Genomic DNA, 72,089 nt, shown 5'->3' with positions numbered 1-72,089 from the left:
CGTTTTATACTCTGGCCAGGAAGTGCAAAACAAAAAAAATCTAAAGGCAAAAGAAAAACCCCAAAATGAAAATGAAAAATCTGAAAAAACGCAATATCAAATCTAAATACTAAATAGCAAATCATAAAACACAACAACTATTCGGGAAACATAATAACTAGTCAGAAACCACATCAACAAGTCAGAAAACAAAACGACAAATCATTCAATACGGAAAAATTAGGTATTTTGTTGGAATGGGATAGCTACTGCTGCTTGGACGAAACTCCAGTCAATCAAGGTATCCAGGACGCTCACTGTTACTATGAGAAAGGACATGTATATGTGATACAGCTCATATTCATTGATAAAGGTTTATAAGGTATATAAATATGCGCTGTATCACATAAGCATGCACTTTCTCGTGGTTATATCGAACGTTCTGGATATCTTGATTGACAGGAGCTTCATTGATCTTGATCCAATCAGCAGTTGCTATCCCATTCCAACAAAGTACATACCTTTTACGGTTTGACTGATTTGTCGGTTTTCTGACTTGTCGTTGTGGTTTCTGACTTTGTATTTTGTTTTCCTAGTTGCTCTTGTGTTTTAAGATTTGCTATTCTGATTTTAGATTTGATATCGCGTTTTTGGGGTTTGGATTTTTATTTTGCTTCTGGATTTGTTTTTAGTTTTGCAACTTGTTGTTTTGTTTTGCACTTCTCGGCCACGGTAGTTTTAGGTCTAAACCTATTACAAAGAATGTAGGGTGAATTTAGGCTGTTGGACACAAAGTATTCCAGTTACCCTTAATTACTTTTCAGACGTACAGCAAATATGGGTCCATTCCAAATTGTGCACTTAGGGGCGATTCACATTTTGCGTCTTTTGTGACTAGATGTGTTTTGGGGCTTATACAGTATTCTACACACACTTTTTTGTATTAAATAGCATAGTATTAGGAGTGTCTTTACATTTCAAATTAGTGGTGCAGAGATAATGTATTTGTGTTGGCCAACGCAAGCCTATTCATTTTTCACAATAAGCTTTGTGATTAACGAAGGTTTATACTAACGTTTTGTCTATCAAGGTATTATTTACAAATAACACATTATTTGTTATTTTGAAGCCAAATCAGAAGCGGGTTATAACTGGTGTGTTTTATGTCATAAAACGTGTAAATATTTAGAGGTTTTGTTAACCACAGACCTGCAGAAACGATTACGCTTTAGTCTGATGGCTGCAGGGAAAAAGTAAAATGCATGATTTTCATTGAATTGCTTTTTGTTATTTGACTTCATTTGTCCTCATCTGGAAAACCTCTTTCTTCAGTTGGTAGGAAGTATTTGGGTATTAAGTATATATTTGAGACGATGCTACCCTATAAATAATTGTATATGCTTCATCGTTTTTGTCAGTACAGAAACCTTAAAATTCTGCAAGGCTTGCGAAAATGTCAAAATGAATCAAAATGAGGCTCTTACCACTCCAGTCTTATCGCATTGTTCCGGCAGCTCAGATTTATTTATAGGTGAAGAAAATTCATGGTTTTAGTTCCATGTCTTAATGAAACTGAAAATGTTATTTTAATGTCTTACAAGCAATACCTTTTGGCAATTTAGAAATTTATGGTTGTCACATGAACTTTGAAAAGTTTCACATAAGAAACCCCTGTATTAATTCTATTGTATGTGTTAATGATAGTCATAAAGTTAAGAATTAATCCTTTTATCTTGCAACACCAATGGCATATTTCACGATGAAACTTTCAACTCCAGCCTGTGCTGATGTTTGACAGGAACTTAATATGAAAGTGAAACGGTCAAAGGGACTAATTGTACATTCGCCTGGTCCCCCACTGCTGGAATCAAAGAGCCTCGGTACCTCTTCCCCCACACATACTCACTATTCTACTAAATTGCCCTAAGCCGTTTGTGAGAGCAGAGTATTAGGACCTCGCCAACACTTTGAAATGGCTAGGTAAAAGGTAAAATGACATCGGAATGTCTGATATGTGACCCTCTGTCTGACCTATTGAATCAATGGCTCTGTCTTGCTTTCTGTACTTGGGAAATTATGGTGTGGGAGGAGGTGCTAAATTAAAAACAAGTCATAATGTTTTGGGCTTATAGTAGAATTCAGCATCTCTTTAACAACGCTTAAAGCAAGTTATGTCAAACTGAACTTTATGTCGATGAAGATCTATGAATTGCTTACCGCTCTGAGAGTCAGAATATTCCCTTTCCACCCCCAATTCCCTGCGAGTGGGTAATTAAGCACAGTTCAAACGACTCATGACTGATGGCCGAGACCCGGGACCCGGCAGCAAATCTGAACATTAATGTTTCAATTTTTTCCTATTAATTTAATCACATTTCATATGCTGATTTGAATTGGCCACGCTCTTCCACTCTGAGTTGACTTTAATCCCAATCTAATTACTAATTATACGGTTGGAGGTTGATTGAACCAATCCTTCCAGTGCAGGGCCAATTTGCTCTCTCTCTCTCTCTCTCTCTCTCTCTCTCGCTCTCTCTCTTTCTGATGTGGAGCACCTTTTATGTTTCATCTCTCACAGGTTTTCAGCACAAGAGGATTCAAACAAAGTCTTTCTACTTTTTATAACAAACATATGTAATTCTATTTTGAGGCATACCAAACCCAACGTATATAAGCACTGCTATCGGTCACAGGAGCACTGTGGCTAATCCTCAGTCCTGATTCCGCTAGACTTATCTGCAGCGTTTGGCACTTTCAATCACCAGATACTGCTAGCAACCCTGTCGTCTCTAGGAATCTCAGGCTCTCCTCTACGATGGTTCAAATCCTACCTCTCAGGCAGATCCTTCAGGGTGTCATGGAGGTGCTCGCTGTCCACTCCTCACAACATGATCAGTGGGGTCCCTCAGGGATCGGTGCTTGGACCACTGCTTTTTTCCCATCTACACGACATCCTTGGGACCCATCATACAGGCACACGGTTTCTCGGATCACTGTTATGCTGATGAAACCCAGATTAACATCTCGTTTCACCCAGAGGATACCACTGTGGTAGCTCGCACAACAGCCTGCCTAGAAGACATCTCAGCCTGGAAGAAAGAGCATCACCTCCAGCTGAACTTGGCCAAGACAGAACTACTCGTGTTTCTGTCTCACCCCATGGCGCAACACGATCTCACCATCCAACTTGGTAATACCACAATCATTCCTTCCAAAACAGTCAGGAACCTCAGAGTCAAATTTGATGAACAGCTGTCCTTCAAGGATCACATTGCAAAGACAACGCGATAATGCTGATATGCCTTATTCAACATTAGAAAGGTTAGACCCTATCTCACTGAGCATGCGGCAAAACTCCTTGTCCAGGCCCTGGTAATCTCAACGTTGGACTACTGCAATCCTCTCCTTGCTGGTCTTCCTTTCAAAGGCTATCAAATCACTCAAGCTGGTTCAAAACGCAGCAACATGCCTCGTCTTTATACAGCCCAAATGGGCTCATGTGACACCCCTTTTCATCTCTCTAAGATAAAATAGTCTGCTAAATGACTAAATGTAAATGTAAGTAAGAAAGTAAGAAGTACAACATCTTATCTTTAATGCCCCTCTGATATCAAAATAATTTCAGTATGAACATGATCAAGGTCATCATTTACTCACCCTCATATCATTTCAAACCTGTATGATTTTCTTTCTTTAGAACCCAAAAGAAGACATTTTGAAGAACAATGTTGGTACCCATTGACTTGCATTGTTTTTTTGTCTGTATAATATAAGTGAATAGGTACATTGTTTGATTACCAACATTCTTCAAATTATCTTCATTGGTGTTTTGTAGAAGAAAGAAAGTCACACAGGTTTTAAATGACAATAGGGTATGTAAATAATTACAGAATTAAATGTTTTTGGGATGAACTATCCCTTTGAGGCTATCTATAAACTACTGTGCTCCAAAACATTGACGACATTTAATTTACCTGTAGAAAAGTTTACAAAACTACAGATAATTATTTTTATTACATCATTCTGCGCTTCAACTTCTCCTTAAATTCCAGGTCAACGCATCAAAACAAAGTTGCCATTTAAAGGCCCTTTAGTGGTCTTTAACCCTAAACAGATTTTTCATGTAAAAGGTTTAAATAAAGTTGAAGATTGTTGATAAAAGATACAAACCTAAAGACACATAACACTTATTTACGTTTACAGGGATTACACTCTTATGCTTGCATGCATGAGAGATCACGTGATGAAATGACGGGAAAAGATGTTTCGCGTTTAACTGCATCTGTATTCTTCGTGTTTTATTTCATCTGATCGCAGTAACAGACCGTCAGTATCAATCTTACTAGGGAAAATAACTTTTACCGCAATTTTCATGGGCTATAAAGACCTGATGACAAAAGCAAATAGAGTTATCCAGACATTTCCAGTCTAAGTACATCACTTCTGTGTATTTAGGCCAAGTGCAGCTCGAGAACTGATTTGTTCATCAGTGTACAGCTATGCAAAATCTCCAGTAGCTTTTTTTCTATGGTCTGCTGTAAAACTGAAGAGAGACCATTTCATTACATCCCCACGGGTTGCTCTTGGAACTCACCGTTGACTAAAGTGCACATGGGAAGTCCATTTACTTCTGACATCACTCACCACTGGAATAAGTGATGTTAGTGTCTCTGCTCCTGTCCATCTGGGTCACATATGAGGAAAAAAAGGGCATTTGAAAATATCAGCACAATGATGCTGGACCTGTATGGTCTCTGGAATAATAAATGCGGTGAGAGACAGAAGGAGGCCATGTTGGCCATCGTTGAAAGACTTGGAGATTCTCATTTTCTGCACATGTAACCTCCTCCTTTTGATGTCTGGACAAGTGTGGACGTGTGCTTGATTGTCAAAGCATGCACACGGTAGTGATCGCAAGATACACATTTGTCGGCTGATGCAAAGTCCAGCTGTTGACCTGGCTAGCATGAAGCGCAGTAGGATACTGCACATGCAGAAGATGCTTTCATGGAAAAAATGATTTTTGAGGTGTGGCTAAAACCAAAATTGAAGAACTGGGAATGATTGGGTTTGGAGGATCTGATGCTCGTCCAAATGCTCTGTAACCTCTCAAACCGTTTAGCGCCCCGTCTTACAAGTTAATGTTATGTTTCTATGATTGAAATAAATGACCTAGAGAATTTCACTCCTCTTCCCTATTCCAAAATGCAAAAAAAGAAGCTCTTTGGATAGCGAGATGCAGCACAGAGCACTACATTTCACAGAGAAAGCATCTGTAAGACATTTTAAGTATACAATTTTGATATACTGGATGCGCCGTCTTGAATGCTAACCACAGCAGCGCCCGGCAAATATAGCTGATGGCTGATGGCTCATTGTTCGTACATTTGCCATTAAGCGTTCCCCCACAGACCGGGTTTATATAGCATTTAAATGGCTTTACCGTAATCTCTGCATCTGAGGCGAGCAAAGTATGGCTCCCACCCTAGCACAGCATTAAACCAAGATCCTACTAATGGAGGACTGCATGAAGACAATTAAAGTGCCATCTAATTAAACTGTCTAATATGTATATTACAGCCATTACAGAGGCTGATTTGAAGACAGAATGTGTGCATTAAGTCACATTAAACTGTAATTGGAGTGGTTTCATTAGACAATGACTGGAGAGTAAAGTAAACAAATAAATCATGTTTTTCTTTTCTGTGTTCATGCCGTCTCTTGCGGAACGGCGGCTAATAGAAAAATAAAAAGTAAACGCTGGACCGTGATGGAGTTGGCATTTTGGCATTTGCAGTGCATATTTTCATGGTGCTTTACCTTTGATATATCCACTGTGTTCGCAACTTGCACAAGCTCATGAATAGTCTGAGATCAAATATTATATAAACAATAAATTAGTTATCACTTATTGTTCTAGATGACTGTATATTAAGTATAATATATACTGTATGATGCTGTGTGTGAAAACATAACTAAAGGTATGATTGACAGTTTTTGTAATGAATGATGAATAATGTAATGAACATTCTGTGAAAATATAACCTTGATATCTTCAATATTGACTGAGTAAAGCCATTTCAAAGATTGAAGTCATAGTAAAATTAATGATTTAAATCAAACCTTGACGCTCATTTATCATGATTAGATTAAAGGGGCGGTGCAACGGCGTGTCATGTATTCTGACTTCTTTACAGTGTTAAACGTGCTGTCTTCTCATGCTTAACATGGTTAACTTGTCAAAAAACGTAATGGACGTATTACGTAGTATTTCTGTGCTCGATTCACTCCCCCAGTGTTCGTACAGGTTTTGGAACATGAAGAATGAGCATGAACATAAAAAAATCGTTACGTAACAACTTTTCTTAGTCTCTTATTGGACAATTCTCCCGAAAAAGCATGCACCAGGCCCATGCATCAACCATGGAGAGCGGGAGAAGGAGCATCTGCTCAAGTAACTTTTACTTGTGTGCAGGAGAGAGAGAGAGCACAATGTTTGCGAAGTTCAGCTGTGTTGTTTCCTCGCTGTATTTGAGTGATGAACGCTGGATTTGGAGATCGTTTGAAACTGATAGATGGAGCGGTCCCAGCGTTAATAGATTCTGGACATGAACCTCACGTGGTAAGTGAAACTGAGTCTGTGTTTTCTTGGCAATGTGTGCGGACGTGCTACCCCCGCCTCTACCCCCAGACGGGTCACATGTTTTCTGAAATAATCGTACAGCTGTATCTGTCTTCTATAAATGTGATCAAACTTATAACTCTGCGGATATTTGAATGGTGCGATACTATTCCTTAAGTACTCAAGATTAACATGCGATATACAGAAACTGTCTGAGTTATGGCCGCTTCAAGAGCTCAGTCTGGATTTCACAGACAGGGTCAAATATATGTAATATTTTAATTTCTTACATTCAATGAAAATGTTTAATAAAATGCTACCTTTGGTTTCTTTCAAGACTTTCACTCCCTACTGCAAAACACTGCATGTTGGTGATGTGACAATAAAAAAGTAATTTGAAATAAAGCCTAAAGATTGACTCAACCAGATGGAGAGCGAGCAGTCAAAAAATTAACGTTTCACACAAGCAAAGATAATCAGACCAAATATACAGACAGTGTGTGAATGTGTATTAGAACGATTGATGCATAACACTTTTGTGTATGTCTATGGAAAGACTTCAGCATATTATATATCTATCACAAAAATCACAGATGCTTGGTTGTCAAGTGAGCTTCAACAAATGGTCTGTGTGAATGAGAAACTGAACTCCCAGCGTGACTTTGGTCTCCTGCCGTCAGTCTCAAGAGAATAATGAGAACTCCACACAATGGGTCTGATTTCAGTCCTCTAATCAAACATATCTAAATGCCCCCTGATTAAATGGCACTCTCAATTAATCACGATGGTGATCTTTGCTGAAGGGGACTTTACTGTACATGTGCTTGATGTAGATGAAAACTAACACACATATTGACGGAAGAGCTTTGATTGAGCTGCTGACTCTTAGATTACAAATGTTTCAAAAAACAATAAGTTCCGACTATTGCTTCTAACCCAGCTGACATTACCATCCAGTATATTGTGCAATTATGTGTGCAGACTCCACTTATACTCCACTGAATATTAGATTTTTTATAAAGTACATTTTTTCAGATACATATTGACGTGGGAAGAGAATTCAATGCAACGGCTTTACCAGTATTAATGTTAAAACTTTTTAAAGTTTATGAAAAAAGTACTCTTGGTAAATTTAAGACTCAAGACACTGCTGTCCTTCTGAACATAAACATTTCAAATGGATTGATCAGGTAAATGAACAGATTCAGTGGAACAGAATAAAAAGCATTTTGGATTAATTTTCGGTGTAAAATGTAGGTAACACTTTACCATAAAGTGCTATCAGTTAACATTAGTCAATGCATTAGCTTACATTAGCTAACAATGAACAATAAAGCATTTATTAATCCTTGTTAATGTTAGTTCATGTCAATACAGTTATTCATGTTAGTTCATGGTGCATTAACTAATGTTATCATTCACAGCATTTGATTTTAATAATATTTTAGGAAATGTTGAAATTAACAAGAAATATTATTAATAAATGCTGAAGACTGATTTGGGTTATTATTAGTTCCTGTTAGCTAATGCATTAACTAATTGTTAACAAATAGCACCTTATTGTAAAGTGTTACCAAAATGTTAATAAGTGCTGTTGTCTACTACATAGGTTATACAATATTCAATTTATATAAATGAGTGTTTTTGTTGTATTTCGTAAAAATGTACAGTTCGAGTGTTTTGTTGTACTGGTTAATTGTGTTACTCTTAAAATGTAAACATTTATCTCTGTTTAAATTAATAAATGAAACATTTGTTACTAATGTAACCACTTGAAAAGCTTGACTGTGTTTGTCTTCAATATGCCTAGCTTGCCAACTTATTTCAAGCACTGCTTCATTCAGTGATTTGTTCATTCACAGCATTAGTGTTAAATCCTCTCTGAGCAAAAAAAAAGTTATTGCTCAAAGGTTGCTCTTTCGTAGCTCAGGAGATTTGATATCCTCCAATGTGTTTCATTTAAGTATCAATTTAGCTTACACTCTATAAAATGCTGGGTTTTTTTCAGCCCGTGGTTGGGTCAGAAAGCTTCATTCAGAAATAATCTGGTGCAAACATGTGAAAATCTTCTCTTGAGAGATGATGGGATATAATTCACAGCATTAGTGTTAAATCTTCTGCAGTTAAGCACCAAAACCATTTTGGCAGAGAGGAAAACAATTCACACTCTCTACATGGAACAGTGAAATAACTGTATATGATTGGTGTGCCATCCAGACCATCTGTGGGAATTTACACGTGTAGGTATTGTGAACTATGGAGCCTCTCCAAATGGCTATCAACCGTCATTGGGTGCTCAGTGGATCGAATTCGCCAAAGTCGTTTTGACGTTTCAAATTGCGCTGAGATGAAACAATATCACAGTTTCGGATTTCAATTTGAGGCCCCGGGGGGATATTGTTTCAAGCCATTACTCCTTATCATGGCTGAAACGGCTCTCCCCATTGTGTTGCGGAGCTCTGAGACTTTCCGGTCCTCATCTTCACACCCAATGTACTGCGCTTTAAGCATCCGCTAACTACAGCACTCCCGCCCCCCGCCGCCGCCGACTCCTGACACTTGAGTAATCCTCCCCACTGACTGTGTTGAATACTCTCTACAGTAACCTCGGTATACTGATGAGCCTAGTGCACCAATTTATCTATCCCGAGTCAGACAGTGTGGAACTTCTGGAATTAAAGAACTGGTGGAATCATGCAGCTTTAATCTGCTCTCGCTGCGTTGGCGTGCACGGGGAGTCGCACGCCTTGCCATGGGAGGCGAATGATCTCGCCCGTGTCCCCCGCTAACATGACGTTCTTTCCCTGGGACGGGCAATGATCTATCTGTACTTATTATTCCCCCGCCCTCCGGCTGAACAAGATGAATCATACCTGTCAATCGCGTCTCACACGGGGGCGACCATGTTTGTTTATATCGATCAGCGGCATATGTGACACAGCTGTTGACGGGGCCCGGAGCCCCCCGCTTTCACTCCTGCTCGCCTTGGCAACCGTACAGTTGGCAGGGAGAACGGCAAACGCACACACGGCAAATCAATATAAACAAACGCAAGAGCAGATCAAGAGTAATGCCTTTCGCCTGCGTAGCCTGTCGGGAGAGTAAAACAAAGAACAAATTCATTTTGATAATATGGGGGCCCTCTCTACCCTAACCGCAGCACGGTCACCATGGGGTTGAATTTTCCTGCGATTTAGAGATTTACGACGTCTGAAACCTGAGCACACATCCCCAGCGTAGAAGCCTGGCGCTTGAGGGGCGAGGACAAACCGCAGCATCTGCCCGTGATTGCTAACCATTTATGGGTGTTAATTTGTGCTACCACTATTTATAAAGTTCAAGGATAATTACCATAAAGGTCAAATCACAACAGAAATTAGCCAGTCAACAGGCTTCTCCAGTCTCACAATGCATCTGGAATCTTCCACCCATAAAGAGAGTCGAGGGTCTCAGGTGATTAGGGTAATGTTTCAACATTACTAATGCAGATGTTGGCTGTGCCCTACGCATCTGGGCCCTGGTTCATTTGCGATATACTTCACTACCTACCTCTCTATAGAATGAGAGGTTGCTCAGGAGAAGTCCTCCGTTGTGTTTCATTTAAATACTGACTTACATTTAGAGCTTGCACGTAAACAATCCTGGGTTATTTTTATCCCATTGTGGGTCATAGTGGGATGTGTAGCTTTCCTGTGGCTCAGTGGTTAGAGCATGGTGCTAGCAACGCCAGGATCATGGTTTTAATCCCAGGGGATTGCACATAGTCAGAAACAACTGTTTAGAACAATGCAATATAGATTGCTTTGGATAATAGCATCTGCCAAATGCGTAGATGTAAATTCCAAAAAGTGTCAAACCCACCTGCTGGATTATACATGAACCTATGCTGGGTTGTTTCAATTTATGGTTGGGTCAAATATATATTTAATTTGTAAATAACCCAGCATTTTTAGGGATGTTTATCCTAAAATTGCTTATAAATAAATAATAAATGTATATGGTAAAACCGTAATATTTAAACGGACAGTTCACCCCCAAATGGAAAATCTTTCATCATGTATGTCACGAATTGGTAAGGAAGAACCCAAGTGCAGGCACCAAAACGGGGATGAAGGGGTTAACAAGGACTTTAATAAAAAATAAAACAGGAACAAAACAAAAACCCACGAGGGGGGTAACAAAACAGTACACAAACTGATGACTAAACACTTGACAAGAACTTCAACTACAAAAAACACCTAGACTAACAGAACACTGACACTGACACTGACACTGACACTGACACTGACACTGACACTGACACTGACACTGACACTGACACTGACACTGACTAGACTAGACTAGACTAGACTAGACTAGACTAGACTAGACTAGACTAGACTAGACTAGACTAGACTAGACTAGACTAGACTAGACTAACAGTGAATCCAAGACATGGCATTAAGCATAACGCATGAAACAAGTACAACGAATGAGCACAGGACAATGAACACGAGGATGTTTTAAAGAGAGACAGACATAGGATAATTAAACAAGGGTCAGGTGCGGGTACTGAAACACTCAGGGAAGGTTAACGAGGAAACGAGATGGCGGTAACAAAGACATGGACCAGAGAGAGAGCATAGAAAGCCGATCGAACCAACATCTCTCTCTCACATAAAACATAAGACTTCGTCATCTGCCTCAAGACCAAGAATAGACATGACATGAAGGCAGATTCATGACAATTTACTCACCTCCTGTGTTCCAAACCTGTATAAATGACTTTGTTCTATTGAACACAAAATGAGATATTTTTAAGAAAGCCAACAGTACTGTGGTATAGTCAATGATGGCCCATCTGAAAATTTCTAACATTCTTCCTCATATCTTTCTTTGTGTTGAGCAGAACAAAGTATTTTATACAGGTTTGGAAAGAAGACAGATTTTTCATTTTCACTAACTATGTTAAATTTTGTCAACGTCTTTGCATAAATTGTAGTAATTTAAAGCCAATTTGAATTAACAAGTTGAAATGACTTGTAAAGCAACTTTGTTTGCACTTTTTACATAAAAAATGCTTCACGCTGTAAAAACAAGATGAAGCTGTTAACATCATGAAGCTGTAAAATAGATGATCATTAAATCATTTAGATTTGGGTCAATTTGATGTGACATGTTTGGGTTTGAAATCTTTAATAATATTACAGATTATTGCACTCTTTGAGCGCAGTTTGTGACATTATTGACATCTTAAACTTCAGTCAGACATTTATGAGATTTCTGTGTATTTTTCTCAAGATACATTTCTAAGAGGCAGGAGTAAAAGTTTCCATGTTGTTTCCATGCTGTCTAGGAGAAATAATTGAGACATTACTGAGATCACGTTTGCATTTTTTTTATATCACAGAAATCTCATTGCATCTGTAATTTTTATTTCTTATGGGCATGTACAGCTATGTGCTGTGTTAAATCACAGCCTGAAATGCCTTTGCTTTGGAGCCGGACTTGCCAGTATAAACAGTAAGACTGATCTGTTCAATGTGTTGATGAGGGGGGCCTGCAGCTGCACCTGTGTAAACACAACGCTCTCTCCCAGAGGAGCTGAACTCCACAGCTGCATGGACACACGCCCATCACTGCCATCCGAGACTGTGGAAAAGTTTCTCTTCTGACCATAAATACAGATATACTGAACTAACTGTCACCCAATTGAGGTTAAAGTGTCAAACTGTATTAATAAGAAATGTCTTTAGAAGTCAGCAAGTCTCAGCTAGCAGAATTACGATAATTCGGGGCACCTGGTGTGAGGCCAACGCAAGGCACTTTCACAGTGGCTTGTGAGATACTAGTGATTAAGTGTTTGCTAAAGCGTATTGGACACAGAAACACATGTTCCCTTAACAGAGCTAATTCAATAACTCACTTTCCCAGGTCACAGAATGTTCTCTGAACTTATCCTTTCAAAAATACTCTCACACAGTCTCACATTTCATCCATCAGGAGATCTTGATCTTTCTCAGAGACGTCAAGGTTAAGTCATTGACTAATTCCCAAATCTCAAGATGCAGACGATATGCCAACCCCATGGGCCTTCTGCGCAACAGGAATGAGTATTATATTATGTAAGCTTTATTTTTACAGAGACCTTTTAATTGTTAACACAGATACACTGATATGATTTCGCTACAAAAACTAACTAAATGTTTTGGATGAAGTTTAACAGAAAACCGTGAGTACCGCTCCACAGTAGCGAGGCTTAGTGCAGAGAACAGCACAAACTTCAAGGTAAGATATGCAGTTATCAGTGCATGAGGCATTTATGAGTCTGTGCATCTCATGAGCCCAAATTCATTTAGTGGCTATCAGTGCTCGCACACTGTTGCCAAGAAGCAGCGTCTGTGTTACAGCGATAAAGCAAAGAAATCCACCATAGACTTCAGGCAGGGAATAAGATAAAATATGCGTGTGTGTGTGTGTGGATGTGTGTGTGAGTGTGTGAGGCAAGTATTTTATGGTAGTTCTTTAAATGTCATATGATTTTTTGGTTTTGTTTATTTTGTTTCAGAGATTACCTTGGAAAGACAGTTCATGAGTTTCAGTGGATTTTCTTTTTGGCTAGTGTATTTTCTTGGTTTCAACACAAATCCCCCTATTCACTTGTCTTGCTTAAACTACATTTATTTTTTATAAAATACATACATGCATATACATTATTATATTAATTATATAGAATTATTACTGTTAATACTTAAATTACCGTTAGCCTTTTTAGCCAAGTTTGGTGAAAAATAAATTTAATAAAATGTATTTAAAAAAAGATGTATGCTTAGTATATTGCAAATGTATTTACCTGTATTTATTTACTTAATAAAATAGAACCTGCAATTGTACATTTGGTAAATTAGTATATTTAAAGTCAAATGTTGTGCCTAATGCACTTTGATTGTGCAGATCATTACATATCTTGTATTGATATTATTAAAAAATCATACAATCCTTATCAAAAGTGACATTAATACACATTTAAGGCTTAATATTAGGAAATGTCCATTGTGTACAATTACTATAAATTAAGCCTGATTATAATTTTATATTAGCGTTTTGTCAATAAATAAATACTTTGTATAAAATAAATGTATTTTAAACGTATTACTTTTTTACTAGGTAGCGCTGTTGAATTTAGAAATGTTATGTTTGACAAAACTTTACTGTCCCAAGGTATGTATAATATTATATAAATATACAGTTGGGGTGTCCAAGACATTAAACCCAAACACCGGGGACGTCTCCTTTGCCTGCACTCTTTTAAAAAAATATTGCAATTGAGAACCATTGCCAAGAGAAAGAGAGAGAGGGAAGAGAAGAGAAATGATGAGTGCCCTAGCGAAACTGTGTGTCTGTCATTAGCAAAGCATTCTCCCAGTGGGTTTTTATCGATTTACCATGACTAATGGATGGTGGGGGGAAAATCACTTTAAATTAAAATTAGGATTGGTAATACATGCAAATTCAAATACTCCTCTGCACCCAGTGTAGATAAAATGTGTTAAAATGTGCACGTTTCCTTGTACTTGTTCAAGCAATAGCCTAGTGTTTCCCTTACATAGCCTAAAATCAGCCAAAAGGACGAGTGCCCCTCCAGCTGTGATTTTGCTAGCATTTTCCTGTCTGTTGTGCGTATAAAAAATGTATACTATACTGAATCTTCGCTAAGTAATATTTTATCAAACATAAGGTCCTGCTATTTGTAATGTTTCTGGGTCCAGAGTGGTGCATCTAAAACAAGAGTGGGGATGAAATACTGCAGAATCATGTGTTGATTTCATTTGTCACTCAAGTGTGGATTCTCTGACAAGAGCTGCTTTTCATTGAATAATTAAAGTCTTATGGGATCTTTTTTTTAAACACCGTCAACTTGCCAAGGAAAACTGGACGGTTTATAAAGAACAAACTTCCGAAGATACACAGAAATCCTCTTCATTTTAATCCAAATAATGTATTGTGATAAAGCTTAACCTCTCTGAATGAATCACAAAAGATTTGGCATGCAAATGAGAAAATTAATTATGCAAAACACACGGTAAGCAAGCGTTCCGCAGTCTCTCCCTCAACAAAGGTTTATTAAAATAATTGTAAAAAGACTTTTGTATGGAGACCTTGTGCTATATGTAAAGCTACATGTTAAGGAATAAAACACAAATAGTTAATATTCTGATTGGTGAGAAACATTTGTAACACATAGTGTGTTACTTTCAGTTAATAGCAATGTTCTTTTACGGTTTATAATGAAAGCATAATACCTTCTAACTTAAAGTCCCCATTACATAAAAATTACATTCTTTCTATTATTTTATTTATCTTTCTTACTATTTGAAAAAAAGGGCCAGAAACTTGTTGTCCTATCTTAATGTTTCAGTAAAAATGACATCAACACATCACATAACGCTGGAGGTTTCAAGGCACTGAAGTGGGATGTTAATGATTATACTTTACATTTAAACATTTTAATGAGCAATTGCATTCTGATATTTTAAGCACTTATAAAAAGCAATGAGTATAAAATTCATGCTGTTTGGTAAAGTCACAGCTGAATTCATTTTAAGTCTTGCCTAATAACGTATTTTACCTGTGACTGTATTCACAATATAGAACAGGTTCTCCAATTATTACTAAATAACTGAACTGAACCTTTTGTTGTTAGAATCATTTTCTGCTACATGTTTAATTTCATATACTGTAGCTACTTGTCAGAGATGGACAGTAGAAACAGACCTTGATGCATTGCACCAGGGACAGTTCCAGAGTACACACAGGTCATTAAAGTTTCATCCGCAAATGTCACTTGTGTCACTTTAGGAAAGTAGTGTTAAATTGCTCTGTATCAGTGTTCTCCGCTGAGTAAATAATGTGTTATACAGGCTCATTATAAGCAGATTAGATCTATTAGTTACCGCTGTGCTGCTCTGAAATCAGCTGCCCATAGGAGAGCAGAAAATCATTTTAAACTTCAATAAGTTACAAGCAGTGGCAACCCGCTCCATAATCCACACTGCCCCAGGCAGCAATAAGACTGGATGTAATTATGCAGACAAAATTCAACACAAACAAAAGAAATGGAAATTAGCCTTAAATAAAACAAAAAGAAGGAAAGAGGAGAGAAGAAAACAAGTTGGTCTCTTGCTGTCTCCCGTTTTCAGTTTCACGCACTCTTTTTCTTTCATTGCAAAATTTCACGTAGTGAATTTCAAAGCATTGTGTAAAGATCTCGGTGCACAAACACCTTGGATTGTTAAGGTAAATTAGCCTTCTCCCCGAGATGCATTTAATGTGTTACATGCAGAAAACACACGTACTACACATTTTTAATGTCAATTATTGTAATGTCAACTCTGTAAGCTTAATGTGAATGTTAACACAGACATAAATGAAAATACTATGACAGCGTGTATGCATTTGGGCAGTGTTCACCGCTGACACTGAATGTATGTTTTGATTCATCTTGATTATTAATATTTGACACGTCACATTTTTAAGATCTTGTAAAGAAGCAGTCTTATATAGTTTCTCAAGAAATCAAATCTTTGGCAGAATAAATGAGTATGAAGTGATACACAAAGTGACCTAATAGTTCATAAGTTGAACAGAGTCACATTTAAACAGATTCCCCTCCGTGCACGTAAATACTTTTAAAACAGTGAATGTACAATTGTACACGTGGGTATGTGTTCTATGGTGTTACAACACAAATTGTTGAAAAAACATTATAATAGTGTACTACTAAATATTATGAATATGAATATGATATTATATTACTTTTTTCTAAAGTTTTGCTGTGTCACACCATAGGACACGTGTGTGGTTTATTCGTCAACACCAAATGATGTGTCTTTTCTTATTTTAGTTCAATTCTTTTGCTATTTAAATATGCGTGTATGTTCTTCTTATACTCTTTCATTATTATTTAACTATTCATTATTATTTAATATTAATTAATATATTTCTACAGCACTGTATTTGAATGTCGGTTTAAAGCTTTAATTTGTGAGCCCGCCCTCTCAGTGACGTCGACAGTGATGTATCAACTACTGATTGGCTGCTCACATATCCCTTTGAAATCCGTCAGCCTGAACCAGGAACTACGGAAAGGATTCTTCCCCTCTTTCAAGTGGTAAGTCTGTTTACGCTCTCGAGTATACCACTCTCGTTTTTTACCTAAGATCGTTTCCACGTATTTATTTTTCTCATACATCCCATGAAAACTAGGGAGCATTATCTCTAAAGTTCTGTCGCGTGTTTACAGTCTCTAAAGAAAGTAAACATTCGTTTTTTATGTAGCGCCCGCCTCCTGCGGGGTCAGCAATTGGTCGATTGTCGAATCTCGCCGCTCTCTGATTGGATAACGTTGGAGGCTGAATGTGTGCGTTGGCTGGCAGATTGGGCGCAGTTTGGTGCAGTTACGTGGCATTCAGATACACAGAAGCGATCACATTTCTTACTTTGTTGCTAGATTTGAGTCTTTGCCCTAATACTCTGTTATCTGTTGTTAAAGAGTGTGTAACATGCTTAAAGCTTGGCCTTTGTGCTAGTGAAGCCTAAATGTGAATCAATACACTTTTACTTATAAGATTCTCCATATTCCCATTATTGATAGAATGGTTGTAATTTAGCCTCGTGCACTTTTTCTCTTGAGCACTCCGTGCTGTCTTTATTTAATTCATTTTGGGGGAAAAAGTGCCCGGGGTGCTTATTTTAATCTTAAATCGCTTTCAGACCGAAACCTTTGTAGTTCAGCTTCTGAAAAAGGATTCTGGTCTCAATTTGAGTCTTCAAAGCACCGGTACACATGGCCCCCAGCTACCTCCCTCTATTTGTGGATTGACCCCAGTTCAGTCAACCTTCTTTGCTGTATGTAATTGGGCGACTGTTATCCTTGAAGAGTTTACAAGTGTGAGAATGTGTGAGCTTTATGTTTTATTAATTTGACAAAATATTCAGCAAACATAGCATTTATACACTAAAACAAACGGGAACCACTTTTTGTGCTATATGGCACCATATCTTGGTGCTTCAGTGGTTTCTTCAGAGCACCCTTTCCGTATAAAGAACCTGTTAAGCCTATGTATGGTTCTATTTAGCACCCAAAGAACCGCAGAAGAACCACTGAAGCACCAAAATAGGGTTTTATATAGCACTAAAAGTGGTCCCCCTATGATTACGAGCAAATAACCACTTTTATATGATATTCTTAATATATATACTATATAGCACCATTTCTTTTTTAGTCTTGTCTCTGTGGCTGAATTATTATAAATATCTGTTTTGTGAGGCTGGGTGTTTTGAATGCTCATGTGTTACATTGACATTCATTAAGTGGCCAGACACCATTGCCAACTTACGGTGGATTTTGAGGTACACATTAGATCGCTGTGTGTGTTCCATGGAATTTGAACCTGTGACCCTTGTGATGCTCCACCAATATTGATCCACAAGAGATTCGAATGGCACACTCTGTGAACATATTACTTCCTGCTCCATGACTCGCACACAGACAACAAATCCTAAGGGTAAAGGAGCAAAAAGAAAACCGAAGTTTTTAAATCATGGACAGGGTTACCACTTAGCAGCCCGTGTCAGCTTCCTCCAGCGGTCACACTCATTACAAAGGAAGTGTTTGGTCATTGTAGGTCATGCCCCCGGGCTTGAGCTAAACTGTTGTGTAAACACAGTAATGGTTTTCTTCCTCCGGTATCTTTGGGAAAGTAATTAATTCCTTTTCTCGTGCTTTGTTGTTGGAGCCATTGTAATTACATAAACCCAAAGTTAAGATTAAAGACATCAGAAGTGGGATGCCGAGGCGACCCTTGAACTCATTTTACATAAGAACACAGCCATAATGAAGGTGTTTCCTCGCCCGGTCATGCCTCGAGGGAGGATGAAAACAGCCTCGTAATTCTGTTTGTCAATGCCAATCATTCTGGGATCTTGGCACAGGGCTGCACACCTTTCCTCCGGAGAGCTGCTGCTTATGAACCAAAACGAATCAGATCGGAGGTCTCCTGCTTGATTTCTGTGGGAAAGAGAATAGGTCAGAGGAGTTTAAGCATCATCAGAAACACAGAAGTGCCATTTGGCTCATGCATCCTTTTCCTTGCTGTCAACAGAAGAAACACTATTGATTGCATTGCAAAGTAGTGTTGTGAAGAGCGTGAACTGATGAGACTCGCTGAACACCAGAGATTGAAAAGAAACTTACGGTGTTATATGTATGGATAATGGTTTCATGAACTGAACATTACCAGTCTTAAAATAATTTCCCCATTCAAACCAACCATTGTTGCTCATCATGAGAGACGCTTTTTTCTGTCCTCCAGTGTTTTTCATCTCAGTTGCTATGGAAATCAATCTGAGGTCTGTATCAGCAAAGTCAGAGCGGTATTCTTCCTAACTCGGTCCGGTCAACCACATCTCTCACAACCTTCAAAAAAACGACTTAAAACAAACGTCTTCTGTAAATACTTGACAGACAACAGAAAAAATGTGTACACTTATCCTCTTCTCTCAACAGGTAGTGATCTGGCTTTTGTTGAAACTAGTAACTTTGTATTAGCCCCTAATGCACTATTGCTCTTATGACTTATCGCTTATTGCTCCCCGAACTCTTTGGTAGTCGCTTTGGATAAAAGCGTCTGCCAAATGACTAAATGTTAATGTAATGTAAAATGAGATGGAGTGTATTTGCTTCTTTAATGTAAATGGACAGTGTGAAAGTTTTATGATCTTAAAAACCTTTTGGTCTGAAGGCATGTGTCTGATATCTGCTTAGTTTTAGGAATAATAAAAAAGAAAATCACAAAAGTATGGGGTAGATTACGGGCATCCAAAGACTTTTAATTTATGTTTGCATGAATTCATGGAAGTCTTGAACTACCTTTAGTAATGTGTCGCATATCAATTTAGATTTAAAAAAAATCGATGTCTTTTTTCAATGTAGGTGCAATGACTTTGCACATTGCTGGTGTCCTTCTAAAACCTTGTATCTCCATATTTCGTTATTTAATTTTTTTGCCATCATTATTATTAGTCACCCGTTGTGTTTGTGACTGGGCTTTACAAATATCTAACCAATGAGAAGTATTAAAGTGTCAACTTTGACAACACAGCATGTAATCATTTAAAAAGTACAGTGTTTTTTTCATTTTCTGAAAAACTGCGAATTACGAGTTTCCAGATGGACAGCGACGACATGTGAAGTTTTACCAGTTGGTTTGGGTCATGGTAGTAATTTAGAATATTTTGTAATACTACTATAATAGTGTACAGCAGATTTAAAAAAGATGAATGAATTTGAGGATGTGTTTTGTTTACTTTTAGACAACCTTTAGAAAACCACTGCGACCCATGTGTCAAAGTGACATTGTTGGTATATTAAGAGCAGTGTCTTTCTAGGTCACCGGTTAATATTCAATTTTAACGCAAATAAAGGGTAAATTTGCTTTTGTTTAGTGTTTGTACACGTTACTGAAGAACTGCCTCTTTTCACCTCATACGTGTTGTGTTTCATTCTGTGTTTTCCTCAGCTGCACAAGGATGGGAAAAAAGGATGCGAGTTCTGTCAATTTGCCGGTGGATCAGTACCGTAAACAGATCGGTAAGACTCTACAGGATTTCCCATAGGCTTTCATTATAAATTTGGATGCTAGTAACCTTAATCAAATATTCATCCAGTGGTTTATTGAAGAGAGTTTGAAATGTAGCTTTTTCCTCATTCACTAAAAGCGTTCTGATTAAATAGCTTGTGACTTTTACGCGTGAACAGACTTAAAACATTTACAAACCCGAATACAAGTGAAGGGTCTTGTTTGGTTGGATACAAATATTCTGAGTTAAAAGTCTTTGACAAGGTGTGCACCCTGGTGACATGGTTCATGTTCTCTCTCTTTCTTATTTATTAATCAGGTGTAAGAGGAAATAAAGTTCAAGGGCTAAAGCCTCCTGAATTCAACACCTCAGTTATTACTTTTGGCTTCCTCAAACGTACTTTTTAATGATTGCACTTTACAGCCTATCAATCATGTGTACTACCTGTTAGCAGTCCAGCTGTGCTTGCGAGAGAAACAAGGGGTTTGTTTCATAACTAAGACTATGGGCTGTGAGGAACAACAGTGCTGTACACACCTGCATGGATGTATAAGTGACATTTATTTGATTTGATTCAATTTATTGTCATTACACACATACAAGTACAGTGCAACGAAATGTATCTTATTGCAAATTCAGTTAGTATACAGAATCAGGGTTTTTCATGCTGAGCGTTAAGTATATGTATGGGGGCACAATAGGCTCCCATTAAAGCTGCAATCCGTATCTGATAGTTTGAGGTATACATATTGTTTATCGGTGATCACTACATTGGACTGGACCTGCCATTATCCATCGAGTTGATAGTAACATGTATGTCCCACACGCAATACAGTATATCTGAAAATGTATTCGTAGTTGTATCAATGTACTGGTAAAAACTGCCTTTTTATTTCAAATTTTTTTTAAAGTTCTGCATTGCCGCTTCAGGAAAAAATTATTTAGTTTTTACAAACTATAAGACAATGAAAACTTGTGCCGGTATTCGATAATACAGTTTATTACAGTGATAATTGGTTTTCACAAAATTGTTATTGCACAAAACTGTAGGCTATCGGTCACAATATTGTAACCAATATTGTTAAAGTCCCCTTGAACTGGAATCGTTTTTACTTCCGTATTTTCACACAATTCCGACTGAAATTGTGGGCGTGGCTTTCGTCTTTCATTGAGATTTGATGGATGTATAAAAACAGCCGTTACATTTTTAAATGGAACTGGCAGCAGACTGACAGTTGAAGGGGCGGAGTTAACGGATGCTCCGCCCAAGCCGTCTAACATACGTCATTTAAGATGGATCGTCATTAAATGAAGGAAGTGCATTTTCATATTTTAACTAAAGACAATGACTTTTAAAGATCATTATTTTTTACAAGAGAATGATCCACATTGATAAACTGTTTATAATAAACACTGCAATATTTCATGAAAAACTTACCATTGTCATTTTTAATTTCACTATTTCACATTTTAAATATGCCCTAAACAATTGTAGATGACATATTAGCATTATTGTCTACCTTTCTCTGAAATCACGAAGCTTGCTTTCTTTCAATAATATAGAGCATGTGTAAACAAAACCTCATATGAGAGAAATGTATCTAACTTTTTAAGAATGCTGAAATCTTCTTTAATGAAATGCATTACTGAAAAGCCACATGGTGCCAGTTGAATAGGAAAGTGTTGCTATTGACTACAGCAAATACTTATATATTCAAAGCAACATAACACCTTAATAGTCCCGTATATATTGTAATTAATAGTCATAGAAATTGTCGTTATGGAAAAAAATAGATTGCATCAAATGCTTTAAGGTGATAATTTTGCATATTCTTATTAGTTACAAAAATCTACAACATTTTAAATATTATTATGTTAGATCAAATGACCACTAGCTTAACCTTTTCTGTTTGGAGGCCATTACCAGATTATAAAATGTTAAGGTGTGCTATGGTGCTTTTTTGCTGTTACTCAGTGTTCTGGAGAGCCAGAAAGCAAGAGCCCTTTTGTCCCAAGGGCTTATCTTACATTTTGTGGCTTCATCAGTTTCATTGTCTTTATTGGATTCTTTCACCCCCTTGCCAAGGGCATAGTGACTTGGTTTTGTCATGGCACTAAAATGACTTTTGTCTTTCCACCGGCATAAATTCATCCCTGATTCTATTTGCTACAGGGCAGATATCGTCTCTCCGCAGAAAGAACCTGTCTCATACATGCCTCGCATGATTTTATGTGAGTTCATATGACACTCTTTAGTAGCATTATTAAGCTCGCGTTGCTCCGTCACCCTGCTTTATTGTCCCTGTGCTGCATGACTGTGGCAACATAACAAGCCGAACTCCCGCAGGAGCCTGCAGATCTCAGACATATTCCATTTAGTTTCCATTCTTTCGCGTCTCATAAATTCAAAGACATAACAGCAGACAATTGATTCCTTTCCACACAACATTTCCTCCACTTTTTTTTGAAAAGAAGTCCAGTCTATTTCCAAGAATCGCTGTTTAACATTGCGCATGAAAATAGCATAACGGAGCACAAAGGGAGAATACACATCGTAATTTCACATCATAATGGGGAGGTAATTTTTATCTTGAAATGTCTTGCAGGGTTTTTTTCATAGAGGAAAGCTTTTGTGATGTCAAATACCGTGTAGGGCGGCAGTAGACACAGTTTAAATACTGTTATTAAGCTCTAAAATGGACTGCAGAGAGCTGTCAAGAAGCAGAAGGGTTCCTCAGGTCTGTGTGGTCATCCCCCCTCAAGTCAAGATCATCACACCATCCTCTCTTCTTTTGTCCGGCAATTATTCGCATGAGCAAACACTCACACACATCCCTGCCTATTAACTCTTTCTGTTTGTCACGGTCATTTTGTCCACTCGGTGGATTTGTGTATGGTTTTGATATCTCTGGTTCAAGGTCTCTGGTGTGATGTTTGTTCTGAATGGCTGTCACGTGTGGAGAGCAAGTCTGGCATCATCGTCTGGTGTTATTACAGATCCTTTTAAAAACAGTGGACTGACACAGGCCGTTCGAAACATATGGGGATCCGTTGACCCCCCGCTGGGAGGGCTCTTACCTTTGCATCACACATCACTCTGTTTTTAGCTGTTGTTCAACACTTACCACTGACTGTGTGCCCCTCCTCATGTGAACAAACAAAAGCTGTGGTAAAGTGCTTGTCTGTTTAATAAGTTGTTTTTGACTAGATTCACACAAAGGCCTGTTCACCTTCAGTCGGTCTCTCGACGTTGTGAGAGACTGACTGGGGTTTGATCTTGAGAACTGTGGTGAGGAAGGCGGGACGAGAGCCGTGACGCGGGGCCGGTGGCGTGAGTGATAAGTGCAAGCAGCTGTGTGCGCACCGGTACCGCATCTTATCACGGAGGAGATTGGGAGCTTAAAAGGACGATCGGCAGGACTGTTGACGAGAGAGGACCGGGCCCGGACATATGTTTAGTTTGTGTATGTTTTATGGCCGGTAGTCAACCGTGAGGTGGCTGTCGGTCAGTTACTTCCGTGTTTATTGTTTATTTAATTAAAGTTTTATTGTTCAAATGTTCCCCGGTTCCCGCCTCCTTCCTTCCCTTCTATGGAACTTTATTACAAGAACCTATCAACTCCGAGATAATAAAAAAACACGCCATTGGGCTTGGCGAATGGCACGCGCATGCCAGTCTCCGCCCCGTTCATACGGGCATAAAAGGAAGATGGCTGCGGTCATTCAATTATCCTTTGTTCTTCGGAACCTGTCTAACACATGATGTTCGACTTCTATCGTCTTCGAGAGACCTTTTCCTGCTGGATCTACGACGCAGTGCATCCGATTTCGGCAGAGGAGCTGCAGACCTAAAAGAGCGAATTTTGTGCGAGGTGACAGAACTGTCAGCCACCGAACTGGCCTCCCCGGCTACGGTGAAGCAGATCATCCCTCTTGTTTTGCTGGCGCAGTGTTTGGGCGCTTGGCAGCGCACCGGCCCGTCACGCTGGATTGGGAGGACGGTCCGTCTCGGTTATGCGATCCAGTTCGCCATACGCCCACCCGAGTTTTGGGGCACTATATACACCTCGGTGCGAGGAGAGAGTGCCCCGTGCTTCGGGAAGAGGTCGCCGCCCTTCTGGCGAAGGGTGCGATCGAACCGTCCCTACGACCGAGATGTCCACCGGGTTTTACAGCCCGTACTTCATCGTGCCCAAAAAAGGGGGGGGCCTGCGCCCCATTTTGGATCTGCGCCTCCTGAACAGGCACCTGCACAAGCTGCAGTTCAGGATGTTGACGCAGAGGCGCATCCTGGGTTCAGTTCGTTACCAGGATTGGTTCGTGGCAATCGACCTGAAGGACACGTACTTTCACGTCTCTATTCTCCCTCGACACCGGCCGTTCCTATGGTTCACGTTCGAGGGAAGGGCGTATCAGTACAGGGTCCTGCTCTTCGGTCTGGCCCTGTCTCCACGCGTTTTTACCAAACTCGTGGAGGCTGCCCTAGCTCCCGTCAGGGTACTGATCTCGACTCCACCCATTGCCTGCTCTGGTACTCCCTGACCGAGGGTCCCCTCGGCATGGATGCCTTAGTGCACAGCTGGCCGCAGGACAAACAGAAGTACGCCTTCCCCCCAGTGAGCCTCCTTGCACAGGTCCTGTGCAAGGTCAGGGAAGAGGGGCATCAGGTTCTGGTAGTGGCACCCTATTGGCCCACCCAGACCTGGCTCTCGGATATGGTAGATCTGGCGTCAGCTCCCCCTTGGCCAATTCCCCTGACGAAGGACCTTCTGTCGCAGGGGAAGGGCACGGTTTGGCACCCCAACCCAGGCCTCTGGAACCTCCATGCCTGGCCCCTGGATAGGACGAGGGCTTGCCGTTAGCGGTCCGGGGGACTGTCTTACAGGCTAGAGCCCCACCACTAGGCGGTTATACGCTTACAAGTGGTGCCATTTTGTCCTGGTGTTCTCCCCGGGAGGAGAACCCGCAGAGTTGCCTGATCGGGTCAGTGCTACCTACAGGTAAATATCTCTGTCAGCGCGATCTGGTCACCAGGTTCCTCAGGGGCGCGAGAGGGGTGTATTCACCTTGACCGCGCTCCGTACCCTCCTGGGACCTTAATATGGTCCTACAGGGCCTTGGTACGGCCCCGTTGAGCCCATAAGAGTTGCAAATCTTTCTCGTCTAACGATGAAGACTGCACTCTTGATGGCGCTCGCCTCTATCAAGAGGGTGGGGAACCTACAGGCATTCTCCGTGTCCCAAGGATGCCTAGAATTCGGGCCTGGCGTTTCTCACGTTATCTTGAGACCCCGTCCCGGCTACGTGCCCAATGTTCCCACCACTCCCTTCCGGGACCAGGTGGTGGACCTGCAGGCGCTCCCCTCTGGGGAGGAAGACCCAACCTCCGAACTTGTTGTGTCCGGTACGAGCATTAAGTATCTACCTGGACCACACAAGGAGCCTTAGGGGCTCCGAGCAGCTCTTGTTTGTTATGGTGGACAGCACCTGGGGAGGGCTGTCTCCAAACAGAGGTTGGCGCACTGGATTGTCGAGGCCATCTCGGTGGCATACCAATCCCAAGATCGCCCATGCCCACTGGCAGTGAGAGCCCACTCCACTCCAGTGAGGGCCTCTGGCACGTGGCGCCTCTCTGGCAGACATTTGTAGTGCTGTGGGTTGGGCTACGCCCAGTACCTATGCGAGGTTTTACAACCTCCGAGTGGAACCGGTTGCAGTCCGTGTTCTGAATGCTGCAAGCGTTTAGGACAGGCTCCTGGTTTGGGCGTACGCCTGCGAAAGCGCCTTCTCCCCTCCTCAGGGGAGTCTAGCGCGCTATTTTAGCCTCCCTACTTTCCCCCCGCTCAGGGCGAAGTATAGGCATTACATCCATCACTAAGCATTGGCATTCTGGTAACAGACTCGGCGGAGCAGTCTGATAGAACCAAGTCCAGTACTGGTAGAGTCATCCCTACTCAGGTGGACCCCTATACTAGGACTTATGCCCCATACGTAGTGACTCCCTCTGGGTCGTCCCGTATGTTGAGTTCCTCACTCCCGATTTCCCTGTTGGTGAATCTGTGACCTCCCCGCCGGTGGCTATCCCACCTGGATTTGTCCCCCTACTCGGGCTGACACCTTTTTCGCATGTCGTTTTCCCCATCGGTGAGACCATGTTAGTGTCTCCACATGTAACCTCCCCTCTGGTAGGATGTGGCCTCCGCAACACACTCTCCAGGAGGAGAGCAGTGTTTTCCCAGTTTTTTTGTACGCCACTGTCCATGACGACCGTTAGTTCAGGCTTCTTCGTATGACCACTACTCTGTTACTGGAAGATTACGTCTCGCGGTAGCACTCTTGTGACTCGCTAGTCTGGTCAGGGTCGCGCCGCTGAAGGTCATGTTACGACGTAGTGCTGTGGCGTGTAGATATATCCCCAGTCAGTTTCTCACAACGTCGAGAGACCGACTGAAGGGGAACGTTGTGTCTTCATGCCACAGTGCTTCGCCGAGCCCCTGTAGGAGCTCTCAGGTTCCTCAGTACAAAGGGTAAGTGAATGACCGCAGCCATCTTCCTTTTATACCCGTATGTACAGGGCGGAGACTGCCGTGCGCGTGCCATTCGCCAAGCCCATTGGCGTGTTTTTTAATTATCTCGGAGTTGATAGGTTCTCAAGATCAAACCCCAGTCAGTCTCTCACAACATCTCGTTCCCTCCATCAGGGAACGGAGGTTACAGTCGTAACCGGGACGTTCACCAAAATCTCATGGAACTAAATGGCATGAAATGGTTAGGATGCTGTGTCACAGTCGCTGTCCTTTCTGATGTATAAAAGTTTGAGTTTACTAGCATATGTCTGTGTACTGTGCATATTAATTTTATTTTATAAACGCTTTAACTTTTTATATACATACCTTTATTTAAAAATATATAAAATATTAATATTAATAAATGATTATATTTAATTTCAATTCTTGGTAAATATAAATAAATGCATCAAAATATTTCTAAATATGTAGACGTGTATGTGTATGTTTTGTATGTGTAATACAAAATTAATATCCACAGTACACAGACATATTATGTAACACAAACTTTTATTCTGGATGTGATTGATCGCGACTTATCCAAATACTGTGTTGTCAAAGTTGATGCACTTTTTAATATGTTTATAAAAATGGACTGCACAAAACGGGTGTGCGGACGATCGCGGGCCCATCTGAAGACGAAAATAGCGTCATGCGCAAGCGCAGACATACTGAACATTTTTCGGCCTTAATGAAGAAATGTAAATCAATTCCTTTATTTTGTGTTTCTGTTTGTTTGCTGTTGTCACTCTAAAAAAATCTGCAGGCTATTCACTATATAAAGTATTCAGTTTATTTATTTTCGCAGTTGGTTTATCAGACCTTTTTTACAGCTTTTTATAGTTTTTGTATTAATTGGCTTTTTCGTGCCATATTTATTCACATTGATTTGATGCCAAAATGTTGTCTTTCACTGATGAAGACACCTGAATTAATTGTTTGGCACCGGCACACTTAACAAATTGGCATAACCTACGAATTGAAATATGATAGATGCATAATCTCAGACTGTGTGAAATCGGCGTTGTTTCATTTCAAAATTATTTCTGCCAAAACATTGGACATGTGAAAAGGCCCTTGCTTTTTTAATTTTTGTTTTTTAGTTTTGGTCTACTTTTATTATTGAAGATCCAAATAATCGCAAGAAGCTTTTTGCCCTCTCGAAAAACCTAGTTTTTTCTGGCAATGAAACGCAATTTGTGAAATAGCTACATGACGTCAGAAAGGATCCAGGCTGAAGTAGATGTTAGAAGAATCTGTTTTGCGCATGAGGAGTTTATGGCTTTTCAGGTGAAATCAGCTGTGCCCGCTTTGAAAGGCGCCCCTTACCCCATGGGTTGAATCCTGTCACTTTCCTGTCAACATCTGACAGCGTGCGTGGAGGGGTCATACCGCTCAAGTCCACAGAAGACAGCGACACATTGTATTGGAGAGTCTCGGCTCCACTTTTGGCAAATAAGTCGGGGGGTTGCACACTGCGACGATTCAGTTGAATGGTGATTAATGATCGAAGGTGCGTTCAAAGCACCGCTCTGTATCGCCTGCCAATTTGAACCCAGCCGGGGTGAGACAGCGAAGCCAAGAAGGCCGGTGAGTCGTCGTGCCCTCATGCAGAGAGAAACGCCTCATCGAGCTCGATGGCGCGTGATGCGGCGTGCTGGCAGGGCCGCAAAGTCTCACTATATAAACAATTTATTTCCAACTCTGACATGACTACAATTAACTATTCATTTGGAACAGATGGCTGAGTCTGTTTGTTGTGAGTATTTACACCACAACAGGAAGTTTCAAGAAAAATAAGACACGCACCTAATCTGTCCCAGTTGGCTTGGAACAAAATGGGTTTTGCTTTTCACACCGCGTAAAATCTCTGCAGGTGCAGGCGTAAAAATAAATGTAGTTTTCTGTTCACCCATCAGTTTTTAAAAGAGTTCCCACGGTCAAGGACAACTTACAAGACTGGAAATGACTCAAATGTTATGTCACGCAACTTCTATAGTTAATAAATATTTCACAGTTAGAAAAATGAATAGCAAAAAGTAATATATTCAAGCAAAGTACAAACTACAGCATCAGAGATTATGTGTTTTACACATAAATATACAAATAATGCAAAAAAAAATGAAAAGCTTGCAGGATATAAAGTAAACATTCATAGCAAATGTATATTATAAATATTTGCTGATCCTCTTGCAGACACTGTAAAACACTGTACATTTTACTGAATTTTCACATATTTCTGAAAACTTTATAAATTCTCAATTCTGCAAATTCTCAAGAAAAACCTTTAATTTTACATCACAAAAACTGTTATTTAACAGGATTTTTCAGGATTTTTTTATCCCTGTGTGTTATCTAAAAGGATCTACTGACAGAAATGCAATACAGTATATATAACTAAGTCTGTATGGTGTATAAAGACCGTACATAATGAAGCGTTATGTTTTTATTATCTTAGTACGAGCTATTTCTATACACATCGGGTCCGCTTACATGGAATTAACCATGTTTTTCTACAGTAACCCTAAACCGACAAACTGCTCTACCGAGTGTCTTTTGTAAATAAATACGTTATCTCCTTCGGCAAAGAAGCAAAAATGCGAGTGAACTGTTTTCTCCACGTTTCTCCTTTAAGTGAATATGTGCATTAAAGCTTAATAAATCACAGTGTTACCTGTGTAGCAGTCAAACATTAACTGATATTCTGTACAGGAACAGAATCGCTGGACATTTTCTTCTGATAATGGTCTCTTGCAGACCCAATTCACTCCCACAGAAGGTGCACCATAAGGCCAGAGAGACCTGTGTGTCCCCAGGGAAGGGTCAGTGTCTAGCTCAGGCATTTGAGAGTCTCCAGCCCTGCATGTAAAGATGGATAAGGACACTCTATCTTTCCCCCACTCCATGTAAATAAGTCTTAATGAGGCAAGAGTTGCACTTGAAACGGTCCCTGTGTGTCAACAGCCCTCACAGAGACCTTGAGTCTGACCCGGATCTGCTGTAGCCACTGAGCGCATCCCCCGCTATTGCCCACCAAGCTGTTGCCTTTTTACTTTCTCACGTTTCTTCCTTTGTCTATTTGGTTGTGATTAGTTACACCTTGCACAAATCCAGGTGGCTGCTTTACCTGGTGGGCTTTGTGCAGTGAGAATAGAGCGCTGATAACTGCCGCTCAGGTGCACTGGGGCGGTCACAGTTTTGTATTTGTGTTAACAGTGGCTAATGGCTGTGTTTGGGAAACACTTATGTTTTGCTTGCTGCGTGCTTTGTTTTCTGCAGTGTACAGTATACTGTCTAGTATACATAAAAGTATATTGTTTTATAATGAATATGGCATTAAGGCTTTAAGGGACTGCTAACAAATTACAGCATCTGGGAGGTAAAAATGTACAGACCTTCATATCGGTCCAAACCTATATGACTGACTTTCTTGTGCAGAACACAAAAGAAGATATTTTATAGAATGTTGGTAAGCAAACAACATCAGCCTCCATTGATTTCCATCGTATGGACATTTCTATTGTATGAAACCACAGCAACATTTCTAAAAATATATTATTTTGTGTTACACAGAAAAAACATGAGGTTGAACAAATAAAGACACAATCTTTTTGGTTAAACGGTCCATTTTCTCAATTTCTAAATGAAATGTCATGTCGTGTGCATTGCATTGTGGGATACAGTTCCTGTGCAGTGTGCTCTGTTATATACTTTATTTATATTTCTGCAAATATCTTCGTATTTGCACACAATTTACATAGTGTTTATGGTTGTATGGTAGGTAGTACACAATGTTATATGATTGGGAGGACTGTAAATATTAAAGCCTCTGTGATTTTGCACATTTAAAATATACTCAGACTGACAGCATTGCATAGATTAATTTCTAATTTGTGTCGTTTAAAGTACTACAGAATATTAACAGCCTCACATTAAGTCCTGTTAACAAAGGTTAAAACAGGCAAATACATTTAGGCCAACTAAGAATGTTTAAACAAAATCCATTAGTTTAATGATCCCTAATAAAACATTGACGAAGACAATCGCAAATGCATTTCATTATATTAAAACATTAGTCAGGTATAAAATAAAATCTAAATGCAAATGTAACTCAAAGTGTCACATGGCAGAAATGACCCTCGTGCCTCTTTCTCTCTCAGGAAAACAGGATTACAAGAAAACCAAGCCAGCGCTGCGAGCCACTCGGCTGAAGGCGGAGGCGAAGAGAAGTGCCCCGGGAATCAAGGTTAGATGGCTGTCTTTCATTCTCATTATTTCCCCCAATCCCAACTGATCCCTCTCTCCCCCATCTGCCAAACCACACACGCACATTATTCATCACACCTCTCCAACCTGAGAGCAACTCAAGCAGTCTCCATATTGATGAGGCAGAGAAGTGCTGGTTGACTCTCAGAGGAACGGCTCTCCATCTCTGCTGCTTTCTCTCTGTTTTTCATAGCTGTCACTCCAGAATAAAAATAAAGAATTTGATCAACTGATAAACATTTATTTTCTTTGTGTGATTTCCATTTATTATAGTGTTGTTCGCATGTGCTTATGCTTAGTGTATGTAAGTGCTAAATATTAAACCTGGGCACGTAACTTGTCCCACAAAATTTGTGATGGTTTGTGCGTGTTGTGCTATTACTTCTTAAATGGTCTGACTTGAGTTCAATGAGGGATTTGAGCCATTTATAGGGACCAGAATATCATAGAGACTTTTTACTTGGGTCAACAATGTGCAGATTTTAGCGACTACTAGTGTTGAGGTTGCGAATTGCATCCAACGGCTCACTCCACCTTTTTAATCACTACGTTTGCTGTCACAGAACCAAGATACCGTCACAATTTCAGTTTTGGCTTCCAACGATTGTGAAAACAAAATAATCGAAGTAGGGCGATTATTGTGCCGCATCACGTTTCGCAGGGATTTCTTCTTGACACCTCTTTACATTAAACCAGTCCACTTTAATGTGATGTTAATTCTAATCTTTTTGCGCTACAGGGATTCAGTCACAAAGATGTAGATGGCCTGCGTTTACTTCATGCTTCGCAAACAAAAGAAACGAGACCCTTCTTATTACAAATTTTTCAAAGATGAGATGAGTCTGTTCACTGAGTGATGCCATTACTGCCTTCTCATCTATTTACGAAAAACATTATTCGTTCTTGTATGAGTCAGTATCAGTTTCAAGGCAACCTGGACATTCTGAATGAGGATATCAGTGAGAGCGAAACAATATCAAGGAATTGCACCAGTGCCAGAGACTTGTTGGCAGTATGCTTTATCGTTTATCAGATGTATCCCAACAATATCATTCCTCGGTTTCATTAACCATCATTCATTAGCCTTAAGTTCCCTTTATATAAATTGTGGTAAAATTGCTAAAGATTCAGGACGTGGCAGTGAGCGCACATGTTGTCTTTTGGAGATTTTTTTATGATGTTTTATCACTTCTCTCAAAGTCTAAAACTCCATATTGGGTGCTGAACTCAATACACCAGCAGCAGTGCTAAGACGTGAGGTCACGGACCTGACAACTACCATCCAAAACAAATGAATAATTCATGTACTGCGATATTTTCACTGTGAAATAGACGGTGCAGAAACACTGGCACAGGCGCGCAGAGCTGAATACAAGTTTCTTAAAACTTTATACTTGTTTGTGTTGGGTTTAGTTTGGTATGAAGGAAGCCAATGTGAAAGATGAAGATTAGCTGGTCTTAACAGCTAAATTGTTATTGTTAGAAAGCCAAGCCATCATTACAATTTTAAGTCTCATTAATCTTTTGTCCAATTACGGAGGCTTACGTTTGAGGAAATGTTTTTATTTTATTCTTCAAATGACTGCATGTCTTGGGACATTCAGTGCCAGTTGTCTTTTCACAGGTATGTTTGAGCTCATGAGCTCACATATTTGTTTATTGCTGTAAGCTATGTCCGTTCTTTCTGTCAACAATTGAGTTCATTGCGTACAGATGAAGATTCAGTCATCGACTCGGCTCAAGTTGTTCTGGTTTGTATTGTGAGTCATGGTCTCAGTGCTGCACACTTGAGTTTCTCTGCGGTTTGTCTCTCCGGCTTCCTTTTGGGTCCGAGGAATCTGCTCAGAACACTTGTTTTTTCACAGTTCATTTTCTCTCGGCTGGTATGCTTTGGCAGGTATGACCCTTCACTCAACCCACTTAAACAAACAACCCTCTCTTTTTACATTGTTATGAGCCGCACTGTGGTCCACTCTGCGGGATCTGTATGTGCACATGCTCCAGAGAGCAGGTCGAAGCTGAGATTTGGGCTGTCCCAGGGCCCGTGCGGCAGACCTTGGCAGGTTGGCAGCCTGCGCAGTCTGCAGACTTCCACGTGGCAGCCAGTTGGTTTGCAGGGAGGCTGCGGCCGGCTGGCCACCTGCTGTGGGTTCCGCTCGGCTCCCTGGTGCACGGCTGAGCGGATGGCATAACCTGGCACGAAGCAGAGATACTGGAGGCCTCAGCTGCGTGCACGGCTGCCCTGGAAAAACGGTGCCAACTTGCTACCCCTTGAGCTGAATATTGAAAGCCACCGCTGCCAACTTGAACCGTTTCACTCTCCAGTGCATTCCATTGCATAATTATAAATGATGCACGTTGAGTTTTAGCTACAGTTTCAAATGAGTACCATGGTATTACTGTGTTTTTTAGACACGCTGGTTTGAGGAAATAACTTAAAATGTGAGATTCTGTGAGATTATGCATCCAAAAGTAAGGAAAAGATCATATAAAGATCGCCTCACATGGATTCTCACTCTAAATTTAAAATGATCTGTGAATATGAATCTGATATTAAATTACTATCAAGTCAGTCAATCTAAACTATATTAAATAGTTTCTTCCAGAAAAAGCATTATTCTCTATTGATTTCCAATATATAAACAGCTTGCTATATATAAACTAAAGTACTATGGTATTGCCATCTGATACCATCGCTATACTAAAGTACAGTCTGAAACAGGGCATTTTAACTGTATTTGACTTAAATTAGAATTAATTATTACTTTTATAGATGTTTTGTGACAATTCCAGTCCTGTGTCTGTTGAATTTCAACAGAATCAAACCTCAGGAGTGAAGTAAATTCATCCAACGGCAATATGAAACACTAAAAACTCGACAAGACACATGAAAACTGTGATAAAATCAAGGTTTTACCTTTTCCTAAATAGATATTACTGTTGTATTGCTTGTAAGTGAATATGAATATATCTTTGCAGTATTTCAGGTCTGAAAAAATACAGAGCATCTTTTCTGTTATTTTGACCTTTTTCTGCAAATAAATGCAAATAGAAACAATATTTTTATTTGCAATTTGGGAGAAATATTTTTAGTTTAAAAAAAAATCTGCTGCTGTATTTTTGCCAAACTAAATATATCTCGCATCAAGTGTCTCCAAATCAAAGTCATCTCTTTATGTTAACTGTGTTTACAGTAGAAGTCCCATTCACACCTTTGTGTTTTACAACTGTTGACAGACTGTATACGAGTGAAACTCTCATTTCAATGCCTCGCACTCACCCTTCCTCTCCCACAAAGATACCACCACGGAAGGGTGAGGTGCTCCAGGACACCTGGATCTCACCGAGATAACTACACGGCCACTTAACACGAAAGGAAAATCCCTCTTCAGCTGTTTGTGTTGGACGGTGACGTTGGCGCACCTGACCGTGTCTGCGAGGGGCCAATGTTCTGAACTAAAATACCAATGAATTCTGTGAAACCAAAAGACCGTGAGAATTCATACAGGGATGCTTGTGATGTGTGTGTAAGAGACAGTGGCCGGTTGCCAGATGAATGGGAACTCTTTCCCGGCATGTCGCAGCTGCTGCTGAGAGCCGCATGAAGCTATTGGGAATATTCCAACATTTTCCCCCAGAATGTGGGAGAATGAAGCGTAGGCCGTTGAATTATTAGCTTCCTCAAGACAACAAGGTCCATTATCTTCTCTCACACGCTCTCATCTGACAAATTCATTTGCCCACAGCCTCAGGACGTTTTTTATGGCTGTTTTTCACATAGGAAACACAATTGTTTTCGTGCCTTTAAGAAGACGTTCTGGCAAATGAATGTGTTTTGTTTGAAGTATAAGTTTTGTCTTTTTAGGGGTTAGTCAGGTGATGCAATAATGTTGAGAAAAGGTAGATTTTATGCAAATGAGCAGTAGAGTGATGCAGCGACAACCAGTAGGAGAGAAGATAAACTAGCGGATTGCTTCAAATAGATATATAACTATTACATTTACTATATAGTATTTATACTATAAAATATAATATAAGAGTTTATATAAAATATCCTTTGCCCTGAAAACGTTAAAGGGACAGTTCACCCAAAAGAGCACTGTCCTCATTTATTTTTTAAAAATATATTTGATTCAAAACCTGTATATGACACGTTCAAAAGAAGATTTTTATTTGGTTACCAATGTTCTTTAAAACATTGCCCTTTGTGTTGTGCAGAAGTAACATAGAAGTCATACAGTTTTGGAAAACGATGAAAGAATACAATTTTGGTGTGAATCATCCCTATAATTCCTGACAGCCACGATTTTTCATCAAATTAGAAGAAGATATTTATATTTTACTGGCAAAACATTCCATCTGGTTTCAGTTTTTCAAAAGGGCAACAAGCAGGACAGCAAACAGGATGTTCGGCTCGTACCTGAAAATTCGCAAGCGCTTGCCAAAATACATGAAACATTACAAACGTCCCTGGGATGTAATGACACATGGCGTTCGCACAAAGCGGTTGAATAAAGAAAGCGAGCCTGTGTTAATATATGAAACCAAAGTGCATGAAATGTAAAAGTTTCCCAATTAAGAGCGACTTAAGCTGTATGGTGTCTGGCTGGAACAAGATAAATGCAGCGGGCAGCGACGCTAATGTGGACATACACACTGATGATTGCCGCCATGGCTTGTACACAGATAGTCGTGGACGTTGTAGCAGCTTTTAATAGCCCTTTACAATTTATCTGGTAGAATTATTATTAGTCTCCTGTTTGGGTGTCTTATCTCAGTCTGGGTGGATTTGCGTGCTGTGTTAGTCGTGTATGTGTGAACACAAGGGTCGGGGGGTGTATTATAGAGTATTATTTTCTCTTTCAATGTATTTCTGCGTGGTTATCCGTCTTCTCGCTTTGAAGAAAACACTTTAAGACTACCAGACGAGAATACATGATGCTTTGGATTAGCGATCAAACAACAACTGCGTCAATAAAGACCTTGAGCAAAATAATTTATATTCATCACGTTTGTTCGCCGTATTAAGGAATTAAAGTTTTGTTTAAAAGATGTAAGCTCTGCTTTATCCCAGATCCTGCCTGAATCATTCCCTTTTACATGAGTTGCTTAGCAAATATGAAAAAATATTGCAGGGCTTTCAGGATTAGACTCTGATTGGTCAGTCAAGGCATCCAGAGAACTGATATTCCTCAATAACCATCACGCATTCAGGGATTAAGTGTTATCAAACCACTCATCCGAGCTGCTTTACCGGTTCTGTGTAAATGTATCACATAATATCTATATTTTTTAACTCAAATCAATGCTTTGTGTCCCATTGGTTATGTAATAAGTGGATTGTGTACAGTACAGTCAGGTTGTTGTTGCAATAAAATTGAGAGATAATCTTTTCAAAGCTGTAAAATTTTAAATCTATAAACAGTTTCAGCAAAATAAACAAACGTTACGTTTTAATTAAATTTAGTACAATTAATAAACATTCAAATATTTAATATAATTAATATTCATATAAAGTAAATAAAAATAAACTGTTATATTATAACCAAACACAGACCTACCAGGATCGTGCGTCCAAGGAAATCGTCTATACGGTATAGCACTTTGATCCTAATTGTAATTCATGTTTTAAAAAAGACAACTTCTAAATGCAAAAAGTCTTGAAAGTGTGTAAGTTTTGATTAGAAAGTTTGATAACGCATTATCTAGACGAGGAACAATTGCTTTGTTAAATACAAGAGTGCTGTTAATGAAACCGAGGTTGATGAGGATTTGTAATTTAGCGCAAAAGGTAATAAATGGCTGTTTTAAGTCTAATTCATGCTTGAACGCCAATCCTTCAGCCATCATCAATTCAGCTCGACCATTAAGCTCCAAACAACTCTTAATTAGAACAAAGACATTTCTGGGAGATTATCTTTCTCTGAGTCTGCCAAACTCTGCAAGCGGAAATATAGAGACCCCAAAATATACAGATACAAAATGCTGAATATTCCTGGTGAGCGTTACACATCCATGTTGGAATGCGAATTAGTCTTGTTTAAAGTAAGAAGGAGAATTTAATGGTTCGAACGTGTATATATGGTAATCTTAGACAGAATTTGATGTCGGTCGTTCATTTTAGTTCTTACCTAAAGGGTCCATTGTGTAGTTTTTTGGAGGATCTACTGACAGAAATGCAACATGATGTACATAAGTTTGTCTTCAGATGTGTATAAAGACCTTACGTAATGAAGCTTTATGTTTCGATACCTTTGAATGAGCTACTGAAGTTCTTTCTACAGTAGCCCTAAATGGCTCTACAGAGCATGTTTCGTCGATATGTTATCTCCTTTGGCAAAGTGGCGGAGACGAAGCAACATCTTAGCTCTGTGTTAGCCACCGTAGTGCTTTTAAGGGGTGGGCGAGGGGAGGATATGCAATTCGCAACCTCACTGCTAGATGTCTCTAAAAGTTCCACATTGCTCCTTTAATTCCTCTTATTCAGAAATGTCATCAAATCTAACCAGTCTTTTTTCTTTCATTTCAGGACATCTTATTGATCATTGTGGCTGTTCTGATCTTCCTGCTAGGTATCTATGCATTCTTCTACCTCAACCTGAGCACCGAGCTAAACCTTGACTCAGACATGGACTGAAGGATTTTTTCCTCAGAGGATTCAGGAAGGATTCTGGCTGTATTCATGGCGTTATGCCTTTCATATATCCTCTTGCCCCTCTCTGTACCTGCGGAAGACAAGAAGATGAATCTTTAAGTCCATCGCACTTTTGAAAATAAGATATTGCATTGTTTTATGCAATTATCCTTGAAAACTTTCTAGATTCTTAATAAAGCTCAGCATGCCCTGCAGCTCTGAAGAACTATTTATTTTTACACTTTGAATCTCTTTAAACATTTTCTTTTCACACTGTAGGACAGATGGATTCATGTTGATCAAACCGGTTGTTCAATATTTATAACAGTGTTTTCCCCGTGCTGTATGAAATATTTCAGCGTTTTCACCCCTCTAAAATTAGACTGACATTGAGGTACGTAACACCTAAATGTGAACATCTCGGGAAAACTCTGTGTGTGTTATTACCCAATCTGTCATCGCAAAGCTCTTTAGCACATCAATGATCACAAACTTTGGTTATTGAAAGACAAAACATCAATGATCACAAACTTTGGTTATTGAAAGACAAAACAGCGAGTATGAATGACAGAACATTACCACAAAGACATTGACTTTTTTTTCTCATTTCTGACTGGGACAGAAAGTAACAGAACGTATTATCAATCCCTGTGAGATAATATTACTGTTAGCTAGTGAGTGTCTTTTAAAGTATTACGAGAAGAAAGCATAGCCCTTGCCTCGTTCTTTGACAGCGTCTCTCTCCACACTGCTGTGCTTCTGCCGAAGAAAACTGAGAGCGGGAAAATAAAGATGATGACATCCAAAAGGTCATTTACATTAGTATAGCGCGTTGGATCTCGAACAAACACGCAGTGACGATTTATTTCATTCCAGATTGTGAGAGTTGTTTTTATCTGTCTCTGCATGAGGTATTTGTTTCTAACTCAGGACGACTGCTTCGCTGCACATCCCTTATTTTCCTGGGACATCTCACTGTTATCATTAATTCGGGATAGATAGCCTATTGAACAAAGCATTTTTGTAGTCTGTCTTTGATTTCAACTCAAATGCTTTCCAAGTCCTTTCATAGCGAGACTGATTCAACCAAAACAAAGAGTCTCATGTTCCTCGTTGACTGTTATGCTTGTTTCTCTTCTGTTCTTTCTTTCATACTTGAGATAAAATAATAAACGTTGTCAAAATGTGTTACCGCTGATAAAAGGATTATTGTGTTAATTTTCAAATGAATTGTAAAACCGTGTTGAACTTGTAAATTATATCTGTTTTTGTTCCTTGTGGTGTTTAACATGGTAATGTCGAGCGCACCATGCAAAATTTAAGCTTGATAGTTTCTAGTGTGCACTTAAAGGGATAGTTTGCAAATCCTGTCATCATTTGCTCAAAAGAAGACATTTTGAACGGAGACATCGCTGTTCGTTTACCAACTTTCTTCAAAACATATTCTTTCGTCTTTTACAGAGGAAAGAAAGTCATACAGGTTTGACATCACAAGAGGGTGAGCAAATGATGACACAATTTTCATGACTTTTCTTGTTTTGTGCTGTGTACTTCATACAACTAAATGCAGATTTGCCACATAAATTTAGATTTCCCAAAATGATCGAAGTGGTTGATTCTTGACAACATAGAGGAAAAACTTAGTCATGTTTTTATTGCAGAGACTAGGGAAAATAGACTAAATGTATGGTCGACACTGTTGTAGCCACACCCTCTTCTTCGCCACAATTTGATTGGCTATTATACAATGCTGCTCTAGTGTTATGGATGTGATATTTTTAGTCAAAACATTTTTGTTATATACATTCTCAGAGAATGTATTCATTACAATTATGTTGAACCATCTGTTTATTATTTACTAAACCCCTGAAGACAGAGTCCAGACATCAGAAACATATCAGTCTATGCATGTGTTATCTTTTTATAAGATAAAAAAGATGAATGCGTTATGGATGTCACAAAAAGGATGCACATTTCTGGGAGACAAAGGCCTTAAAATGAATTAAAATGTGCAAACCAGAACAAATGAAGAAAGAATGGCTCTTCATAGAACATAAAATAGTTATGTACTTACATTTTTATGTGCTCATTAATGATGAATATGGACCGTTGTTATGGATGTGACAATTCACTTACCTAACTATTACAAAAATGCTTTGGGAACTGTGAGACTTCACATGGTTATTTAATCCATCAAATATCGACATCAGACCTAAAACATTTTTTCATCATCAGGTGGACATTTGCATGAAATTGCCCAAAGTGCAGGTCTAAATATTGTTGTGCAAGCTTCAGTCTTGTATCTACAGGTATGGCTTGACTTGTTAAGCGAGACCCCTCGTCCCTCGCGCTAACGTCTGATTGTGCCTTGTTAACCTCCCGTGCCCAGTTTTGGTGCACATGTGTGGGCGTGTGATGGCAATGTTTGTGTAAGTTAGGAGGTGAGGCTCAGCTGTTGCCATGGCTGCCCTGGCTGCAGAAGACCTCCCGAGAGGCCGTGTTAGCGATGTGAGCGCCCCTCTGCCTCGGTCATTAAGTCAATGGCAGCTAAGAGGTTGAAGCCCGGTCTAACCGTGCCCAGTGCCACCAATGTCAATTATATCCAGTTTGACTGTGTTAGTTCATGAACCCAGTGCTACAGCTGGGAGCGGTTCTCATTCACACCCCACTACACTCATTAACAGCAACAGGTGGCCAGTAGTGGGCAAACAGTAGAAGCTGAATGCAGTTTGGGAAAATGGCACTGCGACTGTAATTATCTCTATAGCTGCCACGGCTGCTGCACGCATTAATGAACGCGCTTCTTTCGCCTCGGACGCATCTGAGCACTGTTTACAGCAGCGTCAAAGATTTATCTTCAATTTTAAAGCATTGACGGTTCGAGGCGTCTTTTGATGGAGTGGTGGCGTCATCGTCTCATCATGAAGATTCAGATAGACCTCGTATGCTGCTCCTATTTATATAATGTGTGCGGAACAGACCAACTGTATGGCCCTATGGAATCGGTTTTATTTTTTCCAAAGTCCATTTTTTTACTGTTTTATTTTTTTCTGGATTTTGTGTTTTCAGTTTTTACTATAGAATAGGAATATATTTGCCCACATAAAAATTACTTAAGCATACTACACTCTTTACTCATAAACTACAGTACAATACCTAGATACTACAGTGTTCGAACCTTACTCGAAAAATCCATGATAGTGAGGCATAATGTACAACTATTTTAATATAAACAAGTCAATTTGCATTATTTAAAAGCACATTTACTTAAATTTTCTTAAGTATATAATAACACAGCTGTTTTTTTTACTCATAATTTGTTCAAGTAAATTGATGTTTTTTTTCTTTCAAGCATTCAAACTTGCCAAATTATGATCAGGCCATTTATGATCAGGATGCTAGTGTGCATTGCTGATGTCACACTTATTAAAACTTAGTTGATTATTTAAAAGACTGTATTTATTTGATTGAGTAACCAAGTTCCCTCAGTATAATTGAGTAATGGGATATTTTTAAATTCATTTATTAAGTTCACCTGACTTGGTGATTAAATTGTTTAGTTGATGTGTTGCTTATTGAATGTACTTAATGATATAAGTTAAAGTATTGAAAGAATTCACGAACCACTCTGTTAACAATTAAATGAGCTTGATTCTTTACAGAAATACACATGAAAATGCATTTCTGACAAGTAGAAAGAAATATGTGCCTTGTTTACCAAATTATGAAGACACAAATCTGCTAAACTGTGAATTCGCAGAAAACGTGTCTTCTTGACAAAAATGACTTAAAACCCCTATGAAAATATTGAAATGTCCCATCAGTTCTTATTCATTGACCAAATATAAAAACATTTTGAACTGATACTTTGAAGTTCATTGCAACCCGCCAATTAGAAATGATAAGATTCTATCTGCATTTTGAGCAGTCTATGATATTGAGATTCAACGTTTTTGTTCTCAAACAAAAGTCCCATGTGCACAACGTGAAGAGAAAAACATGACGTAAAGTTAGTAAATCGCCACAGAATAAGACTCAATTTTGACAAAAATAATTATAGAACCTTATAAGAACCCCTAAATATATGAATAAATGAAGGCAAAATGTCAAAATTGTTTTGGGTGAACTATTCATTTAATGTTGGGCATTTTATCAATATGTGCATTCCCTGGGATTAGTACCAATGATTTTAAATTGTCATTCTGAATCACAAATTTCTTTGTTTTGCTGAACACAATGAAAGATATTTGGAAGAATGTCAGTAGCCAAACAGATCTCATCCTCCATTAACTGCCTTAGTAAGGAAAATAAACACTATGGGAGTCAATGGGGATGAGATCGGTTTGGTACCTTCGGATGCTTCCAAATATCTTCCTATGTGTTTAGCGGAACAAATAAATGTATACAGGTTTGAAACAACCTGAGGTTGAGTGAATGATGACAAAATCTCAATTTTAGGGTAAACAATCCCTTTAAATTCAACCATTTCCCCTTTGTACTGCCATAACCCCTAATATTATCTTTTTTGTTTTTGTAATTCCTATGAAGGTTGCTGCTGGTCCACTGGTCTTATTGATATATGGTCAATTTCCTGCATCGTTCCTATTGATTCCTGACACCGTGCCTGTTATAAGACCTTAAGAGCTCCTTACATGGTGTGGTCTTATTAATGAGCTCTACAGAAGGTGCTGCAACTTTGGCTGCCTCTTCATCCCATAGATCTCGCTTAATTGGAAATGATCAATCGAATTTTATTTCCATGCGTTTACATGGGAATTAATCAGGTGCTAGCGAGGCGGCGTTTAGCGTGACCTTAGCAGCGCTGCCAGGAGTTTGCATTCCGTGGCGCCGTATAGCTCGGGTGACAAATGGACTGGTTGCGGTGGCCTGAGATTGTCTCATTAGTCATGTGAAGAATGTCAACTAGAGTAATTACTCAAGCCCAGCTCCACCTTCCCACACACATACACGTGTATCCCTCAGACACAAAGTGGTGTTAGTTTTGTGATGAATCATAATCATGGGCCGGCAGTGCTCTGGCACTTTCTGATTTAATTGCATTTCTTTTATCATTCCCCGTTCCAAGTTTTAAAAGTGGAGTTTCTGAGATTAACTGTTTAAATTTGTGTAATGCTGCACTTATGGATGATTTGTATAAGTGTCTGCACAGCTTGACTGCAGAGTGCAGGCGTTTCTTTTTTTATTAACCTTTGAGGAACGCTGCAGTCCGATCTGCTTAACTTTAAGCAAACTGTGTGTTCTGTGCTAGGTTCTGTACCTGCTGGCCCGGTTTTTGGTTTTCTTTTAGGGCTTTCCTCTGTAGACTTCTATGTTAAACATCGTTCGTGAGCTTGAAAGTTCAATACCTGTTGTTGAAGTTAATGGCGAAATCAAAATGAGCTTTTTTTATCTACTCAACCTTAGGCTATCTAGTAATGAAAAGTTGTGGCCGAAAGAGATTTTGGGGGGCTCTTAGTGTCCCTTTAGGTTTGAAGAAAACTGCAAATTGTAACTATATTAATATTTGTTGATCTGTTGATATTTGTTTATCTATTATTAATATTTGTTGGTCCTTCTTTTGGGCTATATTTATAAACGTGTTGCGCAGGTGTTGTTTGTAAAATTTTGCAAAGCACCTAAATTCTACACAAAGATGAGTTTCAGTTTATACTCAAAGCACAATGCGAACCAAAACTTCGGTGGATCTATTCAAAAATATTTAAATAAAGTAGGGACATCATGTTTAGTCATTTCTGTAGGTGACATGGATTACTGGAAATAATGTTATAACTAATATTAAGTTTCTTGCACAGAATGATCATTTTGCTTCCTAAAATGTTAATACATCCTCAGGTGGCGCAGGGGTTCATTGTGTGTTGCTTGTATCCGCTTCTTGACTCTCAAAGAGAGGATATCTTTGAACTTCAATTTTTTGAATCACCAAGAACTATGGTTTCAGCCAAAAATTATGGTTACAGTTCACCGGTATGTGAGCTACATTTTAGATGGCCGGAGGGTGAGGAAAACAATAGCAATTATTTTCCATAGTCGTTTGCAAAAACATATACAATCATGTGTTTATTGTGCTTTCCAAGTAGTATCAATCAAACTGCTTTGTTGTTTTGGTTAAGTAATGGTAACTCAAAAACTAACTAAAACAACAACATTTATTCATAGAGCACATTTAAACACGATATAAATTGATCCAAAGTGCTGTACAGAGTACAAAACAGATGGATACACAAAAAAATAACAATTACAGGTTTCCAAACACTAAAGAATAAAAATATGATTTTAGTGTAGATTTAAAACAGTCCAATGAAGCAGCAAACCTCAGAAGATAGGGAAGACCATTCCAAAGCTTGGGACCAGCCACAGAAAATGCCTGATCACCCTTTGATGTATAGCAACGCCTTATATGCGAACATTATGGATTTTAAAATGGACTCTAAACTGAGGCCAGTGAAGGGATGATAAGATAAGGGAGATGTCGTCCCTCTTTTTAGACCCAGTCAAAAGTCTTGCAGCCCCACTTGTAATCGTGATAATGAAGACTGTCATTCAATGGATTGTGAATTGGACCAAATACAGATTGTACAAAGTTCAAAGATTTTAAAAGAGTTACAAATTCTTTGACCAACGGTTTCGAAGGGCAGCAGAGGTAAATGTTAAAATCCCCAAGAATCAATAGTCCATCAGCCAGAGTCACCAGATCGGAAAGAAAATCAGAAAATTGATTATACATTTTTATTGCATTTTGGGGGTCTCTAAACCAGAGCACATAACGTGGGGCCTTTTAAATCAACCTTCAACAACTGGACTTCAAAACTAGGAAATATGTCCGTGGTCACAGTCTTGCATTTAAAGGTCCAGTCAGTAATATCTTGTGGCAAGGTTGTGAATTGCAACCAACCGCTCACTCCCCCTCCCCTCCCTTTCGAAACACCACGACGGTTGACAGATTATGGCGAATTACATGCAAGGGGACCCACGGTGTATTTAGATAGAAGTAGCTCATTCTAAGGTAATAAAAACATAACGCTTTATTGTGTACGCTTTTTATACACCTCTGAAGACATAGCTAGTATATTATATTGCATTTCTGTCATTAGATCATCTCAAGAATTACACAATAGACCTTTAAAACACAATGAAAAGTAAAAAAGTTTTTTGGAAAAGTGAACAGTTTTTGCAAATAAACACTGCAATTATACTATGAACTTTGGGTTATGGTGTTTTACTACACTAATATTTCACCTGAACTTGCAAAGAAAAACTAAAAATCTATATAAATCCATATAATGAATTAAAAACAAAGACATGAATTAAACAGAATGACCAGAGGCAAAAAAGAACCATCAACAGGATAGAAATAAACGGTCATTATACAGAATACAGTTAAATATTTTAACAGATTTTTCATGTACTGTATAATGTGAAAGAAATGTATACATTTTTTATATGGTAAAATGTTACATTACAGAAAAGGACTGCAGATTTAAGAGAAAACAAGTGATTGTATATAGAAAAAATGGCAATTTAGGGTATTTTTACTGCTACCCCAGCTGCTGGAAAATTACAATTATTTGTAAATTTACTAGAAAAACTAAACTTTCAGTGAAAAACTGTATTTTATAGTAAAACAACTAGAAACATTTTTTTTCCAATTTCTTTCTGTGTATTCCTTACATATAGTGTACTGCAGCAAACAAAATGTTTTTGGTTCTTCACTGAAATAAACAGCCAGCCTTTCTAAAAACCATGCCACACAAAGCCTCTATTCTGTATTAGGTGAAATGGATCTCTATTATTCTTGTATGTGTTTTTAGCATTTTGTGTGAATGTGCTCTGTATGCAGGGCACTTACTGGTTCAGCTGCATGCTCCAGTGGAGCACACACACACACACTCTCACTCTCTCTCTCTCTCTCTCTCTCTCTCTCTCTCTCTCTCTCTCTCTCTCTCTCTCTGTGCAGACACCTTCAGCACTGACAGACAGGCGAGATACGAATGGAGGGTCACTCGCAGGAGAGCCTCATTTACTCTCTCTCTCACTTTCTCTTCTCTTTCACCCTCCCTTCATATTCCTGTGTGTGACAGGTGGGCATGGCAGGCCTTCTTACACAGCACGATATGTGTGAGTTACAGTGTACCAGACAGTTATTAATGGCACGCGAGTAGCACCAGAGCTCCTGATCCACATCATATGTGGCTTCTAGTCCAACAAAAGGAACACCTATACCTTCTCCATTGCACTTCTTTATGCACCACAACATTCTTATCCCGTCTCTGTTTTCTCCCTTCATTTTTCTCATTCTTTCTCCCACACGTGCATGTGTGCATCGTCTCCCACAAGAATTATTCGTCGTAATGTGTTCGAGCTGCCTGCAGCGTATTTGCATTTCAAAGAGTCTGCGCATCATATACACAATTAGGGATGATTATACAATTGCGTTCGGAGATTGTGCTGCTGTCTGATGAACGCGTCTTTGAGACTGTCTGTATCCTAACTCACAAAGCAAACCAGATCCACCAGAGCATCTTTCAAGAATAGCCACATACGCACTCTATGCTTTGTGCACTCTGTACTATGAATTTATTTTCAACGGCAGGTTGAAAGTCATCTAAAATGTAAATGTTATTTCCCAGTTTTATTATAGGGTTGCTAAAATACCCTTGTTTTGACAATAACTGGGGTTTGTAAAACCCCAGTTATCAATATATATCATAATATTGTGAATAAATTAACACCTGTTGAAATGTGTGCCTAAAGAGCCACAATAGACCAACATTCTTTTTTTGACTGTCTACAAAAAAGGGGAAAGACAAAAAAACAAATCAGAAAAGATTTTGACTGATCATTATTTATTTCTTTGTAAGAAAACGTTTAGTGATGCTATTGTTATCAAGAATTATTTTGGCCGAATATTTCCCTAGTGCCCAGTGGCTGGGTCAAAAAAGGATGACTTTGTTAAGATCCAATTGTTGAACAAATTTGCGGGCATAAAAGGTTAGCTATAGACAACATTGGAAAAGTCAACAATGCTGGTCTTGAAGAGCTTGCTTTAGTTTTAAAGCACACATGTTCATTTAATACCGATTCACGATGATAGTCAAATGTCTAATTGAAATATAATAAAACCAATAGTGCTTCTGTTTTTTCATCTTGCAAAATTATCTATCTGAGCATTAAAAACTATAGTGTAGTTATTAATGTGAGTTCGGATGTATGTGTAAAAAGGACAATATACAGTTTCTATCAGACATCATTATGCACAGAAATGTCTTAGATTTGCATTCTAAAGATGTTTGAAGAGAATGAACTGTTTCATATGCACATCAGCCTTGTAGAGAATAGAGAGGAATAAGGCGGTAAAGCCACAGCGCGTGTGAAACTGATGTGCATGCATTAGCTGGATCTGTGGCGCTGTGGATTAGTACACCTCTGTGCTTTGTGAGGTGTGTGGTAATGCCAGACTTAAAGGATTTATCTGGCTATAACATAGTCTGATTGGATCTCTAATCCCTGATGTGCTTTTAATATCAGATCAGTGAAACTGAGCTGGAATGTGTAAAATAAAGGACACAATGAAATTCGATCCACGTGAATGGCGGGTTTGTTTAAGGCTAGATGGACGTTCTGCGTTCATCCATAACGGGAAAATGTTAGGTAAACAGAGACGAATAAATATTAAGCAGATTTGAAATACAGTATGTATCTGTGGGTTTTGGACAGCACATTGCAGGTGTTCCACAGGTGAGCTTTGACATGACGCTTTGTCTATTTGCCTGCTCGCTCACTCTCTGTGTGCGCTAGCGCGTTGTGTTATTCATAGAAACACACCTGGGCTCTGTGCACCTGGTCCGGCTGGCACTCAGAGCGTGGCTTGCTGCCAGTTCCTGTCCAGACCAGGAACCACATGTGCACACATATACAAACGCGCACACACAACAGCATCCAGGCCTCTAGATAATAAACCAGCAAGTATTGAAAATATCCAAGAGTCACAGGTGCAATGACTGTACAAAGATAAAAAAAATGTAAGGAATGTATTGAATGTCTATTTGAAGAGACACCTCGGCCTGGGACACTGTAAAAACAAGAATTAGCTTTACAACATTTGAAAATTACGCCAAATTTACATCAACTTTGTTTCAGTAGGGTCAGTTGTGGCCTAGTGGTTAGAGCGTTGGGCTTGTGATCAGAAGGTTGCAGGTTCAAATCTCAGTGCCAGCAGGTCATGACTGAAGTGCCCTTGAGCAAGACACCTTACCCCTGATTGCTCTGCAGTAATGTGTCACTGTAAAAAAAAAAAAAAACTACTTGTAAGTCGCTTTGGATAAAAGCGTCTGCCAAATGAATAAATGTAAATGTAAATGTTTCAAAACCATGTCTTTGTTCTGATGAACACAGAGAAAGATATTTGGAAGAATGCTTGTAACCTAACCACTTTTGACTACCATATTAGGAAAAATTACAATGGTGCACCAGAACTGTTTGCTTTCCTACATTCTTCAAAATACCTTCTTTTGTGTTTATCAGAACAAAGAAATTTATGAAGCATTGATTCATTATGAATGGTGCGTTTAGAACAACTTGAGGGTTAGTAAATAATGATAGAATTTTCATTGTCGGGTGAACTGTTCCTTTAAGTCTTATCCTGGAATTAAAACAACGTTACATTTCAATGAAAATATTCTATAGTTTGTAAGATCACTGTAGACTGTAAGATGCTTGTACAGAAACGGACTAAAATTTCCACTGGAGTAAAAATTTGTCTATAAATAATATAGTTTATTGTTTTTCATGCATTGTTTCAACAATAAACCTCTCTTTCTTATTTTCTGACAGCCTTTTTAACCAGTGCAAAGCTGTTGAGTAAAGTTTGTTTATAATGTTGATAATATGTTTGATGTGAAACATCTTTCAGAGTGAATCGTCAGGGCTCAAAAAACAAAGATGAAATGATTTAGGGTTTGTAATATCAGTGGCTTTAGTTTGGCAGCAGTGAAAGAGATGAAGACAGATGCTATGGGAAGACAGAGCTATCAATCTCACAGTCATTCCCTCTCTGTGAAACCCACATGAATTTACACACATATTACACATATAACCAGCACAACAAGTGCAATATTCACAATTGCCCAAAGCCAGCCGTCTTTATTTCACCTGGTGAAACAGTGAGATCTATGTGAGTCCCCTGGGGAGAGACTGGAAAGAGCAGGGGCCATGAGAACCGGCCTCAGCATGAAAGCAGGGGCACTGCCCCGTAACATGGGCCCAGAGCGAAGCATACAATTAAAGGCGCTAAACACGTCCACCGCCGTGCTGATCTCTGAGGTCCGCTGCTGTCCCCCAAGGGCAGGGGAGACCAACCGTCACTTTACCACACAGATGCCGCGATCCCACCCTACAGCCAGACCGCCGAGGGACCCCGGCGTGGCCTACAGGTCACTGGGGTCAACGGGAGAGATATTCTCTCAAAGACAAGCTCGGATTATGAAGGGATGCCTTTCATCGTCTGATTTCTTAGCTTTTTCTTTTCAATGGTCATTCTAGATGTTTAGTGCATTGTGGTTTTATAGAGAGACAGATTGTGGGAGAGCAGACATGAGAGAGACCATTCATGAGATCTCATGTGAAGTTGACACAGGTCTTAGCGGAGATCCCAAAAAGAGAAACATCAAGATCTTTGACATTTTTTTCTGCTTTGTGTCCCACGACATTGCATTATGGGTTTAAAATTAACTTCTGCACTCACTGGCACATTTGGATGATAGTCTTGTTACTATGTTACCAGCTTTTCAGAAGTTATTCTGGCTGAAACAAAATCTCTAAAATTAACCAGCAACATATGTATTATTTGAAAATTTAAGTCCCCTGTTTTTCCCTTCACTTTCATTTCACTTTTTTTTAAATACTGTGTAATAAACATTTTAGTTTCAACCTGATCTCACAGGAATTCATACCAATTTTAAGAGCTGGCTAATTTCTATGAATTTGTGAGATGTGATTAGTAAAAACGCACGATTATTAGAAAAAGCAATACTAAAGCTCCTCCCTTAAACCCGCCCCCAAACCTCGGGGTCACTGGTGCGAAAGCAAATCGTAGTAAAATGCTAAATTTGAACGTACAAATTCATACGAATTAGCCACCTCATAAACACAAACTTTCCAAGATACTTGTTTACGTGCTGGGTTATTAATATTGTTGGAACCTAAAAAAAATGAAAACCATTTTTTAAACCCTAACTCGCTAAACTAGTAAGTTATGAACGCTACAATTTCATTCACTCATAGCAATAATATTTTTTATCCTAGTTGTGGTATTTTTTGTTCCTTTCACTCAACATATGCAATGTTTATTCGCTAGTCCAATATGCTTGGTTCTGGCATAAAACAGCAGGTTGCAATCCGTCTCAACAATAGGATGTTTTAACACTCAAACCAACACAAGCACAATCGTAGTCCGGGAAAATATAAATAACATGAGAGATAGAGAGCGTCTTACATGAGATGATTTTATTTTGCAAGCTGTCCTGATACAAACCAACCTTTGTTGACACCGGTGATGATGTAGTTTACACAGGTGTCTCATACTCTCTGAAAAAGCCGGGGCCTTTTTATTTGCATTTGACTCTCAAATCCTCCTGGCAGAACAGTAATTCAGGTACGCAGCACAAGTACAAACCTGCTACACGATATACTGCTCCGCACCCAGTTTTGTTTAGCATTGTTTTGGGGCTTTATAAAAGGAAGAGACATTGGGGTGACTGGGGCTACAGGTATCACATATCTCACTTCAGTGAATATTTCTCAGGGTGGGTTTATTTTTGAAATTCAATTTCTCTATAGGCACATACTATAGTCATGGCTACAGTTTTTTATGTTTCCACTGGTATTGCCCAGGGAAAAGATATACAGTTTATTTGAACACATACTGACCTTGAACAGGCTCCACAGCATATTGTCAGAAATTCTCTTTCCTGAATGTACACCAGTGTGGTTGTCTTTACTTGGTTACCCAATAAATTAGTTGGAATATAAAGATAAATTTAGCAGAGAATTAACACAAACTTTATGCTTTTACGCCATTAAATGTGTTACAAAATATTTACTTTACAATGATACCATAGAATAACCCTTTTTGGTTCCCTAAAGGACAGTTTAGTCAATGTGTATTTTTGTACTTTTTAAAACCTTTTTTGGATGTTGATGGATCTTTATACAACCATTAAGCCAAAGAAGCCAAAGTGTCAAGTGTCAAAGCCAAAGTGTCAAAGAAGAACCATTAATGGTTCTTCTTTGACACCATAAAGCACCTTTTTTAGAGTCTAGTTTATGGCAGGTCCATGCAAATGTCAACACTACCATGGAAAAAGTTTTTGGCAAAGGTTTTCACCATGATCGATATTTTAAAGGATAGTCGAGTAAGTGTTACTTTTAGAATTGTCACATCCTTGTAAATGGACATGCAAATAAAAATGTATTAAAGCCCCCTTGAAATCAAAATGTAAGTTTTTTCCCTTTCATTAAAAATAAGCTATAAGCGTTCAAATCTGACAATCTGGCCCGTGCGCCCAAAAATTCTACATCACGCTACACTTCTCGCCCAATCAAATCCGCTTTAGAATCCGAGAGCTGTGGTAGCGGCGCCTCATTTCAGCCACTTGTTCACACATTTATTTTGTCCTACATGGTGAATGACGCAAGGGGATGATTCAGACATGCCAATTTCGATTAAAGTCTACACGGAATGTTGTATGTTAAAGTCCCAGTGAAATAAAAAATTGCTCTGCCGATTTTTCATGAAATATTGCAGTGATTGTAAATAGTTTATCAATGTGGGTCCCTCATAATCTTTAGTTAAAATCTGAATATGCACTTCCGTCCTGCAATGACTATTCATCTTAGATGATGTATTCTAGACGGCTTGGGGCGGGACATCCGTTAACTGTCAATCTGCTGCCAGTTCCATTTCAAAATGTAATGGCTGTTTTTATACATTCAATCAAATCGCAGAGAAAGACGAAAGCCACAACCAAAATTTTTCAAAATTCCATTTCACTCAGAAGTAAAAAAGATCGCAACTTCCGGTTCACCTTGATGAGTAAAGGAGAAGACAGACGCCAGTGTCACTCAACAATGTAAATTAGAAGCTTCAAATAACACATCCCTGGTATAACTGATCTTCCTTTTCTTTCCAATAGACTTTTACACGACGAGTGGCTATTACGCTGTTAAATGCAGGCGACCATGTGCTGTAAACAAAAACGCTATTGGTTATTTTAAAACTTGACATGTCTCGCTCTCTGCATTTTTCAGTCAATATTTCGTCAACTCATCAAATAATACTGCGCGTTCCAAGGCATTATATTTTATGTTCTATAAAGAGGCATCCCTTCTTCATTTGCTGCATATTATTACTTCTGGTGTGTGCATTTTAATTCACAGCAATCGAACAAATTATGTTGTCTCTCAAAAACTATCCTTTTTTGTCACATCCATTATGCATAAATTTCCCCCTTTTTTAATAGAAAACTTGTGCATAGATTGAACATTTTCTGGTGTTTAGACTATCAACAGGGGTTTAGTAAAATATAAACAGATGGTTCAATATATAACAAATATATTCTCTGAGAGTTTATATTTCACATCCATAATTCTTATAGGTGTTTACATTTCGAACACAACAACACTGCTAGACAAAGCAATCACTTGTTTAATAGAAAACAAATTCATCCAAGAAATCACATATAATCTCAATGTGACAACTAGCCCATCCTATATCTGTTCTTTTTCTTTTTCCATTATTTAATCCGAGCCTTGAGAAAACAGCCAACTGTTGATGTGAATTTGGCTGTCCCTAAAGAGAACGTCCCTCAGGTGTGCATCCTGTCAGGTTCCTCCTGAGGAAAGCAGAGCTGGTTGTCCAGTTGAGTAATTACAGTGTGTTTTATGGCGCAAGCTGAAGAGGAGACGTGTGGAAGCTGCAACCGTAATATGTTTTGACAGCTGTAGCAGCCATTGTGTGGCCACAGCGAGCTCCTATCAGTGCCAAGCTCCTACTTAATGATGGGAATGAGAATGGCACACCTGTGGCCCCCTAATCACACGCTCACCATCAGACTGGACCGATAACGCTGGCTTGACGTAGTCCCATGCAGCATTGGCACACGCGGCTCCTCACGGGCCCATTCAGAGCAGTACATTTAGATTTAAATGAGCAGCAATGATATCTGGAGGTACAGAGCGATAATCAGCTCTGTTATGTTTATTATCAGAATGATTATGGTCTGTGCCAGTTTGTTTATGGCTGAGGAGGGATAAAATATTATTAATGCGGGTAACTGATACAAATCCAGACTGCATCGGAAATTAATTTGCAATTGTGCTGAAGTAAACAGCTGAAATTAAAAGTTTGGACAGATTCGGATTAAATCCTTGTTGGTCAGAATTAGTCAATAGATGTTTAAAGGAATAGTTCGCCAGAAATGATTTTTTTTTTACTGACGCTCAATGCAATCATAGGTGTATAACTTTTATCAACCCAAACACAATAAGAATTTGCAAAGCAACAACTTATACTTGTTTTAACTAAAAAAAGACCATAAATGCACCATAAAAATAACTCTGTAAACAAGTGTTAGAGAAGGTGTTTAATGTTTAAGCTTATTTATCATTATGTTGTATATGAGAGTGAGTAATTATGGGATCATTTTCATTTGCCACTGAACTATTCCTTTAAAGGGATTTTTTTTATTAAATAATTTTTTTTTTTCATTTCTGTGGTCATTTGTTTCAAGGAACAAAGAAAGATTTTTGTTGATGCCTCTGTTTTTCAACCTGATCTCATGGGACAATGTAACTATTTTACGAGGTGGTGAGTTCATTTGAATTAATTTGATGTCAATCGTAAATCGTACAAAAGCATACGTTTTTTTTTATTAGAAAAAGCAATAATGAAGCCCTTACACAAAACCTAACATCAGTGGTGTGAAGGCTAGTTGCACAGACAAGAATATATACAAATTCGCCAATTTGTTAAATATTTAGGAATTGCCATGAGATAATGTTGGATTTTCATGCAGTCAGAGTAAATTGTGACTCAGGCCGGAGTACACGCGTAACGTAACCATGAATTTTTTTTTTGGGGCACATCATTTTTGGGTAACTGTACCTTTAAACCGAACTGACCTGTAACATTTCCTTTACATTTCATATTTAGCTTGTTCCACGAATTGTTTTTTGATAGGAGCGCACAAATTATTCCCTTAAATAACTTCAACGCTGTAAACGAATCAAATGTGTGAGAAACTCGCTTTCCTCACCACCTGTAAGCTATTAGAACAGAAGCGTGTGGTTAAAGCGCTGCGGGTGGGACTCACACCTTCAGGGGCTTCTGGGAGCAATGAGGTACCCGACTGTAAGTATCGTACATCTGCTCCCTGGAGACAAGCCGCATGTGGGAGAGACAGATCACAGGGCTTCATGCGCACCGGTAGACTCCCATCTCTGCATATTTGCCCCCTGAATCATCCGCACCAGCAGGTCATGAGGTTGAACCTCTCCCTCCCCACCCATAATCTTTCAGTGAGAAACTCTAAACGGTTTTCTACTGTACATATACTGTACAGTATAGTGTACAGTTTTATGCATTTATATTTTTAAATAACCCTTCAAAACCATCGCTGTACATTTTTCATTCAATAAATAAAATACATTTTTACAAATTATTGCGCAAATCTTTGGTTTAGAAATACAGCACATATTGGGTTTGTTTTCTTGACAGCTCAGACATATGACCTCACTTTGAGACACACACAGTCAGCTGTTGATTTCTGAAGATGAGTGTTTGTCTGTGAGCTGTTAGATAGATCTATCTGTCACAAACACAGACGGCCAAGCCTCATCATCGCCACAGCATCATATGAAAGATCTGCAGCAGAGATACTCCGTCCAGTCATATTTTTTCTCCAACGCTGCATTTCCATCACCAATACACCTGCTTCTTGTGCAATGTTCGCCGAATTTGTTTCTGTCATGTTGCATTTATTTCCATTTAAACATCTCTGGGCCTCTTTGTTAAAACATAAAGGGGAAAGAAAATAAGGAGTAAAATGAAATCTATGTTTACGCATTTGAAAACTGCAGAGCAATTCCCATTGAATGGGGGCCACAAATTTGCTTTGCTTCATTGATGTTCTATTCATCTCAGTTAATGTTGTTACTTTGAGAGGCAGAATTGCCTCTCTCAATAAAACTGGATTATGGCCATTTATAAGAGGGTCACAAGCACAAAGACACTTAAGAAGCCTTGCGATGTGTGTGTGTGTGTGTGTGTGTGTGTGTGTGTGTGTGTGCGTGTGTGTGTGTGTGTGTGTGGTGTGGGGGTGTGTATGGGAAAAACTCTGCCAACTGTTACTTCAGCCAGTGTCTTTAAATCAAACAAACAATAGAAGGACAGGAAACTTTACTAAAAAAGTTTTACTAAAGCATTTTGTCAGGTAACAATACAATACCTTATTTTCAAACAAAACCACTGATATACTCAAAATATCATCTTTTGCATTGAATGACATGCAGTTGAGTAAACGATCACAGATTTTCCTAGATGTCTTTAAGCAATTGAATCAACTTGAGCCCAGTTTCACAGACAAGGCTTATATAGCTCAAGACAGGTCTGTGCCTTAGTTAAATTTGGATACTTGAAATGTTGCCTTGTCTGATGAGTCTCGATTTTTGTTGAGACATTCAGATGGTAGTCAGAATTTGGCGTAAACAGAATGAGAGCATGGATCCATCATGCCTTGTTACCACTGTGCAGGCTGGTGGTGGTGGTGTAATGGTGTGGGGATGTTTTCTTGGCACACTTTAGGCCCCTTAGTGCCAATTGGGCATCGTTTAAATGACACAGCCTACCTGAGCATTGTTTCTGACCATGTCCATCCTTTTATGACCACCATGTACCCATCCTCTGATGGCTACTTCCAGCAGGATAATGCACCATGTCACAAAGCTCGAATCATTTCAAATTGGTTTCTTGAACATGACAATGAGTTCACTGTACTAAAATGGCCCCACAGTCACCAGATCTCAACCCAATAGAGAATCTTTGGGATGTGATGGAACGGGAGCTTCATGCCCTGGATGTGCATCCCACAAATCTCCATCAGCTGCAAGATGCTATCCTATCAATATGGGCCAACATTTCTAAAGAATGCTTTCAGCACCTTGTTGAATCAATGCCACGTAGAATTAAGGCAGTTCTGAAGCCTAAAGGGGGTCAAACACAGTATTAGTATGTTGTTCCTTATAATCCTTTAGGTGAGTGTAGACCACTTCTGGTACTTTCATTGTGCTGTTGCATCCTTCATGAAACTTCATGACTATTACTTTTGTTCTAAACAGATATATAGACTGATGATACCAAACTGATGCTCAGGAAAAACAACCTAGTTTGCTGATGTCCTTTTACCTAGATGTTCTACCATAGAAAGTGTGTTAGTGTACTGCATCTCAACTTGGTGCGCCAAGTAGAACAAAGAACCCTTCAAAGAATAATCAACACAGCCCAAAACATCACTGGTTGCCCACTACACTCCCTGGAACGCATGGCTCACTCCCATTATCTCTCAACGGCCAAAAGCATCACACATCACATCCAGAACACCATTTGTTTAATCTTTTACCCTCAGGCAGGAGGCACAGATCCCTAAGAGCAAGGACCACTCATTAGAGGACAGTTTGTTCCCAATTGCCATCGGGATTTTACATACATAAATTGCACTAAAAGGCAATGGCCATTGGAAAAATATATATATTATTTCAGCCATGTCATTCAACTACAGTTACTTTATTTAATTTCAATCTCTTTTGCAAATTCCTGAGATCAGGTTGGCAAATCAAGCTTGCACTGTTAAAAAATGTACCGGTACTTCATCATTTCACAGATTACTTTTAATGTTAAACCACAATGTACTGCAGTGCGAAATTCTAAATATCGGTGAAACAAATCAATATGGTAAATTCCTTCTTATTAATACAATATGTTGTGCCCTACTCTTAGGATTTTTTTACAAGACTATTTATACCACATCATACAAGAAGTGGCTGGTTTTGTCCTTTGAGCAACATTTGCTCTTATAGTTATGCCATAGTTTTACCTTGCCAGTATTGCCGTGTGCTCGGTCAATGAATGGTAAATTGGAACCTTATGCTTTTGATATAATGCTTATTAGCGACTCTAAACATATACATCTTTATTACCTGAATTTAACACAACTGGCTTCATATGTCCCTCAAAAACTACTGCCAAGTAAACCTTAGCACAAGCATGAAGAAAGATGAGAAGTTGGATAAATTGGAGATATTCTGCGCTGTGCGACTGCTTGTATTTGCGGAAGCTGAGCGAATGCTGTTTTTGCCAAGTGAAATTACGCCTTCGCAGGCCACTTCCAGAGCCTTGATGGTCTTAGCAGCAGGGGAGGACAGAGAGAAAATGGGCATTTATTCACTGGTCTTTGTAAACAATCAGCCTAAAAGTGTGGCTTGAATGATTGGACCTGGCAGCAGAGCCGATCCTTCCTATACACAAACTACGCAAGTTGCATAGGGCCCCTGCACCAACAGGGCCCCCCCTTGAGTACCGAATCAAAAACACTATAATATAAACAGGATGTGGATTCAACTTTCTGTCTTCGGAGTGTTCTGTTACAAACTTTACAGGAATCATTTGGAAATTTCCTTTTTAATGCTTCATTAATTTAATTTCTGTGTGGAAAAAATGTCTACAAGATGAAGCAAAAGAACAAGAAGGCATGTGTTTTTGTATTATTTCAAAAAAGTCTTTTTTAGTTTAGCCTTATTATGCAAGTACAGATTTATTTGTCCACTGGCATTCCGTTGGTTTGACTGTGGACGTTTGATAGTCGTGAATTTAGGGACCGTGTCCAAAGTTACATACACATTAATATTCTAACTTCAATAGCATTTACAGGGAATGGCTTAGTCACAAAACCAGCTGTACAATGTTCATGTGAGTCTCAGCTATAATGCCCACCACTGCAATCCACTGTTTTTTGTTGGCCCATGATATGTAATTTTTGTGCCATCACATTTAGAGAATTATTTATTGATATTGAGTAAACTATATCTATCGGAGGCACGTGTTACTTTAGGTTAATGATTGTTATCATGTGAATTCAATATTATACTTAATTGTTCGTACTGTCTGTTTTATGTTCTTACTTTCCGTTTTAATTCATTGAAGTGTGTTTATTTATTTTTTAATGTTTTATATCTTATAGTTTACAGTTATGCTTTTCACAAAGGTTTGCATAGGGCCCCCAGACGTCTTGGATCGGCACTGCCTAGCAGAAGGAACAGAGCGGTGAGGAGGAGCTGGATCAGAGGTCCGGCGTCCTCACGGTCTATGCGAGGGCAGCTGCCACAAAGGCTCACAGAGAGCCTGGGGCCCCTAAATACACACACATACAAATACTGGCCACTCAAAGAGCTGCTGTCTTCCCCATTCACATGCGCACTAATCCTCTCTCTCTCCTATTGCGAGAGCGCCGGTCTAACTGGCAGCCGAACTCCATCACGAGCCAGCCAAGACTCTGTTCCCATTGAGTTCTAAAAGAGAAACTTAACTTCACAGTGTTGCACTTGAATGTGCCTTTAGTTCAATCATTATGAAGAAGCCATTGACTCAGTATGGTGCTCGGACAAAGGCTTCCCAGGCTCTGCATTGTCAGGATGGGCTGAAGTAAGTAAGCTCTTAAGCCGGAGCCACTTTTACACCTGGAGTTGATTTGAAGCATATGTGCCTTTGATAGGCCCACAATTGGTCATTGATATCACTTGATATTTGTCCTAAACGATATTCAGATTGTTAACCGAAGGAGAGCTTAGGTAGGTCACTTCACATTTGGAGAAGCACAATGCGGTAAATGATATGGAAATTCTGTGATCCAGGGCACAAAACAGTCAAAATTTTATTTGGCCCCAAACACAGGGACAAAACACTGGATGAACAATACTCACACACCTGTTTCTTTCTCACCAAGACTTTTAACAAACACTACAAGGTTCAGTAAAATAATTTACATAGACTTACATACACGTATACTATTTGTGTTTATATTCGGTTTTAGTATCACTTGATAATTGGAGAAATGTCTCAGGTTTTGTGACCATACAATGGAAGTCAATGGGGGTTACCAATGTGGCTACCAACGTTCTTCAAAATATGTTCTTTTGTATTCTGCAGAAGAATGAAAGTCATACAGATTTGGAAGGATATGTGGGTGACTAAATGATGCATGCATTTCCCTTTAAACCCCCTTGCTAGGCCAAGAATATACTGTAAATGTACACATTTTTTACCAAGTGGATTATAAAATGGCACTTGCCCATTACCCACTTAAAAATAATAGACCTTGACGCTACTGTACAATTGTATGGTAGTGATATGTAATTAATAATCTAACAAAAAGGATTCATCAGCTTTTTTCTATGTTTGTCTCTCGCTTTGTGTCTGGGTGAATTTCGTTGTGCGCATCGTTCTGCTGAGTGTTAATGTGTGAGCGTGTGTGCATGCACGCGTGATAACGTTTCTCCCTGCGTGCGGGGAGCCTGGTGGCGGCCCGCATTCGGGGGGCTGCTCATCTACGCCATGCCATGCCCCATCAGCTCCATCAGGATGTGGGAGAACAAAGCCTGTACATTTCCACAGCCCTGCAGGGAGAATACTCATCATAATTAGCCCAATGATGAGGCACTGTAATGCATCGCACAGCAGGTCCCTGTCTGCACTCCTCTTTTCTCCTCTCTCTCCTTTTCACTTTCATAGTCTCTGAGGAACAGCAGAAGAAAAGAATGAGGAAGATTTTAACTCGATACTGCTGTTTGCAAAACTCGTGCAATTTTCTTTTTGCATTGTCGGATCGGCGTTATTTGTGTGTGGCATCTTATAGAATTAAATGCCTTTGTGTATTGAACGACACACTGGAACGAATTGATTTTTTTATCTGCAGTTTTATTGTTGAATAAAATGTGCCTATTAAATAAAATTGCAATCAGAACATCAGTAAAATCAGTACAATTTTGATAGATGATAAAGGAACAGTTGACCCCAAAACAAAAATATCATCATTTGCTGTACTGTATGTCATTTTAGGGTTTCTTTTTCTACGAAAGTATAAAGTTAAAATACTAGGGGTGACACAATGTACCGGCAATAACCGTGGTACAAAACCTCTTAATATCGATATCATGACAATTCGACACGATAATATCGTAAATTACTCAACACCCATGAAGTTTTGCCTTAAGAGCCACAAAAATGACAAGCTTTTGTTAAAAGTAAATTAATTTTAGTTAATTCAACCTAAAAATATTAACTTAATGTATTCAGTCAATTCAACGAGATATTCATTGAGTTAGCTTGTACAGTGTACATTCCAGTTTTAAGTATGACAAAAATGAGAAAACATAAAATAAACACAATTGAAGATGATTTGGACTAATATGATTATTTGTTCATAAAAGCAACATGAAAATAGGCTGTGATAATATTGTTACAGAACATATTTATGGACGTTATCACGCACACCATAAAATTTTATAATATATGAATAAACATGCTGTTAGTCAAATTCATCTTCAATTCTGTTTATTTAGTGTTTTCGCGTTTTTGGCAAATTAATCACGGTAAAAATACAAGTGTAGGCAGGTGGAGAGATAGCATTTCTACGAATTGCACTCCAAAGCAAAGTTTTAAACTAGTGCTGGATTTTATTACTATATATTACATTATTATTAATATTATCATATGTGTATCATTAACATGATTTTAATAATCATGGTTTAATTTCACAATTATTGTATAATAAATATAAACAAAAATATAGTACTTTTTAGTGCATTAAATAAGCTATGTGGACTTTTCATGTTTTCTTTGTAATGTTTAAAGTGCGGCACTATTCACTTCCACTGTACTTAAAGCAACATCTCATTAGCAACATCAACATTCCGCTTCTGCATTTGTGACCTCACAGAAATAGGAAATCATACAGCTTTGGAACGACATAAGGAGTTAATGACCATGCGGGTGAACTGTTCCTTTAATATTCAAAGTGTAACCTGCATGTGACACACTTCCGTCTATCAAACTGTATGAAACAATTTTGTTTAGACTTGGCTAGCTCAGTGTTGCAAATAAAGTTATTCTGAACGAGTGAAATGTATATTTGGAAGCGGGAATTCGGGAAGGTTTGCTGGATTCACATTAGCAATTACCAGCATCCCACCTGGACTCACTCTGCCCAAATGCTGCTCGCTCCTTTCAGTGCAAAACAACTCGCCTGAAAAACAGAACTGTTAATACTCATTAAATCTGCATTTCATCACATATCATAACATCCTAATGGTCTGACAATGATGACAGCATTATAAGTAACTCTAGATAAATCTGTCTATACTGCATATGACAACTAGCCGAGCCACTGATGAGAGATCTTGTCAACAATAGGTTCCACTTCATTACGAGCAAACAAGATGTTTGGTCAAATCAAAGGCTTTGTAACCGGTGGCAATTAAATCTGCTAAAACATTTTCATATGCTTTCTTTTACACACCCATTGCATTGTTTCAATGTTGGTTGCTGTCCTGGAGAAATCATCAGTGTAGTTACATATCATTCACCAATCTCTTTCACTTGCACTGTTAAAGTAAAGCTGTTATTATGATTGTTGGGTTTGAATGTGGTTTGTTCTGAGTTTGATTAATGCTGCCTGGGTTAAACAGTCACTGAATGCCACATGTAAGTGATGCACAAGACAGATCTGAAGGGTCAGGGGGAGTTTGGCTAAGATATCTTGGCTGTGTGGGCTAGTGCGGAGTGACGACTGTGAAGTAACATGTCAGCAGGCCCACGCAGAATCTGTGGCGATGCACTCCACAGAAAGCCCTGATAATTATTAACACGTGGAATGGTCATCATTCACAAAAACTGAAAGTTTGCTAATGTTCCCAGCATTTTATGGAATATGTTGGTCAATAATGCTGTCTTTTCTTTTCTTCTTTTTCTAATGAAAACTCCTTTTTAATATAGTCACTGTATACTGTAAAAAAGTCCTGTGGAAAAACTGTCATATCAGAGCAGCTGGGTTGTCAAAAAACAAAATGCTTTTCGTGTTATTTTACACATAACTTGTAAATTTGCTTTTTTGAACCCGAATGACTCTCTTCTGCAGAACACAAAAGGCCCCCAATGACTTCCATTATACGGATAAAAAAATTACTGAGACATGTGGTGTCTGTTTATATTGTTATTTATTAAGATTTATTAACCCCCATTATGAAAATAAATGAAAGAAAATACAATGTCACTGTTAAGAGATTGACCTCTTTAGTCTACATTGCTCTCTCTCGCTCTCTCTCTATCAGGGCTTTCCTTGTTGCAAGGTCAAGGCTGTTACTTAGTTATTCTGCGCTTTAATGCCTGATCGCTCTGTTGCACCAGCATGTGCATTTCTAGATATACTTGCGTGTCCCTGTGTGTGTGCAATATGAGCGTGTGTCCGCCTGGACAGACCATATGGGCCCAGGAGGAGGGTTCTGCTGGGCAGAAGTGACAGGCCACCAGTATGGCCTTGTGCTGCAGTCTGGGCCGCTCCAGTGCTCATCCTTCCAGCCCCCTGCATAAACACACTGACACACACACGGCGGGGTCCTCTCGTGGCCTGGGCAGATGGCACCTCTTGCCCACATGCCAGGAAAAAGCATGCAAATTAAAGGTTATACCCAGCAGGTTTGAAGCAGTGCCAGCACGGGGTGGCGCAGCAGCCCTGGCCCACCTGCTTCTCAGCCTGGAGACATCTGGCTCGATTTTGTGATATGAGCAAGAATGCTGTGAGGAATAACTGTCATCTGTTCGGTCTGTTGTGAGGAGGCCGTGCTGAGCGTCTCCCTGAGCCATGAGAAGGATGTTTTCACTGCTTTAAAAGATCTCATTAGTTCTCGAACATAGTTTTAGTCAAGCCATTTTGTTTTGGGGAAGCTACGTTAGAAACTGTAGCTTAAGTTTGCCAAGATATTTGTGAGCTCAAGCAATAATGACAATTATTTACATGTCATTTCAAATCTATGTGACTTTCTTTCATCTGCACAACACAAAAGAAGATAATTTGAAGAACATTGGTAACCAAACAACATTGACTCCCATTGACATTCATTGTTTGAACACAGACCCACTGAGACATTACTCAAAATATCAACTTTTGTGTTCCACAGAAGAAATAAAGTCATATGTTTGGAATGACATGAGGGTACATAAATGTATTGTTATTTTTGATGGAACTGTACTTCTAAATAGTTCAGAAGCCTATTGCAAAAAGTTGATTTTGGTAAGTTCGCGTTTAGTTTGAGCAAAGTTTTCAGGCTCAAGAAGGTGGATTGGTTTGGAGTGGGTTTCGTCGCGATGGTAACTTAAGCTACACGTCTAACCTGCTCCAGAACAGGTTTATTCTGAGTTAGAGATCGCAAACCAAAACTGGACCAATCGGCTCTGAGCAAAGTGACATATATCTGACGCAGTGAAGCCACTTCCCTTGTATCTCGCTCCAAAAATAGCTAAAAGTGATAAGGTGTTAGGGGAAAACTCTTTATTGTATTGATATTTTATTGATTATAATTATAGCCTATATAATCATATAACTCATATAATTATTACATGAGTTGATAGATATTAATCGATTCATATAAAGAGAAAAAAAATTAATATAACTATGAACTGTAACTATAAATACAAGCTTCGGTATATAAAGCTTTTTAAAGTTAGCGTATGTGTTTTCATTTGACCTTTTTGAAAACCTTTAAATTAAGTGGATTCACTTGCTTTAATATAGTCAGTAAATGTCTTCTTAAACTTTCAATGATGCTTTCTTTGTTCAGTTTCAGGTGCACGTGTCTCACGAACTCTGGCTCAATCCGACAAAGTTGACAGACAACGATACCAAGCGGAACCTGATCTTAACCAGGTTGGGTTTATCTGGTTTTGTCATCCCGTAACTCACTCTGAAAACCAGAGTTTGTTCATTAAGCTTTGAGCAATAGACCTCTGGTACTTCTCTTCCACAAAACCACAAAGGAAATGATATAAACAGCATCACATTAATAAAACGATACGATACACTGACACCAAATACTGTGATTTATATAAATGACAACAGTGACTATCCGTATAAAGTCGATGTAAAATGTCATGTAAAAAATGCAAGGAATCCATAAATCTGTAAATAGTTTTTTTCAGCTAATTATAAAAAAGAGAAACGTGCTAGTTGAGTGCATATGATTTTTCTCTCAGCTCACCTGAGGTTGCTAGGTTGTGCACTCAACATATTGTGACAAAAAAACAGCTGTAACATTTTGTAATGTCACAGCTTGTCTTTGAACTGAGTTATGTTTACTTGATACTGTTAACATTGTTTCATGTAGCCTATATTAAATAACATTCCTTCTAGCATAATTTCTCAACCTTATATATATATTTGTCACTAAACTGAAAAAAGAAATAAGTTTGAATTTGGGTCGTGTCACTGGCTCACTCAATACAGAAAACTCAATATGTTTACGATTATATCAACATGTGAATTACTATGAATTTCACACAGAGCGTTTTTAGGGGTTATAGTTCATGCTTGAAAATTTGGATGGTGCTGAGGGCATTTGTACATTGTTTTATATATATGTATTTGATGACATTGCTAATTTTGAAGGCAGCATTAAACCTCTTTTTTGTTCCCTCTCTGTATGTTTCTTAAAAAAATCTAACTTTATTTGTTTTTTTCATTGTATCATCTTTATTTGCAGCAGTTGCAGAGATTTGCAGAGACTCTTTTCATTTTAGAAACTGCTACAGTTGTCATCGTTTTGGAAAAACGTTTATGTAATGCTTTTTACACTATGCTCCGCAGCAGGTTATCTTTAGAGAGTGAGTTGCTGGTTACTTACATACCCATGAAGTTACCTCTGTTTTGGGAATTGAAAGTTAAAGTTATCATCTATACCCCTAAACGTCCCCGGTTATGTCACTAACCAGCTTTCTGGATTACCCTCCTGCTGTTTTAGGGTCTTCTGTCATTTTTTACTCACCCTCACTTATTCTGTATACACTTCTTTGTTCTGATGAAAACAAAGAAAGATATCATATTTGGAAGAATGTTAGCTGGTGAGATTTGTGGCACCATTTACTATCGTAGTAGAAATAGTTGCACACAAAATAATTTATATTGAATCATTTATGAAAGCCGTTCTGGGGCACCTTCGACTAAGATTTAAGTATCTTGCGTTCAGCGTGAACAAATATATTTGTACAGTTTTGGAACAACTTGAGGTTGAGTCATTCATGACAGAATCATTTTTGGGAAAACTATTTCTTTAATGTTTTACAACATGTGGCTTATTGATGAAAGGTGTGTGGTTAGTTCAGATTTTTACTTTTTAACTGATGAATATTAAAACAAGAAAATAAATCCCCAATCATATCACCTAGACCAAGATATCGCAAGGATGAAATTTTTATTTGCGTCTATCATGAATCACTCTAACAACCACATAGCAACAAACTAGAATTGTGGTTCAGTTTTTGCACAGAAAAGCATTATTGATTATTTTTTATGTAGTTGTAACCAATTTCCCATTAAACTTGAGAGATATAATAAAAAAACATATTGCAGTTACAGTTTAATGTAGATACAGCCTGCACGGAGGTCTTTTTAACTACTTTCAAGTGGATTTGCCATTTCTGTTATCATTTGTTCTGTTGTGCAATCCAATAAGAAATAACTTCAGAGTCTGGTCAAGATAGTAACTGCTAGTGTTCTCTAGTACTTCGAGTTGTGGTAATAAAACTTTTTTCTGTGCGGTGATAGCATTTTAATAGCTATTCAGACTGTGGCTTCATATCTTTTATATTAGTAATATCCTACAATAAAATCATATCATATTAATATCCTCTCTGATCCGTTTTTAGACTGTGCCTGCTTATTTCAGAAGTGCCCTCAGCACTTCAAAAATCATATTTCCAGTTTCTAGCCAACTTCCTATGAACAAGTCTTTTGAAATGCATATGTCTTGGGGTATTACAAAGTCAAGTGTGTATTTCATATTCTTTCCCTGAAATGTTCTCATTTTAAAGCAAAAGTAATGGCCTACTCGCTCCGTAAAGAGTCTGATTCAGACGGCAGCGATGATATACTGCAGGAATAAAAGTACTTGTTTGAGATCGAAAAAGCTAAATATTTTCACAATGCTAAAATTACACTGATTTAGCTCCACGTTTCCTCAAAACTTTTACATAAGTCATTTTCCATGTTTAGTTTGCTAACTAGAGCAATCCATCTATTTCATTTCACATTGCTGCCTCTGTTTCCTTACCTTGCGCTGGCCTGTCTCATTTCAGTCACACCCTCTCCCGCTCGTATCTTCAAACCGCTCTAGTGTGTGCTTCTAAGCATATGACATTACACATCATGTATGTGGCTGTTCCTTCACCTATGGGCTGTTTTGTTCTGTGGACTTCTGTGAAAATAAACTCACTTAATACACACTTTCACACCTTAGTCTTAACAGCAGAAGTTTATTTAAGTCGTCCACTCACAAGTCACATAGTTTATATACATTAATCAACGATTACACGTTCGCATTCTGTGGTGGAAATGAGATATTAGATAAATAGCAGACTTTGTCTATGTATTTTTAAATGGAATTTTAGGACAAGTACAATAACATTTTTAGGAATGTCAAATGATTAATCGTGAATAATCGCGTCAAAATAAAAGAAAAAAAGTAAAGTTTGTGTTAACATAATATATTTCTGTATACTGTGCATATAAATTTTGTATACACATACATGTATATATATTTAAGAAATATTTAAATGTATTTATTTAATCTAGCGATGACTGAAATATCTAAACGTTTATTCATGTTTTCTTAAATGCAGATATGAGTTTGTATGGTAAATAATGCACAGTGCACACATATTACGTAAATACAAACTTTTAGCCCTAAAATATATATATTATATAATGTATTTTTTAGTTGTAATATAATTTAAAAAATAATTATATTTGGCATAATTTAACATGAAACATAGCCTGGAAAAATCCTATATGAAGAATTGTGTGTGTGGTATCAAATTTCACTATGATCAAATGTATAAATGTATGTAAACTTTTGTTTAGTTTAAAAGTAACAGGAATGTGTAAGGAATGTCCCCATTAAACATGGAAACACAATGTGTGTCTGTGTGCGCGCATGCTTACACAGTAAGGGTGTTATCCAGTACTGCTGTCTCTCTGCAACCAGCTGTGATTGAGGGTGATTGAGTGTCGCTGTGATTGAAGGTGAAGTGAGCACTGTGTGATGTTCCATCTCTCGACCCCACACACTCTCAGTCTGAGTGAAAAGTGGAGGGGGTTAAGCTCCGCCCAGTCTCTCGACCTCTCTAGAGCCCGCTATCATATCAGCACTCCCGCTATGTGAACCCTGGGCCACGATTGGCGATTGGGTATCTGTCCTCAGCCGACGTGAAAAGCTGTTATAGTTCTCATCTGTAGACGCCAGCATCCACATGCTCACCCTTTCACACATGCCAGTGTAAACAGATACTGAGAGAAGTATGCTGCACTTTTTTATTTTTAATGCTTTTAATCTCCATTTAGCCATGCAGTGTGTTTGTGAAATAATTGCAAAGGTTTTGAATAATTATGCTTTCCTCTTGCCATAAATACATACAGTACATTATTCGGCATTCTGGACAAGTTCCACCGGTTTGTTATACACGTGCATGTTTCCCGAGTGAGTATAAAAGGTTTGGATCAACAGATTTTCTTATTCACCCACCTACTGTACGTGTAAGCAAAGTTCAGTGTTGATTTTTGAGTTCCTTTACATTTTTTGTATTATCAAAAATACAACGTTCGATTTTTAACAGATTAAGGAATTGTCCCTTCTAAAAACTCAAATTCTACCCCTGCTTACACACTCACTTATAGTTGAATAATATATTAATATTTATGCATGTTGCATGTTGTAGAAACTAGGCTAAGCACCTACTGGCTATTCAATTCGCTGAAAACTTTAATTGCCAAAAAAAAGTTTGGATGTGTCCACCCCCGACCTTTTATTGTGAAGCTTCATCATGCCTGTCAGACCACCATCCCTCCACATCTAGTGTTTTTGATGGCACGCACTGACTCTAAATAGCCCGTGGAGTTTAGGTGATGACAAACTGAAGTCTAGCTGTGCCAGTGTCTTAATTAGGAATGCCACATGCCTGTCAGTGCGATGGGGCAGAGCGGAGCCCTGCAGCCCAAGAGCTGACGACCGAGGGTACATCGAGTGTGGGAGGGGACGGACATGTCAGTCTGCTGAAGGGCGCCACCGTTGTCTAATGTGTGAGTGACAGATACCAGACAAGATGACTAAAGTAGTTTGTTTGCATGTGTGCACTTTTATTTAAAAATAAACGTGCTATACAAGGTGAAAAAAGGTTCATTAGACTATGAAAATGTAAAGAAGGAATGGTTGTAGCTTTTTTTAGGTTGTAGAATGGATTGTGCATCTGTTTACTTTAATGCAAAAATATTCTTAATATAAATTTTTTCAGTAAAAAACAACAAAATAATTTTAATAATTGAACACTGAATCAGCCAATCGGGAGCCTCCAAGGGTGAAGTTAAAGCAGCTTGGCGCCATTTATTCATGAATGAATTAAGACGATACTTAATTCAGACATTGTATTATTTTTTTTATAATTTATTTACAACAATCCATAACTTATTTGGGTAAAGTACACCAAAATTGTATTATTGGGCAAGTACATTTAGTCATTTTTTTAGCAGACGTTTGTATCCAAAGCGACTTACAAAGAATTCGGGGAGAAATAAGCGAAATGTCATACAAGAGCGATAGTACAATAGGTGCTAATACAAAGTTACGAGTTTCAACAAAAACTAGACCACTACCTGTTGAGAGAAAGAGAGGGTTAGTGAGGGTTAAAAATCAGTGTTGAAACCATTCTGCCTACCTTCCCATGATTTACACGGTTAGCTTATAATAGTGATTGAAATATTGAGCTTCAAGTTGAAGTTAAATTTGAAGTTGACTTCAACCCATATGGCGATTAATACATAAAGTAACCTGCAATTTCATTATTCAAACAGAAATGGCGACAAAGCTGCAAAACCTAAAACAAATCTAATTTTTATAATTTGCATTATGCGCAAAGATCTGTATCCAGTTTGGCTTGGTTTCATTCACTTTTAATTTTGTTTTAACTGTTAATTTAAATAATTAAGCTGCTGAATCACATGTTAGGCTACACACAGCTGTAGACTATATAAAGAAAAGACCAAAGCTGCAAATCCTTTGGAAAATGGATTTAACACTTTTTATATATATAGTTATATTATTTCATTAACTCCCTACCATCATATCATCTCAACACATTGTTTCTTTCTGCCATCTTGTTACTCTTAACTAGGTTAGGATATACAGTAACTTAGGAGTTGAGACCTTAACAGGTATGAACCTTTATGAATCACTCCTATTCTTAAGTGTAAGATTAAGAGTAAAATTAAATGATTCTTAGAATTTTGACGCACTGAAAAGTAATTTTTTTCTCTGAGTATCTGTTTGTAGTTGGATGTTTGGACAAACATATTTGTGACTCTGAGCACAGAGGTATTTTGTAATTACACAATTCAACTTTAAAACTGGATAAATTAAGAATAATTTTGTATGTATGGAATGTCTATGGATGTTGTAGATAATTCTATAAAAACGGTAAGATTCCACCTGAATTGTTTTTTAAATAAAATTATTTGCAACAATTTGCATCCAACTTGTAAATGTGAATTTTTTTCTGTAAAACTTTTTTTAATTTAGTAAAATTAAGTTTCTTTTGTTTCATTCGTTGTACTTTACTAAGAGATTTAACATCTCACATATCTCACATATCCTAAACGTTTCGTATTGCTTTAGATGTTCAATTGCACAGGTTCAGATTGGAAGTCAATGTTCTCAAAATGCATGACAGAGAACATTAGTTTGAGATTTTGAGTTTTCAAGAGAGCAGAGACCGAAGCATGGAAAGGGATGTTTGAGCAAGACAGACGGTGAGACTTCAAGAGGTGAATGGGGTGGGGACATGGTCTCATGACATTGTACAGAGTTTATTTTGGCTGCTGGTGATTAGCTGATAGGGAGGTGCTGCAGACACGCTGCTTTGACTTAACTGAGCCTCTACAGACAAAGTGCTCTCCACAGAACCACGGTGAGACAACACAAGAGCAATGACATCAGTCTGGCCCTCCTAAAGCATACTGTTCACACACAGGATACTGATAAAGAGTCCTTTCACGCTGCCTTCACACACTGATTATACCGAGTTTAGCGGGCATGGCCCTTATGATAGACATATCATTGTTTGCATTGTTTATTATTCATTCAACTAGAACTGTTAGTAACACTTATCCACATTCATCAATTAGGTGCACACACCCTTATATCCAGCAATAGGTGTATTTTATACACTGACTTCAAAGATATGATGTATTATTATGGGTAATTGAAATCATATGGAATGAAGCGCTTTGATGTGCTCATGTAATGGCGAAGGCTTGTTGACTTTATATACTGTACCAGGGCAGGGCAGTAAAACAAATAAATTCAAATAAATTAAACAAAATAAACTTGATTACACAATAAACAACATGATTTTGAATCATTATACTTTTGCAAATAAACTATATGTTCATATACAGTCTCATAAACAGTTAGAAGATATAGTCTTTAGGTTATGGTCTTTACGGTATGAAATCTTTCTAAAATGTTTACGTTTCAAGGTAGTCTGCCGATGAGGTGACTTAGGAGTCCTCTTAGGAGTCCTCCACTACCCCTAACGTCTCACAGGTTTTGGAGCTAGCTGTAGCACTAAAAACGCTAAATACTCTCAGCATAGACATTTAGAAGTCCTAAAATTAGGACAGACATTTGGAGAGTTTCTCCAAAATCAGAAAGTTAGGAGCTTCTTTTAGCCTTAAGGTGTTTTGTGAATACGGCCCATACCAGCTGGTTTATAAAACTACAAATCTTAAGAACTGTGATGATGTGCTGTATATTTTCTGCATTTAGTTAATATAGAATAGTGTGTGTTATAATCATGTGAGACAGCGAGTCTTTGGGGTATGTTTCTGCTCTCAGCGAGCTCCGGGATATGACTGCTCTTAGTTAACAATGCACTTAATGCAGTGTTAAGTGCACAAGCTGTTTGCTCTCATGAAGCCTGCGCTTTCATTATCACATTAAAAGTGCACCGATACAACTTTCCCCGCCGTTTGTGAGTTAACTACATCCGACTGCCCCATGTGCGCCACCGCTGGCAGCATCTCCACTTTCCATTCATTACCCTGTAAAGGGACAACTGGGTTAGGCCTGGACCAGGTGTAAAAATCCTACACTTATCAGAAGCCCTTCGGGAAGACGGGAGCGCTGCGCCTCCACACACACACTTGGAGTTTATGTGAAGATGGGGTACAGTCTATTGCTTTGCGGTGTGTAGCCATGCAGAAAAGCAAATAGAGAAACTTGAGTTGTTTTTTTGGAGGCTGTACTTTATTTTGAACTTTTAAACTGTGAAACTGTTTGGCCCATCAGAGCACCGGACTTGGCCAAAGCGTGTGTGCAATAAAATAAACATTAGCACGGATGACAGTTCATAAAATTTTAAAGGTGAAACGATTGAGAGGGATAATTCATGTCGTTTTGGGTGAGATGTATAACTAATGTTTTGTTTTATTTTGTTATGATAATCAAATGATTATTTAAGCTGTGATTTAAGCTAATGTAAAATAATTTTTTAACCATGACCCCTGACTTATATGTCCATTTTCTAATAAAACATTTGAATGATTATAACATATAAAATAGAAGTACAACCTTTTTATTTTATTTCATTTATTTATTTATCGCGCACGTACTCACGTGTGTGTGTGTGCTTGCTTGTATGTGTGTGTTGGTATCACATGTCTAGTAATAGCAGTAAGATTTTCCCTTTGTCGGGATATTTTAAGTCCCTGTGAGAAAAACAGCTTATAGATCAAAGTCTGTTTGAAAATGTAAAAATGCTGAAAGGTTTTTGTGAGGGGTTGGTTTAGGGGTATTGTAAGGGTTATGCAATAGAATATATATAGTTTGTAGCGATTGCACGATATATTATGTGCCAAATCGGTATCGGAGCATAAATGGTCATGTTGAATGTTATCTGTCCGATATTAAAATCAGGCCAATAAATTATAATCGATAAATTATGAATCATTTCCTCTGGTTG

The 72,089-nt window shown here is 38.6% G+C and overlaps 1 protein-coding gene across 1 annotated transcript; it reads left to right on the top strand.

Annotated features, from left to right (window-relative positions):
• Positions 1-16,687: 16,687 nt before the first annotated feature.
• Positions 16,688-39,283, top strand: triqk (triple QxxK/R motif containing). The gene is made up of 4 exons (XM_079484234.1): positions 16,688-16,751; positions 20,161-20,231; positions 30,948-31,033; positions 37,583-39,283. The coding sequence occupies exons 2-4, from the start codon at positions 20,171-20,173 to the stop codon at positions 37,688-37,690; spliced, it is 255 nt and encodes an 84-aa protein (XP_079340360.1). The 5' UTR covers positions 16,688-16,751; positions 20,161-20,170; the 3' UTR covers positions 37,691-39,283.
• The last annotated feature ends 32,806 nt before the right edge of the window (positions 39,284-72,089 follow it).

Source organism: Barbatula barbatula (genome assembly GCF_947034865.1).
Source record: "Barbatula barbatula genome assembly, chromosome: 21".
In the NCBI taxonomy this organism is placed as follows: Eukaryota; Metazoa; Chordata; class Actinopteri; order Cypriniformes; family Nemacheilidae; genus Barbatula; species Barbatula barbatula.
The sequence above is the reverse complement of the archived record's forward strand: the minus strand, read 5'-3'. Positions and strand labels throughout refer to the sequence as shown.

Coding starts and splice junctions, on each gene's coding strand:
- triqk (XM_079484234.1), top strand. CDS start 20,171: ATGGGAAAAAAGGATGCGAGTTCTGTCAATTTGCCGGTGGATCAGTAC. Junction 20,232..30,947: donor TCAGTACCGTAAACAGATCG/GTAAGACTCTAC, acceptor TTTCTCTCTCAG/GAAAACAGGATTACAAGAAA. Junction 31,034..37,582: donor GAAGTGCCCCGGGAATCAAG/GTTAGATGGCTG, acceptor CTTTCATTTCAG/GACATCTTATTGATCATTGT.